This window comes from Oculina patagonica, chromosome 4 (assembly GCF_052425735.1).
Source record: "Oculina patagonica isolate OP01 chromosome 4, crgOcupat, whole genome shotgun sequence".
Classification (NCBI taxonomy): Eukaryota; Metazoa; Cnidaria; class Anthozoa; order Scleractinia; family Oculinidae; genus Oculina; species Oculina patagonica.
Genome location: NC_135761.1, coordinates 10,207,511 through 10,262,225, shown reverse-complemented (window position 1 = coordinate 10,262,225; position 54,715 = coordinate 10,207,511). Strand labels below are relative to the sequence as shown.

General features: G+C 38.7%; 3 protein-coding genes across 3 annotated transcripts; 1 reads left to right on the top strand and 2 right to left on the bottom strand.

Annotated features, from left to right (window-relative positions):
• Positions 1-3,606: 3,606 nt before the first annotated feature.
• LOC144649507 (uncharacterized) lies at positions 3,607-6,756 on the bottom strand. The gene is made up of 5 exons (XM_078509011.1): positions 6,531-6,756; positions 4,625-4,819; positions 4,120-4,296; positions 3,921-4,037; positions 3,607-3,705 (listed from the first exon to the last, which is right to left on the bottom strand). The coding sequence occupies exons 2-5, from the start codon at positions 4,802-4,804 to the stop codon at positions 3,682-3,684; spliced, it is 498 nt and encodes a 165-aa protein (XP_078365137.1). The 5' UTR covers positions 4,805-4,819; positions 6,531-6,756; the 3' UTR covers positions 3,607-3,681.
• Positions 6,757-18,333: 11,577 nt separating this feature from the next.
• Positions 18,334-27,253, bottom strand: LOC144649506 (large ribosomal subunit protein uL3-like). Its single transcript, XM_078509010.1, has 7 exons — positions 26,781-27,253; positions 22,760-22,867; positions 21,900-21,999; positions 21,660-21,720; positions 21,011-21,122; positions 19,408-19,485; positions 18,334-18,858 (listed from the first exon to the last, which is right to left on the bottom strand). The coding sequence occupies exons 1-7, from the start codon at positions 27,237-27,239 to the stop codon at positions 18,619-18,621; spliced, it is 1,158 nt and encodes a 385-aa protein (XP_078365136.1). The 5' UTR covers positions 27,240-27,253; the 3' UTR covers positions 18,334-18,618.
• A 272-nt stretch (positions 27,254-27,525) lies between these two features.
• Positions 27,526-51,734, top strand: LOC144649518 (uncharacterized). The gene is made up of 14 exons (XM_078509028.1): positions 27,526-27,850; positions 34,260-34,766; positions 36,325-36,975; positions 38,219-38,291; positions 39,894-40,095; positions 40,530-40,605; positions 41,094-41,189; positions 41,548-41,691; positions 42,273-42,526; positions 45,059-45,200; positions 47,430-47,796; positions 48,547-48,648; positions 49,538-49,644; positions 51,003-51,734. Exons 1-14 carry the CDS (start codon positions 27,692-27,694, stop codon positions 51,042-51,044), a joined length of 2,922 nt encoding a protein of 973 aa, XP_078365154.1. The 5' UTR covers positions 27,526-27,691; the 3' UTR covers positions 51,045-51,734.
• Positions 51,735-54,715: the final 2,981 nt, after the last annotated feature.

The window sequence follows — 54,715 nt, the reverse complement described above, 5'->3', positions numbered from 1 at the left end:
AACAATTAGAAAGATTTCGTTAAAAACTAAGACGCGTTTTTAAACATTTTTAAAAATGTACCACACCAAAAAAATGGGAATAACACCAAGATAAGAAAGCTTTTCAGCTTTCAAACATGCAAGCTCTTCACGTCAATTTTGGGAAGCAGTCACGCAAACGCAAGTTCTTGATTGCGTGATCCATTGCAGGTCATTTCTCCATCGCCGTTCGGTTCCGACTGAAACTCAAAACCCTTGAATGAAAAACAAAAAATATATATTTTATATTCCTCGCTAAAAAGAGTGGAGTAACCAGAAAATTACAGTATTGGCTCCTGCTCGAATAAAACGAGTCACATAAATAATAAAAATCAAAGTCTCTTCGAGATATCGACGTTTTTGCATGAAGTACGAGTCAAAGGTTTATCCTTAACCTGCGATCAGGCTTTCTTTTTTTTCGCGGCGGAGGGAAGGCGTTGACCCCTTCGCCGCGAGAAAAATAACGCCTGATCGCAGGTTAGTTTATCCTGTGCATTGTGAGATAGTCTAATCGGCGCGTGTCGCGTGTCGCGGGTCGCGGATAAAATGTCGCGGGTACAAAAAATTGTCGCGGGTACACAAAATTGTCGCGGGTAAAATGTCGCGGGTAAAAAAAATTGTCGCGGGTCCGAAAAAAAGTTATACTTTTTGTTTTATAGTTTTTCTTAAGCTCAATACCTCATTAAAGATAATAGAATAACGATAACAAGTGCTTCAATGTAAATTAAACTTTACTTTAGTTTTCTAGTTTTCCATGGGCAATTTTCGAACAGTATACTACTCTAACGTTATTTTCTTTTCTGTTTTTCCAAAAATAGTTGAACGTTATAAATAATAAATTGACGTTAACTATAGCACCAACAACAATATCTCAAAATTCAGCCAATAGTGTATAACTTGTAATAAATTTTAAAATGTATTTGCCTCCTGAAATGGAATAAGTACTTCTGCTTGCAAAAAGAGAGAGCAAAATTAGACAAACAAGTAACTAACATAATTCCAACACAACCGTTCAATTCAGCAAACAAAAACCTACGAAATTCAAGGACATTGATCCCTATTTTTGTTTTACCACTTCACAGTAATTACAAAGGCAAACCATCCGCTTTCAGAGTTGCTATTTTCGCGCCATTTATCGAGCTGTCCGCTTTGATATTAACAGGCGGTTTTAAATTTGTCCAATGCGGTACTTTGTTAACGCATTGCTTTTTTGGACAAAAATAAAATACTGTTTCCGTTACGAAATTTTGTTCATATGGCACATAAAGCCCTCTAACGGTGACGGTCGCCTCATTTTCTTTCTGTATTGCTCTGCAAGTGCGGCATCTTGGTGCTGGTCCTCTTTTCTTTTTTTTCTCTTCAAGAGTCCAGATTTGTTGGTTGTTGTTACGAGGATCATTAGAAATAAGTTCTTGTATTATTTCTCTTCTTGTTTTGTTGGTGCCCTTTTTGAACATTAGGTTTTGAGGAATAACGGTGAAGGAATTTCCAACAACTGACAAGACCTCGTCATCTGCTAAAAACAGCTGATGCAACAAATCACTGTTCTCTGGAAGTCGACATATGTTAAGCAATGTCCATATTATATGCTTACATAATTCTTTTCCAGAATTCTTTTCAAAATCTGCACAGTTACAGCAGGGACTTTTTCCTACTTCTACTTTATAAGTAGAATTTTTATTTATGTTGACAACGGTATAGGATCTTTGAAGAGCTGTGAAGGAATCCATTGATTTTATTTTGAGTTCTTGCTTCTCTCGTTTTGCCATTTGTAGCCTATCGATGAAGGTCTTACTACGAATTGGTCGGTACCGACCTTCTCTTGTTCCGCTGGACTTTGTCTTTTGACTGACACTAGCATTGTGGCGATCGTAGGGGTTAGGGGTTCCAGGCGCATCTTGGTCTTGATAAGCTGACCTGTGGTCTTCGTCACAAAAATCTTCTCTGCAAAGGTCCTCTCCAAGCTGTTTAGCCCTACGGATCTGATCTCTTGTGGCTTTGTTTTGTTTCTCTTGAAGAGATGGGCCTGTTCCACCCTTCCCAGTACCATCTTGGAATGCTTTGTATGCCGCTTCAAGTTGAATACAGTCCCTAGAATCGGCATAAGCCGCATCCAGCAAAGACATGTTCATTCTGTCCCTTTTGACCCAACTTGCATGTATGAGCTCTGCGAGGTACATTTTTGGCGCACTTTCAAACTGCACGAAAGCACGAAAGATGTAATTCCGTCTTTTATGCCACCACTCGATCCAGCTCTGGAGATATTTTCTCTCTTTACTTTCCGCAACAAAGTTTTCTAAGTCTTCCTTTGACTTTTCGTAAGCCATGGGACTTACTGCTTCGAGCAGAGCGTTGCACAGGTCTTTAAAATTTCTTCTGGCATCGTCATTTAACTTTCTTGCTTGTCTATTTCTACACTCCTTGAAGTGAAATTCACATGTCTTCAGTTTGTTTAATGCTTTTGGTCCAAATACTCTTTTGATTCCTTCCATGTTTGACCCCGCCATGTCTGTTATCCAACCTCTTGGGTTAAAGACGTAGTTTTTGTCCTTCTTTTCTTTCTTTAACACTTCGTTAAAACAGTTCCAAAAGAGTTCTACGTTGCATGCGTCCTCCGTTTCACATTCCATCGTTGCGAGTGACACTAGCTTTCGTAAAATCGGATGGTACACACTTGCGGTTAGCGAAACAAAGCCGTCGCACCTTTTAACTTTGCCGTCAAAGAAGCAAAACTCCTTACTTAAGGTGTGACCAATTGTTTCATCCATATTTAGGGCAAACGAGGCCTTTAGTTTACTCGTTTTAAAAACGAAAGATGGTCTTTCTGGGTTACCGCGTCTGTCGTTCATTTTGTACACGTAATACGGATCACGTGAATCGGCAAATTGTTTAAAGTGGGCCACAGCCTCAAAGTTGTGACCATGGGGTTCGTTTTCTTTTCTTGTTTTCTGTTTCTCGTTGGTGATCCATTTTTTGTCAAGGGTCTCCGTGGCGGCCTTTTCTATTGAATCCCAGCCACGTCTTTGTTTCATCATTGACAGTATAATATTACTTTGAATTTGAGAGGGAGTTAGAGTTGGGTTTTCAGCTACCGTTCGCCTTACATCCTCGACCGGTTTAGATATAACAGGCTTCGAAGGGCAGGTATGGTCACCGCAATGATACACGAATACGGACTGTTTTTTCCTGAACACATATCGCCGTGCAAAGCACGGCACATGCTTTCCTTTGCTTCCGCACACTGCACACGTTTTTTTTTTCTTGTCGAACTGTGTACAGTTAACTACGCCAAATTCCACTTTGAATTCACACTTTGGGTTAGTGCAAGTGTAGGAACCCTTGCAATCTGAATATCTTATTTTACCATAGGCCTTCCACTCTGTCTGTGAGTCTTTCTTCCAGGGTCTACCGTCTTTGACAGCGGAATTATCGCTCGATTTTTCGCTCGCTGTGCTCAAGTTGACCTTGTAAGCTTTTAAGCCATTGATATCGTCTGGGACTTTATCAACCTCCTCAACGTCTACATCTGCCCATAAATCTGGTCCGATCTTTTTCTGCTTTTTGGTGGCTCGAGTGTTTCCTTTGTCATCAACCACATCGATGTCTCCATCCACTACGTCTGATTTGATTTTCTGCTTCTTGCTGGCTTTAAAGTTTTCCCCTTCATCGTCGGAGTGGTTTAGCGGTCTGAAAATAAAAGTTGTTGCGTCATTGCGTGACCTTTTGATGAATAGGCTATTAGAACACGGCGCGGCTTGGAGATGTGTGTTTTATAACGTAAACTCAGTAAATACACGTGAAGCAGTTTTTTAGACCTTAAAACATGCACGCAATAGCGAAGTGAACACGTCATTTTATATTTAAAAGCAAAATTATAAAACTCATATAGGGCCTGGGATTACCTTGGTCGTTAACGGCTTCAAAGCGACATAATGGTCGCCTGTGTGGCCAAAATACAACGTCCCAATGGACGGACCCTTCTTGGGCTCGAATACCTTTACGTATTCTCCGGGGGAAGACTGAAAGAATAAACGGCAATAAACCGTTACGTTACGAATCATGAAATGTGCATAAAATGGGACATTAAAACTTTATACGTACCCCATGAACCGTCACAATAACAACTTTGTAGTGTAAAATCTCAGGAATGGCACGGATGACCATTGCATTCGCGTAGTTGTGTTTTAGGAGTTCCAGTGCTTTACCCCACGAATCGGGGACTTTCTTTCCACCAATGTCAACGCTGCACAGGAAGTCTAGCCGATCGTCGCCGTTATCCTATTTTTAATGAAAAATATAACAACAAGTAAAAAGCGTTTGCATGTAATCTAAATCAAACAACCAATAAAAAACATAACAAAACGGCAAACACCCTGGAGAGGGGGGACTTCCATAGGAAAAGGGCAGGATGCTCGTCGAAAATTTTAAATCAAATTCTAAGCTTTTTTCACCCGGCTTAAAAGCTACAAAACTACTTAGAGCAGAATTTTATATTATTACACACAATAGAATGGTGTAACGTCGCCCAAAGTAATTACTAAGCTTTACTACGTATCAACAAGCACGGCATTGATAGCCTATGTAAAGAAGTAACCATTATACATACTTCGTATCTATGGTGATGTAGATAGTTAAAGAGTAACCGCTGAACAGCGATTGCATTCATGCCAAGCTGGTGTCCAGCGGCAGCATAAAAACACATGCCATTTCCTGGCGGATCGAAGTCCACTTCAAAGCCTTCTCTTTTCACTTTTTCCAACAAGTCTGGCTTACCATTGGACGCCATAACTATAACAAGATACTGAAAAATAAAGTTTCAAACCTCGTCAGTGTGTTCAACCTACACGTCCGTTAATTGGGTTGTTATCGCGTACTACGTATAAAGCGACATCCAGTGCTTAAAAATTTTCAATAAAACTGAAATGTACAACTATTTATTTTTCTCATCCGTGCAATAATTGTCTAAATATGCACCGATAAATGGTCTAAAACAAAAAATAAAGTTTTTATAACCCTAACCGCAAATTTATCTGGAGCAGATCTTGCTGTAAAGCATTATTCCTTCGATAACTAAATATCCAAGGGGGGAGGGGGGGGAGGGGGGAGGGGGGGGGGCTAGTGACATTTAGCATCAGGTTTTTTTATGAGAAACCGCAAAATGTCACGTGTCCACAGTCTTGAGGTCGCGTTTGCAGTCCACGGCAGGAAGGGATTCTAGCGGTAAGTGATTTACGGCAAGGTTTTTTGCCACCAAAAATTGTACAGCCTCACCTTCAAGGGAAAGGAATAGGTTTCTATACCTGCCTGCAATTTGCTGGTGAAATTGTTGAACTTGAATTTAAGAAATATTCGGTTTTATAGGCAATAAAAGTAAAGCATTTAGACTTGACGAAAAACAACAAGGCGGAACGAAAAACATACTTCGAAGTCGAACGTCTTGCTAAAATTCGAAACCCTGGCAACCTGAAATTAAACTGCGAACGTCTAACCGCAAACTGCAGTTTGCGGTTTGTGGTTTCTCATAAAAACCTGATGCTAAAGGTCTCTAATAATAATACAAACACACAAGATCAAATGATGTCAAGCGCAAGAAATTATTGAACGGGCGATTGCAGTATCTAACAGGGATATGATCTCTCCAATTACAGTGTAAGGATTGCTTTATTATCAGCACTGAATGCGTTTACTTGGTATCATCCATCGTCATCCACGCGTGATGCTTATTAACCAATCAGAAACGCCTTTTGTGACCGCAAAACAGGACCATCAAAATTTCCCACGAAGAAACTGTGACCAATAGTTTAAAACGCGCACCTTACTCAATCGGCAACGCGCTTGCGATATTTCCGCAAACGCATTCTGGATTTTATGACACATCATTTTAAATTTCCAAGAGAGATTTGGGAAGAAAAATGTATTCTTAAATAAAAGTTCATAAATTACAATTGTGCGAATATTTTCGCTGCTATGGGAATCGCCTGTGCCAAGGCACAAGAAGCCTATTATTAGAAATACATTCAGGTGGCTAATTCAAAAGGCTAACACATTTCCCTTGGTGCTATACCAATACTTATGCCTTTAAAAAATAACACAGGGTTTTTATTCCAGACTTTTTTGTCTAGTGGAGATTGTCGGTAGCATGTATGTATATGTGTCTGTGTAATTTTAAGCGAAGCGATGTGCACCTTTGCAGCTTTGTTTTTTTCGACGCGCTGCGCACAGCTGTGTCAAAGGTAAGCTTAATAAACTAAAGAAATCGCGTAAACGAGGTTACAATAGTTGAATTGTTGTTATATTTGTAATTAACAAAATACAAGTAGAAGGAGCTTTGTACGGATTATTATTAACTGTTGCAAAACTTTGGAAAACTCACTCGTTTTGCTGCGCTCGTTAGTTCGGTTCGTTTCCAAAGGCTTGCAACTCGTGAATGAAAATTGTTATGGCGCACTTTCTACAAAGAAATCTTTATTTTCTAAAAGAAGTTTTTAATTTAAAACGCGAAGACCGCTTACCTTTGAAAGCTTTCACCTCCAGTTATCGTAAAGCTGTAGAGAGAGAGCTGTAAACACGAGCTGTAGAGAGAGAGCTGTAAACACGAGCAAACAATCTGTCGCAAAGTGAAGGAGTGACTAATGTTGAAGGCGTTTTACAGCGGTCAAACGCAGAAATCTCGCATCACTTCCGCTTTTCGCTGCGTAACTTAGCTAAAGTTTGACAGAAATGTATGCAAGTCTTTCGTCAAAAAATAGTTATTAAGAGGCAGTCGCCATAATTCCGGTCTGCCGATTTTCGGATCAGTGACACAATTGCCTTCAAACTTTGCCCACGAGTCTATCTTAATTCAAAAGCAAATGAAATCACCTTAGTTTTTGCAAATATCGCAAAATAAATTTTTTATGAATTTTTTTCGATTGGACGGCGACTGGCCTATTTTTAGCAATGGCGACAAGTGAAAAATAGGAAAATTGTCGAGTTCACCGCTTCAAAATTATAAGATATTAGGAATTGTTTTACTTTTCCTGGATTAAATTGGACCTTTATTTATACAAAGCACACAATTTCGGTTCGTTTAAAAGAAACTTACAATACCAAATAATTTTTTGTTTGCAGCCTACTTCGCCATAAACGCCAACAGCTCAAAAATGCACATTTTCAACGGGCCATTGCGCAAAAGTCCAACTACTTCCGCGTAATATTTGTATCCATACCAACTAAAAAGAAGTCCAAGAGCATAGAAATGTAAAAATATGTTGTGGTTTAAGCGAATTTTTAGCGCAGCCAGGCAGCAACTTTGCTGTTGTTGCGAGCATGTTTATTTACATTGACACAGGAAAGTCGCTCACGCGAAACGAATTTAGCATGAATAACACAATATTTCGCAAACGTCCTAGCTTAACAAAACTTTGAAATAACAGCTGACACAACAAAACATCATTTAAGACCCGAAAACCTCACCAGCTAGTCAAAAATATATATACTGTCGCCTACCTGCAAGACAACCGCACAAGGTCAAGTCCGCCATGTAATTAGATTTCGCATTCCTTTCTAGTTTTCGTCGAGCATAGTATTCGCAGAAAGTTTCGAATTGAAACCATTGCCCATAAAACACTTTGCACAAACCATATGATTCCGATAATCTGAACAAATGAAGGAAAGTAGCGGGCAGCACAACCGAAGAAATTAACCGAACACAATACATCGGCTTCAACGCGAACGTTGATTTGAAAGTTGTGTCACGCAATCTAATCTAACCACCTTATGTGCCAACTGAAGAAATCAACAATTGACTGTACAAAATTTTATATATTGTTTCACGCTGTCCGGAGCCTGATGTTGTGCTGTCTTCGTGTGCACCATTTTGGTGAGTTTATATTGAAGCCAAGCGTGCATTATTTACGTAGAGTTTCTACGTAGGTTGTTTTGATTTTCTGATTTCGACCACTTCCGGTATAAGTGTGTGTTGGGGGGGGAGGGGGGGGGGGGGTGTTAGGTCGCTCGCGCATGAAGGGAAACTTCACTGTAGATTGCGGTTGTTTAAGCTCCAGTTACATCAGAAATGGTTAAAAATGTTTGTTTGATATGTGTTGTGTTTACGGTGTGGCACACATTGTTCCTTAACAAGAAAATACTGAAACTGAGTGTTCTGTATAATGTCTCTTTTTTACGCGAAGGCGAGCGAGTACAGAGGCCAATAAAACAAAATCTCTGTTACGTTTATATGAATGTAATGTGAACTAGGTTTACCAACCTGATCCAATCGGGACAACCACTCCATGGAGTTTCATAATCTCCTTTGCCATCCGAACATTTATAACATCTCTGCTTTTGATGGCTTTCTTACAACCGCGGTGGGTTGGATACTGGCATGGCCTGCGCTGTTTCCAGTATTCCCCAAGTGAATGACGATGCTTAGTACTATTTCAAAAACGAGTGCGAGTGTTTCATCACGATTTCCAAACACGAGAAAACAGATGAAAGCACGAGGCCGCTTCGGCCGAGTGCTTTCATCTGTTTTCGAGTGTTTGGAAATCGTGATGAAACACGATGCACGAGTTTTTGAAATGACTTCTCTAAAGAAACAATACAAAATTATGCAGTGTCGTATTTTTTCCCATTTTTCTTTAAAATGCCTTGTATGTGTGATTTGTTGTATTCAGTCGGCATTCATTGTATTTGTGAGCTTTTGTTTTTAATTATCCAATAGTTTCGCGTTGCACCAAATTTGTATTCTAAAAGCGTTGTGAACTTGAAGGGATTTACATATTGTTTTTGCCATGGCCGAAGGAAGGTTTCGCTCCCCGAAAACAATCGAGGAAGAAGAACTTTGCGTAGAGAGAGCAGTACCGAAGTCTACCAGATATAAAAATAAGTGGGCAATAGGGATTTTTGAGGATTGGCAACGAGTGCGAAGTGTCAATGTTCCAATACTCGAGGTTGGTGGAGTTTTTAAAGAGTATGAATTGCACAAAGTTCAGCCGCTTACGTTAAGCCGCTAAGCCGTTAAGCCGTTAAGTTCAGCCGCTTACGCCGCTTACGCCGCTTAAGTTTCTCAGAATGTGGATATGGATACTATGCCAGTCTGTTTTGGCGACTTTAAGAAATGTACTGTAAACTTTAATTTCAAATGACTTAGGCTTGTCAGTTTGTAATTTGAAATGTTTTTCCTGGTCATTGTTTATTAAAAATTAATGATTCATGTAAAGCTGTGTTTGAGTAATATATGAATATGCAGATTAAGAACAATTTTTTCACTAGTGATGAAAACGTGATGAAACACTAGTGATTTTCAACTGGTGTTTCATTGAGTTTCCAACTCATCCACCTGACCCGAATGGGGCGCTCTGGTTGGCTTATAACGTCATGAATTATTAATGAGTTTGAGAAGGTCATACATGTATAAACATTTTACTTGCCTTTGATGGAGGCAATTCAAAAACACCGGCTTTGGCCAAAATAAGTTTGTGTTCCGTCAAATTTCCCGCGAGAAATACAATACAATACAATGGCACGAAGTTAAGTGGTTAACTACCAGGCCCGTAGGCTGGGGGGTGGGGGGGTTCGGACGACCCCCCCCCCCATTGAAAAGGTCCGGTCTGCGGAATGATATCGCATATTGTCCGCTTAAAAGAATTTTCACTGACGTTATTTGTATTCAGGAGTGAATTTATTTTCAACAAAAATAACAATAAACTAGTAAACCTTTCACCTGTATTCCCCTCTTTTTCAGTTTTCAGACTGGAACCAAAGGCAGATCGTGACACAACTGCATCTCATATTGATTCCACTGATTTGAATATATATTGCAGCCCGTTTAACAAATTTCAACAAGTTCTGAGAATTCGGAAGGGTAGGCTTAAGTAAAACGCTTTAAATATAATTTAATTCTAGTATGCAAAAGTCTCATTTTTAAAGCCATCGACATCTGCATGCTGTAGCAACTGAATGCGAGCATCGATGGGGAAAGTCGCTTGTCTAACCTTGCTCTTCTATGCATCCACTATGATACTCCTGCGCACCTTGACGCGAACGAAAGTAGGCTGTTGATCTCACTTACACCCCGTAGACAATAAACTCTGATACGTAACGGTGGTAATGGCTTGGCCAGCATATAGGCTAGTACTCTAGGGCATACAAATTTTTCAGCATCGTATTTTTTCAGTTCAGGCTGGAGCTTTTTTCAAGTTAAAATGAAAGGCAATATTTACTGGCAACGGATCACATATCTCTACCCTTTCGCGATGAGATCAAGGCTCATCGCGCAAGTGAAAACTAGCTCCGGACCAATGCAAACACGTACAATGCTATGTGGCGTTAAAGAAAAGCTCGTTTATATAGGAATGAGTGAAAATACTAAGTGCAATCCTCTGTTGTGAAATCTTAGACTTTATGTGCTTCCAAAATAAAAGAAAAATCGCCATAAAGTAAAAAAAAATCCCCATGGAAGCGTACCCCCTGTTGGATCCTCGAAAACGGCGGCCCTTACGGGCCAGTTAACCAGGTCTATAGTCCAGTCCCTGAACTCTCCCTTCCGCGCGCCCTTTAGTCTACAGCTCTTCAAAGCTGGCTTTGTAACGCCCCTGATAGCATTTAATTTGTGTGCGCTGCTAAAGTGAATAAAGAGAAAAAATTACTAAGCAAATGTTCAGTCTACAACTGTTTGGTCCGCTTTAAGAGAAAACGAACCTACCCGTGCAAAAACCAGGCTACGGGCCTGACTACGGAATCATTACAATCTCCAAGGCGAACGGGCTCGGTTATTCCCCTCGAATTACCACAACTACCTTTGTACTTCGAAGTGTATGACAGAAAGCACAACTCCTCCATTTTGTTGGAAAATGTGAAAACTTCACGAGAACAAGACAAAGTATGATTGACATGTGCTGGATGGCGGTGGGTTTTATAGGCCTCTTTTTGTTTCTGCTTTTTTCATTCCTGATCATCCGCTTATCTTTATCATTTACATAATTTTTTACAACTTAACAGAAACTATATATCATTTTACTAAAGTGATTTTTTTGTATTTGAAAAGTGAACGAAAAATTTTACAGATGGTAACATCAAGAAAGGAAGATATACCGGAAGTGGTCGAAATCAGAAAATCAAAACAACCTACAATAGGTAAATAATGCACGCTTGGCTTCAATTAAACTCACCAAAATGGTGCACACGAAGACAGCACAACATCAGGCTCCGGACAGCGTGAAACAATATTTAAAATTTTGTACAGTCAATTATTGACTCTTGGAGAACTATTTCTTCAGTTGGCACATAACGTGGTTAGATTAGATTGCGTGACACAACTTTCAAATCAACGTTCGCGTTCAAGCCGATGTATTGTCGAATGTATTTTGTTCGGTTAATTTTTTCGGTTGTGCTGCCCGCTACTTTCCTTCATTTGTTCAGATTATCGGAATCATATGGTTTGTGCAAAGTGTTTTATGGGCAATGGTTTCAATTCGAAACTTTCTGCGAATACTATGCTCGACGAAAACTAGAAAGGAATGCGAAATCTAATTACATGGCGGACTTGACCTTGTGCGGTTGTCTTGCAGGTAGGCGACAGAAAAAAATATTTTTGACTAGCTGGTGAGGTTTTCGGGTCTTAAATGATGTTTTGTTGTGTCAGCTGTTATTTCAAAGTTTTGTTAAGCTAGGACGTTTGCGAAATATTGTGTTATTCATGCTAAATTCGTTTCGCGTGAGCGACTTTCTTGTGTCAATGTAAATAAACATGCTCGCAACAACAGCAAATTTGCTGCCTGGGTACGCTAAAAATTCGCTTAAACCACAACATATTTTTACATTTCTATGCTCTTTGACTTCTTTTTAGTTGGTATGGATACAAATATTACGCGGAAGTAGTTGGACTTTTGCGCAATGGCCCGTTGAAAATGTGCATTTTTGAGCTGTTGGCGTTTATGGCGAAGTAGGCTGCAAACAAAAAATTATTTCGTATTGTAAGTTTCTTTTAGACGAACCGAAATTGTGTGCTTTGTACAAATAAAGGTCCAATTTAATCCAGGAAAGGTATAACAATTCCTAATATTTTATAATTTTGAAACGATGAGCTCGACAATTTTCCTATTTTTCACTTGTCGCCATTGCTAAAAATAGGCCAGTCGCGGTCCAATCGAAAAAAATTCATAAAAAAATTATTTTGCGATATTTGCAAAAACTAAGGTGATTTCATTTGCTTTTGAATTAACATAGACTCGTGGGCAAAGTTTGAAGGCAATTGTGTTACTGATCCGAAAATCGGCAGACCGGAATTATGGCGACTGCCTCTTAAAGTGGCGATGGGAAACCAAATTACGATACACACACAATGTCAACAAGTTATTGCTATTATATTATTATTTTATTATCTTGAACATTGGTGTGGTATATGCTGTTCAGAAACTAGAAAGCTAAAGTAAAGTCCAATTTTTCGTCCACCTACTTTCAAGCACTTGTTATCGTTATTCTATTATCTTTAATGAGGTATTGAGCTTAAGAAAAACTATAAAACAAAAAGTATAACTTTTTTTCGGACCCGCGACAATTTTTTTTACCCGCGACATTTTACCCGCGACAATTTTGTGTACCCGCGACAATTTTTTGTACCCGCGACATTTTACCCGCGACACGCGACACGCGCCGATTAGACTATCTCGTGCATTGTTCTTCGAACTTATCATTACAGTTTCTTTGTAGTTTAGTTTAACAATTTCCTATCTTCGCGGAGGAAATGCAGCCATATAATTTTGTCAAAAATGGCTCGTCCGCGCCGGGTATTTATACACATATTCCTTAACATAACACAAATAAACAGTGCAAATTTCACCGAGATCTGACAATTCTATACTTTAAAATTGCAAGGACCTTTCGAGGCAGTCGATTACGGCAGCGAAATTAGCAAATGAAACAGCAAAATATGCGTTTGACGCTTTGTTTTTGTCATTTTGTGACGCCATATCTGAATTGTTATAGGTAGACCGCTGTTCAATGTGTTCAAGGCCGTAGCGTAACGATTGCTCCACAAAAAAGCACAAAAAATACAGATATTTCCGACTACTGTCGGAGAAAACTGGCTCAAAAATGGCTTGTCCGCGCCGGGTATTTATACACATATTCCTTAACATAACACAAATAAACAGTGCAAATTTCACCGAGATCTGACAATTCTATACTTTAAAATTGCAAGGACCTTTCGAGGCAGTCGATTACGGCAGCGAAATTAGCAAATGAAACAGCAAAATATGCGTTTGACGCTTTGTTTTTGTCATTTTGTGACGCCATATCTGAATTGTTATAGGTAGACCGCTGTTCAATGTGTTCAAGGCCGTAGCGTAACGATTGCTCCACAAAAAAGCACAAAAAATACAGATATTTCCGACTACTGTCGGAGAAAACTGGCTCAAAAATGGCTTGTCCGCGCCGGGTATTTATACACATATTCCTTAACATTACACAAATAAACAGTGCAAATTTCACCGAGATCTGACAATTCTATACTTTAAAATTGCAAGGACCTTTCAAGGCAGTCGATTACGGCAGCGAAATAAGCAAATGAAACAGCAAAATATAATTGCAGCGTAAACAAATCGTTACACTCAAGCTGCGTTTTGTCTAGGCTCTGCGAGGGTCGGATATCAAGACCCAGGATTAAACAAAAGCCATATATACAGTGAATGCTTTCGAATTATATTTGAAGATGAAATAAGAAAGAATTTTGCTGTCTTTGACTGAAATTCCACTCGAACTGCGTAGATACGATCGCATGTTGTAAAGCCGATTCATGCAACATTGCTGTCATTCCCTGTCAACGCGATGTCACGTCCCTAACGACCTAGGCTGATGACGAAATAGAGTTGCGCTTGCATGTAGCGACCAAATTTGGCCTAATTTTTAACCGCTCCTAAGCTAAAAGAAGCCCCCATCTCTTGCATTTGTTTTAACTTCAATAATATCTTTGAAAAAAGCGAGTTTTTTGGTATGGTTTATTTTTGACGTTTGTAATTTTTAAACGATGTAAGTGCTAGTGATTATTTATTCGTGTTTTAGTTACGCAATCCGTTGTTTGTGCGACGCTTTTTATAGATCGCCTTTCAGACACACGTGCGTTGAGATAAGAAAGCTGACATGTCACTTTTAAAATTGTTATATAACGTTTGTAAATGTGACAAGTCACGTTTTTTTCACGAGATCGCAAGTGATCACCCACAACGGAAAGTAATCCCTTGAGAAATTAAAACAGTCCCTTGAGAAATTAAAAAAGTCCCTTGAGAGTTTACAAATATGTGGTTCCAAATCTTGTCCACTAACCCCTATTCTACGTTTTTAGCTTGTAAACAAGCAAAAACGTCGAAAAAAACGAATAAAACGAGTCAAATATCAAGAATAACGACAGTTACCGCTGTGATTCCTATTGTTTAGCTCGAGTTTTCGAAAATCTGCCTGCCCCACCCAAGCACTACGGCCTCTTTGATGTTTTTGCCGATTTGCAAAGTTTTTGCCAACTGGAAAACCTAGGGTCGCATTACGCAACGCGCCCTGATGACAGATTTTCACCGCAAAGTAAACAAATTCTGGCAAAACATTTCCAAGTGTGACCCATACCTAACAGAAAAATTTCTAAACAAAATTACAAAAGAAAATAAAAGGTAAAAAAGAGCATGCATTAGACCGCACGTATTAGATAACAGATGCTGCTACATCCTCGGAGACCCAGGGGCAGTTAGTGGGGGCGACGTGCAGCTTATCGGGACAACGGGATTTTCGGGCGAAAGTTTACAACATAGAGCATAACAGCCCCTGGGCACTTTGTCTTACCGAACCAGTTCCAGAAGCGTTTGAACTCCTTCCTCCTGATTGGCCACAAAAATATTTTTGTGGCCAATCAGCGACGAGGACCGGCCAGGAGACTCTGATGTCTTCTTACACGAAGTTGTTTTCCTCATAGACTCGTCGTGGATGCTCTGCCCATCAATCGGATGCTATTTAATACATGGAGAGTCTCAGAAAAAATAAGCCTTAGACGACTGCCAGTTCTACACTGTTAGTTGCGCGCTTTTTAATAGTTATTCGAGTAAACAACAATTTTTATTATTTTTCTCGGTCGCAGGGGCGGATACAGGGGGGGTGGATAGGGTGGATATCCACCCCCCATTTTTCAGTAAAAAAAATTCGAAATGTCACTTTATTTGAAATAGAAAATGAATAAAGAAAGAAAAATTAGCTCTCGCTCATGTCTGGTTGTTGTTACGCCACGTTTCGCCGTCTGCCGCCACTTAGGGTTAGGGTTAGGGTTAGGGTTAGGCCCTAATGGTCTGCCATCCACCCCCCTTTTGAAATCCTGGATCCGCCCCTGGGTCGTTGCCCGACTCCTGGAACTTGCCACGGTCTTCCACGGTCTGGGTTCTTCACTGCACGGGCCACGCGTTAGCGAAGATATCGCTGTCGTCACCTATTGTTATTTTGTTGCTAGCTTGACAGTTAAAACAAAGGGTTTTTGTTTAATTTGTTGGATATTTAAAAAACAAAAACAAAACTTATAAACAAGAGGTGCTCGCGTATAGCTTTAAAAACTTTTGGTTTTCTTGCGCTACGCTACATTTAACATATTCCCAGGCCTCGTTGTTTTGTTTTTGTTTTGCTTTTTTATCTGTGACCCACGTAGTATCATCCGATGGACGGGCTTACCCAACCACGCCGAGTCTATGAGGAAAACAACTTCGTGTAAGAAGACGTCAGAGTCGCTCTTCTGGTCAACCTCACTGATTGGCCACACAAATATTTTTGTGGCCAATCAAGAGGAAGGAGTTCAAACGCTTCTGGAACTGGTTCGGTAAGACAAAGTGCCCAGGGGCTGTTACGCTCTATGTTGTAAACTTTCGCCCGAAAATCCCGTTGTCCCGAAAAGCTGCCCGTCTCCCCCACTAACTGCCCCTGGGTCTCTGAGGATGATGCTGCTAAAAATCTCAACTAAATGTGAAAAAAAGATTCAAGATGAGGCAAAGAAACATTTGAATTGCATTAAAATTTTGAATCTTTAAAAGCCTTGAAAATAGCATGCCGTGATAAAATTTAATTAATTATACGCGCCAAAGGGCAAGTTTTCATTTTTGCCGTCTATTCAGTTTCACACGATGGCTTTACCGATTTACATTCCATTCTAGTTTAAAGAAATTATTATATTATTACTTTGTATTTCCATTTTGTTTTCTGAGTTCTTGAAAAGTGTGCAAGTAAAGTTTTTACATCATGAACAAAATAAGGTTCTTTTGTTGTGTAAACATTCAATTCGTCTGTGACACACGGACTTTGTCGGCCCAACTGTACACGGATGGAAATAGACAAAATGGACACAATTTTTGCTAGATAAAAAGCATCTTCAAAGTAGAGTCTGGAGCTGTTTTTAAATGCAGGAAAACATTGCGTGACTGATGTAAAAAAGCTTCGACCTCAGCGACCTGTCGAAACAATCACCGGTTTCGGACTCCAGTACTCGCTTGAGTCGAACGCTTGAATAAAAACACAAAAATATATCTTTCACGTTTAACAAAAATCGGGGTATTAGATAAAATTTTAATTGCTCCTGCTGAGTAAATATCAAAAGTGCGGGATCTGGATCCTGGCCAAGAAAGCGGCCGAGTGAACTACTACGACAACTGACGCAAATATGTAAACATCTCATGGTGCCTCAATCTATAAATAGATGCCGTGTTCGTTTCAAACGCCTACTAAAAAAGGCAACTAATACAAACGTGAAAAAATAAAAAAGAAACATGAAAAAAGTTTTAGATGAATTTTTATTCAAGATGGGGTCAAGAAACATTTTAAAAGGCAAAAAGATTTATAAAATTTCAAAAACGTGAAATTTTGCATGCCGTGGTAGAATTTAATTGCATGTATTAAATTACCCGCGCCAAGATTTCATTTTCATTTCGCAGACCATTTGTTTTACTTGCTGGCTTTACGGATCCCTTCACAAATACCATCATAGTTCGTAGAAATACTATACATTACAATTTTGTTTACTGAAGTCTTGGGAAGTGTTTTACATCAAGAACCAAAATAAGATTATTTTGCTGTGCACACATTCAATCGTCTCTGATACGCGACTTTGCCAGCTCAACTGTGCACGGATGAAAATGGACATTATTCTTCTTATTAAATTAAATGAAAAGCATCTTCAAAGTATTCCGGCTCAAAAATGCTCTGGCTACCGGCCGTTTTTTAAAAAAGCAGTTATGCGTAAAGCTTGCTTCCTGCAAAAACATTGCGTGACTGACGTAGCGGTTTGGAGCTGTCAAAACAATCACCGGTTTCGCAATCCAAACGCTTGAATAACACAAACATATATATATTTCACGCTAAACAGAAATCAGGGTTTTAGATAAAATTTTAAATAGAAGAGTGATTTAATAGCCGGGTTTAATAGCTCCTGCCGAATAAATATCAAAAGTGCGTGATTTGAATCCTGGCCAAGGAAGCGGCCGAGCGGGTCTGGAACGATTTACCGACAAGACTACTACGACGAAAAAATTCCGGGCGATTTATGAACCGGGCTCGGCCCAGTCTCTGCCCGGTTAATAATTTTAAATTAAAGGAATTTTAGGGCATTTGTAAACTATATTATACTAGGGAAATATAGGAGGATTGAAAAAAATATAGGTAAAATATAGACACTTGAAGCCCTGACTCCAGTTGTTCGAAGGGTGGATAACGCTATCCACCGGATAACGCTATCCACTGAATTGGTGGATAGTGTCAGTCCACTCTGTGAACAACTGGGGCCTGGTTTTTAGCCAAATAAACTGACATCGTTTCGCGCTCCACTTCCGGTCGTCGTCGTTTTCGCGCCTACCGGAAGAGGAGCGCAAACCTTCTTTTAAGCATAGTCAAGGAACTAGGTAACGATATTTTTTAAAAGTCATTTTTCTTATTTACAAATTACTTTCAAATTGAAGGAAACCTGAAATTAATAGTTTTCGTAGTCAAACACCAAAGTATAAATAAACCGAAAGATTCGGTCCGACTAGGAACGACAAACGCCCGGACAAGCGAAAGAAATTCGCCACATTTTTCAAAATGCGCCGTCTGTGACGTTATGCCTTTAACCAGGCTCATAAATTTCTCGCCATGTTTGGATTTTTTTTAACTGGCGATATAGTTAACAGCAATAGGGAAAGGAAGGAAAAGTAGAACTATTTTCGTTCCACTCCCTACCTTCCCACAATCTGTGGATTACTGCTTTAAAAGAAACAAAAAGGTGTGACGTCGTTCAATAATAAGACAGAAAACAACAAGACAAAGAATCAGTACACACAGTAATGTTCTGAACAATGAAAATAATTTCTTACTGATCTAGGCAAGTTTGAAATTAATGCTCGTAAATAGCTTATTATTTACACATTTGGGAAACGAAAACAGGCTTCAGAAACTGATTTGACATTTTTCCAGTTGGTTTACACTGTATATCTCTGTTCTTGGTTTGTTGTCCCTTGGACGAACAGGATAGCTTTTTTTTTCTTTTTGAATAATAATCACCAGAATGTTTGTAGATTTGAGAAAAAAAGATTAGAAAATCGATGTTAGTAATATTTTCAAGATACTTTTCTACGCCTTTTCACTCGTCTGCTCCTTCTTGGTGAAGTGGATCGTATCATCAATCTGTTGCACGTCATCTGCGAACATATCTTCAGGGAGGGGGTTATTCGGATCTGGAAAGTAAGTAGGGAAGGGAGGGGGTCGCTCGTGCGGCTGGTCTGCATCGCGGATCGTTAAAATGCTTCCTTTTTCTCCTGGGCAATTCCCCAGGACGTATAAAATGTTGTACTTGGTGTTGATGCGAAGGACCTGCAACAGGGAACGTAAGCTTTGCTTAAAACAAAACAACTAGAAAAACACACGGACAAACAACAACAAACAAAACAGTAGAACTTCCTTTTGTTATTAATGACCTAACACCTTTTTGTATTAAACCTTCATGTTTCAGATCAGAACTTTACATGTAATCAGGTTACAAACTGCAAAGGATTCCCCCCTTAAACTTACTAGACATAATTGCAAATAGAAGTTAATACAATACAATACAAATAGAAAAAGCAAATAGAAGTTAATGGTAATAGGACTGAGTGGAGTCCAATTTGGGCCGAAATCCCATAAGTGATTACCCTACGAGCCTAAGTTTCCCTTCAGATCGCTATTCACTTGCACGAAGAGATCAGAACTTCTGTCTTGGAGGGACATGGGTAATTATCAAAATCAGACAATTGCAAAGCAAAAGTCTAATTCATTAAATGTATGATTACTGACTGAGTTAGAGAACACAGAGTCAAAAAGGAAAACAACAACAACAAACAAACAAACAAACAAGCAAACAACAACAAAACTATTATGTCACACCTTGACAGCGAGTTTTGTACAATTTTTGTTTCCCATGTGACCAGCCATTTTCTTCCCAGGCCAGATTCTTCCTGGATCCTGATTGTGGAAATAAAAAAATCTCTTAGTTACTAACAATATAATGTTGTAGAATATATAATATATATAATAAAAGATTTATATAGCGCCATATCCATGGCTCATGGCGCTTTTCAGTAAAAATAGAATCTTTTAGTTTAAAAGTTTGGAACCTGCCTTAGGTATCAGCATACTTATTGCTTACCACAGACGAAACACAAGAGATTTCTCGACCCATTCAATAGCTGATAATTACTTTTTGAAGCTAAAAAGTTTCTAGTTGACACTCAGCATGTTCTGAACATTGGTATCCATGAATCTGATTGGTTTTTTAAAAGAGTTCAAATTCAAGGTATCAGACTTTGCCCCGGAACACTGGAAGCAACATGCAGGAGATACGAATGATCCTCACACTGGGCATTGTGCGAAGTCCTATGCGGGATGAACATCAACTTCACATTCATTTAAACTGAATGTTCACCTCTTTGCGAGCGAACTGGGCTTTGAACGTTATTTTTAAATGCTAGTTTTGTCGCATTCTTTTTTTGGCAACGTTATTTACCACTGAAGAACGGCTATTGCCCCAAGCACTTGGTTTCTTCTTAAAAAAAACTTTTGGGCACCTTCCATCCCTATTTTATTTCACTTGTAATTTTCTAGTGCCACGCAGTATTTGGAACTTTTGTTCTCATATTTGTTGTCTCTTCACTCTGTCTATTTACTGTGATAGAACATTCATGATTGCACATTTGTTGCTATTGAAAGGAAAAATTCTAACTGATTTTTGGCTTAAAAAATTAATACAAAAAATTGCAATTGGAGGTTTTGGACTGCAATCTTCTAGAGCACCTACTAAAACAATCAGACTATGAGTCAGAGTTTCCTATAAATGAGTGGTCAATAAGGCACAGCTGTATTGACTAGCACTCAAAGAAAACTCAGCCTTGTAGTCTATTCTGATTCTTCTGACTCCGATTCCACTGAGCTCATGACTCCACTTACATGTACAACTCTGATTTTTGATTTTCACTAGGCTGTATGTGCTCTAACGACTCTAATCAAAACTATAACAAAATTCTCGATCAGTGATTGGTTATCAGCAGCCTGATTTGAGCACTAATAGGACAGTGTACGTGTCATTCTTGTAATTGGACAGTGTAATAGGACAGTTTATGTGTCATGCCTGTGTAATTGGACAGTACGCGTCATTTTGCGCGCGCTGTTGTTGTGCATTTTGTTGAGTAAACTGTTATGTTTTTCAGTTTTTATAAATACGTTAAACCATTTGACTAAAGGTTAGTTTGTTTCTCAAATTTTGTCATAGTTTTGATTAATTGGTAACAGGACTTTGTGTCGTCCAATTCTGTCTGTATATCATACTCGTGATTAAACAAATCGCACTCCCGCTTCGCGGTCGTCTGATTTTGTTTATCACTCGTATGATTACAGACCGAATTGGACTCCACTCAGTCCTATTACCATTATTAATTATGACCCTGACTCTGTCCCTAGTGAAAACCAGCATTAATTGTTAAGTACTACACACCTGTCCTCCCCCTGTAGCACCCATTTTCCTGTGTGTTTTTGAATGACCATGTGATGCTGGCTGACCTTTCATCTTCCATCTTTTCATCACACCTTGAAATCCTCTGTCAATTCTACATTGATATCCAAAAAATGTAACATTATTAGTGTAAAACAGCTGGGGCATTTGTACAAGCTGGATTCGACTAATCAGATGAACTTTGATTTCAGTTTTAAAACATTTCAACAAGGTTTTCTGTTTATATTTTCTGTCCTCTAGTTTTGATGTCAACTAGTTTCAATCTCCATAATTATGTTGGCAATCAAAATTTTCCATAAACCGATTTGATTTTTATTTCCCCCTGTTTAAAATTGTGATTTTCAAACTGCATGGTTTGAAAAATTTAAGGTGAAATAAAAATTTAAACCACAACATATACACAGAGAAATGTTTTAGTGGTTATTCAAGGTATAACATGGAAAAGCCATGTAAAAAGCCTCCTTTCAGTTAGTATATTATTATACTGTAAAGCTCTTTGCAGAATTTTCCATTTTTTCTAACTTTTTTAACCAGAAATCCAGCCTTTGCGCGTCTGTATTGTGCATGCTCAGGGGGACTAAATGTCCGTCAAATATGCTTCCTTAAAAACAACACAGAGGAAGCAACTTACGTTACACCTTGAATCTTGACAAACTGGCCTGGGTAGAAGTGAGCGGCATAAAGTGGTGTTCCTTTTAGAATAAAGAAAAGATTTTATAATTTTAATATCATTGAAAGTATTGAAAGTAAGTAGTGAAGCCAAGCATTAAGTATATCTTCAAGAATTATCATCTCTTAACTATTTTCAGTCTAAAACTTAAATTGAAAGTTATGCACTATAATTAAATGATTGTTTTAAACATTTTTATACCTGGATGAAGAAGACCATTTTCAGTTACATGAAAACTTTTAACTTTTTTCTTTGGATTGGATCCAAACCTTTTGAAGTGTCCATATTGAGTCTTTCTTATCTACAAGGCATCAAAGAAAACATTATCAGGCAGGAGAAAAAGTGATTAATACTAGGCCTGTTGTAATTTGGGGTCACATCAAACAACTGTGATTAATAACTAAATAATATGTATTATGAGCTAAAGACGAAGAATACCGGAAAGAGCATCATCATGATGAACTCAGAAAAAGTTATTAAATTGTTATTTGCATGTTTGAAAAAGTTTGAGTATTTGTATTGGAAAATGGTTCCGACCTACATAATCTTTCAAGGAAGAACTATCTTTTTTAGATGACCCTAAAGTATTCAGAAGACCAAGACTTCAGTCTGATGATGTCACAATTTTCCGTCAGTGTTTGAACCAACAAAGTACAAAAAGTTAATTGTTAAAGTATTTCCAATGTGCACATGATTTACAGGAATTATTCTTCCCCATGGGATTGCATTTATACATTTTTGGAGTGGTCTATTTCAGGTATATTAAATAATTTTCAGATTTATGAGTAAGGTACATGTATGAGAAACTAGTCTCTGTACATGATACTGAAGTTTGCGACCCACAAGCATGAACCTTGTGTGCAATGTCTGAGAGTCAGAAGATAAGATAAATGTACTTTTTGATGGCTCTTTTGGTTTTAATGTTAGTTTATCTACGCTTCGCCTTGAGGTACTACACAGAAAATAATTGTACAATGGTGAGTTTTACAATTTTAGATGGAAAAGGTGCTAGTAAAATCATTGCCTCAACTCTCTTTTTTTTCTGCTTCAACTCTCATCACCTTGTACAGTTGTGTTTCTTCTACACCTCCAACTTGCAGCTCTGTTGTATGGTCCCTGCCACCATGTTCTCTGCTGATCCTGGCTTGAATAACTTGACAATCCTTGATCTTTGGAGGAAAAGGTTTGCCCAAGAAATGCAACTTAGACTTGTGAATATCAGTTCACATCAAGATGTACCATAGCTGGGCAGGAAAAGGTCCCACAAATATCATGGAAAATTAAAGGCTGATTCACACTTGTGAGAAAAGCACAATTACAAGATGACATATGAAAGCGCAGTGCTTCAGATATTCTGATGAACGTTGCATGACTGGAGTCACACTAACAGCCTCATCTTGTGCTTGTGCCTATTTCAAATCAGTTCCTACTGGTATCAAAATCAATCATAGACCACAGAGCAGGGGGGGGGGGGGAGGGGGAGCTGAAGCCTTCCCAAAGGAAAATTTTGGGAGCTCAGCCCCCCACATTTGGGTGCCGAAAATATTGCGATCACAGCATAACATTAGTTTGTCAAGATATTCTGTCTTGTGAGTGAGTTCAAACATCTTTGAAACTTCTTCGGGAAACTTCGTTTAACTTTGGAAAAGTTCAAAAAATAATCGGAAACATTTGTCTAGCCTTCGAACAACAATCGGAGAATCTTTGGAAATCTTTGATCTAGAAACTGTTTAGAAAACAAAGATAATACTAGAACGGAAAAAAGTTGCACCAAATATGAAAACCTGTCGAGTATGTTTAGGACAGTCTTAGTCCCTTCCCCCCCCCCCCCCGCCCACATTTCAAAACGCTCTGCCCCTATATTGCAGAAATGTGCCAGCATCAAATTGGTATTGTATCGATGTGAAATACTTGTATCAGCCCATATAGTCCGGCAATATGGTGCATAAATTTGGGTGAATTGTGCGATTTTTGTTAAAAGCACCAAATTTGGCACAGTGATAGTATTTGATGAGCTGATCAATTTCAGATATAGGCCCATCCGGAATTCTGTCAGGGGGGACATCTTTTGGACCCAGGGGGTGGGGGTGGGTGGCATTAAAGCTTTATGGCAAAATTTACTGCATCCTTTGAGTAACAAGCACCAAATTTGGCACAGTGATAGTATTTGATGAGCTGATTAATTTCAGATATAGGCCCATCTGCAATCCTGTCAGGGGGGCACCTTTTGGATCCAGGGGGTGGGGGTACTGGGTGGGCAACATATGGGCTTTATGGCAAAATTTACTGCATCCTTTTAGTTAAAAGCACCAAATTTGGCAGAGTAAAAGCATTCGATGAGCTGATCCATTTCAGTTATAGGCTTGTATGAAATTCTGACGGGGGACACCTTTTTAACCCAGGGGGTGGGGTGAGCAACATTTAAGCTTTATGGTGAAATAACTAGACCATTTGGGTTAAAGCACCAAATTTGGCAGAATTATAGTTCTTAACGGGCTGATTGATTTCATCTTTGGGTCTATTTGGGTTTCTTTTAGGGTTGCCTTTTTTACCCAAGCGGATGGAGTGGTCTCGTGTTGAGCTTTGTACTCAAAGCACCATTTTTGGCTCGTTTATAGCATGAAATTCATTTAGCAATTCGATTAGACGCATTTGGAATGGTTTACCAATTGAAGTCCGCCAGGCCGAAGATCTCACCTCTTTTAAGAAATTACTGTCCGAATCCAAATTACCTATAGAAGAAAGCTGCAGTTGCTCTTTCTGTTGACTGTAATTTTCAAAGACCTTTTTAATTGTAATTTTAGCTTCATTTTTAATTAAAATTGTAATTTTTTAATGAACTTTTTATTGTAATTTTAGATACCTTTTTAATTGAAATTGTAATTACCTGTTAACTAGAATTATATTTATATAGATTTCTATTTATTCATGTCATAATCACAATTTTGTACGTATACACTTTTTACCTTTTAACCGTCTTTTATTTGTAATTTTTAGACCTTTTTTATTTCACGAGAGCGTTTTAACGAGCTACGGCTCCTGAGCTCTTCGTGTTTAAATAAACTATGTCTATGTCTATGTCTATGTCTAAATGTGATCACCAATTTCAGTATCAATGGGCTCGTCTGAAATGGTTTATGGGGAACTCAGAGGGCATACAGGGGTAGGTATGTTGTCAACTAATGGTAAATTGATTCTGCATTTAATTTTTGGTTACCAGCACCACATTGATAAGATTAGCCTAGCTCATGAGCCATTACGGCATTTTTCCAGCCAGGGTGAACTATTTGATCCCTGAATAAGGATGAAAATTTTTGAGCAAATTGGTGAACTGATTGGGCACGTTAGGCTAAAAGAATCAAATAGGAATCAAAGAGCTTGACAATTTCAGCAATGTACAAGGGGTATTTAACGTTTCTTCAACGGGTATTCAACGTTTCTTCAAAAAATGAAATGGAGGAATGTAGGAATAGAGTTGTGTCATATATGTCAACTCAAAGAGCGCAACAATTCCACCATAAAGCTCAAAAGGATACCATTGATCCCCCTAGGCCGAAAAAACACCCCGGAAAAGCATTTTGGATTAGCCCATAGGTGTAATGATCATCTCATCTAATTCTATAATCGTGGCAAAAATGGTGCGAACTCAAATGGCCTGACAGTGTAAAAACTCAAACGGAAACCACCACCTCCCCCTTGGTCCAAAAAGGACAACTCTGAAAGAATTCTGGATATAGTAAACTCATATCTGAAATTGATCAACTCATCAAACTGACTATAATAGCATCATTTCTTAACCAAAAGGATTCAGTAATTCTACCATAAAGTGCAAATGCTACCAACTACCTCTCCCTGCGTAAAAAAGTGTCTCCCTCTGGAAAAATGTCGAATGAGCCCTCAGCTGAAATCGATCAGCTTATCGAATGCTATTACTGTGCGAAATTTGGTACTTCGTACTAAAAGGATGCAGTAAATTTTGCCATAAAGCTCCAATGCTACCCACCCCCACCCCCTGGGTCCAAAAGGTGGCCCCCCCTGTCAGAATTCCGGATGGGACTATATCTGAAATCGATCAGCTCATCAAATACTATCACTGTGCCAAATTTGGTGCTTCTTACTCAAAGGATGCATTTAATTTGCCATAAAGCCCAAATGTTGCCCATCCGCCCCATCCCCACCCCCTGGGTCCAAAAGATGTCCCCCTTGACAGAATTGTGGATGGGCCTTTATCTAAAATTGATCAGCTCATCAAATACTATCACTGCATGTGCCAAATTTGGTGCTTCTTACTCAAAGGATGCAGAAAATTTTGCCATAAAGAACAAATGTCGCCCACCCCCACCCCCTGAATCCAAAAGATGCCCCCTGACAGAATTGCGGATGGGCCTATATCTGAAATCGATCAGCTCATCAAATACTATCACTGTGCCAAATTTGGTGCTTCTTACTCAAAGGATGCAGTAAATTTTACCATAAAGCTCAATTACCACCCACCCCCACCCCCTGGGTTCAAAAGATGTCCCCCCTGACAGAATTCCGGATGGGCCTATATCTGAAATTGATCAGCTCGTCGAATACTATCACTGTGCCAAATTTGGTACTTTTAACAAAAATCGCACAATCATTTCACCATATTGCTGGACTAATACTTATCCAGCAGAAATCAACTTACAAGTGCCTATTTATACACAGCCTGGGTTGAGAGAGGCACTATGAGAGTAGGGCTTCTTGCAAAGGGAGACACCTGACTTCAGCCATAAATTGAAGCTAGACTATGCCATCAGAAGACTGGCACACTAACCATTAGGCCACCACATCTCTCTTATGCAAAACAAGGACTAGAACTATTTTAAATAAGTGGCTTGAGAAAATGGATGATTTTTGGCAGTGCCTTTACAGGTTTCACTGTGGTGCCAAAAGACAGTGAAACCTGTCCTGGTACCATGACACAACTGTCTATTTTCTCAGACTTAGAAAAATTTGAAAATGGTTGGGGTGGAGTGGGTAGGTAATGCAGTAATGGGGAGGGGGGGGGGGGTAGATATCAGGACCACTGCAGGCTTATTTTAAAACCATTATTACCTCAATCAAAGTGACAGGCTTTCTTTTTCCATTCTTCAGCCACAATGCTGTCATTCCTAACTGGACTCCAATCAATCCAACCCGTTTGGAATCTGGTGTCCATTGTGCCTCATGCGGATTTATGGTCACAGGAGACCTGAAACGCATTTCGTTTGATTTTTCTAGTTCTTGTTCAACATATTCCTCTGAAAGAGGCTTTAAAGGTTTCCTCGGGCCGTGGAGTAGGTTAGGCTCGGTTTGATAGACTTCTAACAGAGTCCTGGGTGAGCTGGAATCTGCGCTTGTTTGTCCTTCATCTGTCTGCGTTTTAGCACAATAAAATCGTCTCTGTGTCGGATATATTATTCCACAAGTATTTTTCTTTAAAGCTGAAGCTCTTAATCTGTTGAAAGGCAAATAATTATTCGAGAAAATCCGCAAAGTCCATCTGATGCAAAGAGGACCACGAGAAGCCGCCATGATGGATACTTATCGACCCCAGGCTTTTTTCGTTTTTGGAGTGGTTCAGCACAAAAGAGATCAGGGGAGGGGTAGGTAATTTGATTTTCGGACGAGATTCAGTTTGCTCAATTTCCGATCCCGGATCGTTTAGTTTCAGAGAAAAAACATTGCTTTCTTCAAATGTTTCCTAGGCCTTGACGTACAATTCCTAAAAGCAGTAATATATATCTGCGAGGTTTCGGCGTGGCGTCGAAATTCGATATTCGTTCGCGTTCGAGAGTTGGCGCCAGGACGTACGAAGAACGGTTACTAAGCGACCGTAAGGATTCACAACAGCAGAAAGCCGTGAAGGCAGCATTCCGTGACTTCGGTGCTATAGTTACTGAATAGAAAAGATAATTCAGCGATTATTTGTGGGTACAACTTTGTAAAGAAGATGCCCGCTGTCGTAGATAAGCTTTTCTTTCGCTATGGCAAGCTCGCCCGGGCAATCGTTAACGCAGGAATCGAATGTCTCGCAGGACACTGATAGTGGAATCTCTGTAAACTTGTTGCTTTTTGGCGGAAATTTGGTGGAGAAAGCTTTCAAAGCAGCTATGGAAGAAGTTCACACAAACAATAATAACGAGGTAACTTTCTTGACTTTTATAAGATTATTTTCATTTTGTGGTATTTGTAGTTCAAAGAACAGACCAATAGAGATCGAGTTTCTAAAGTTATCACATCAACAGAAGTTCTGTTGTAGCAGCCATCGGAATCCGAGTGCTTGGCAAACAAGTTTTGTTTGCTGAACGGCTAATAAATGCTCTTTAGTTTTCAGAAATAACTAGTTAGAAAATTGCTTAACCCATGTAAGCTGTTAATAACTAACTACTAAGTCATTAAATTTTTTACTGTTCAGAGAAGTTAATCATAACTTGTAGGAAAGATTGAAACCATCTGCCGTTTTATTTTGTGTGCATGCTGTTATAAACTCTCATCCATATGAAGCTATCTGAAGTAATTAAGCTTTATAGGTCTTGGGTGAATTGTTTTGTGTTTAGAAGCACTAGTATAAATAGTGTTATCTAATTACAAAATCACCTTGAACACATTCTGCACTTTAACAAAGTTAAGTCCCAAAAGTACTTTGCGGTTTATTGGGTAAAGGCCTGTTATGTTATGGTCAGTGTGGATTAAATAATGCAATTTGAGGAGAGATGACTCGTTTTACCGTTGAGTCCCATCAACAAATAAATTTTTTGTTGGAAAAAATTGAAAGACTATATCACTTGCTGATATAATTAGCCTGAGAAACAAAGTCCTAATTGTTAATTATCACTAGTCATGAGTCAATGAGTCAAGCTGATTTTTACACAAAGTAGGATATTATCTATTGAACCATTGTTTACCTTTATACAAGTAAGCTTACAAGCACTTCACATTGCTTATGGTTAGTTCTACTCTGGTTTGCTTGCGGTTAGTTCTACTCTGGTTTGCTTGCGGTTAGTTCCAATCCGGTTTGCTTGCGGTTAATTCCACTCTGGTTTGCTTGCGGTTAGTTCTTTTTTTTTTTTTTTTTTTTTTTTTTTTTTATTGAGAACAACAAATGTTCTTACAATACTAACAATACTTACAATACCACAAATTACTTAAACAAAACTAACATTACTTACAATACTAACATTAACTACATTACTTACAGTTACTAACAGTACAAGAAAACATTGTTAACAATACTGACAATACCTTATATCCTAATAAAATACTGGTGTTACCTACCATATTAACATTACAAAACTTACAATACTATCTAATTTACAATACTGTATTTGCTTATTACTTATTTAAATCTACATATATATTTCTCTCTTTTTTTTTCTTTTCTTTTTCTTTTGTTTTTTGCTATGCTTTCAGTGATACTAACAATGCCTCATGCCACAATTACAGTGCAAAAAGGAAAAAAAAAAAAAAAAAAAAACAGCAGAAAAACTATGCATGTATACAAATAACAATGACGCTACAGCAACTACTTAGTAAAGGAAACAGTCGACTAGATTAAATTTTTCAAAAAAAAAAAACTACATAATGGCTAGACGGATCTATAAATAAATTTCACATTTGAAAAAAAACTAAACCAACACTTGGTTTACAGAAACTAGATTGGTGGATAATTCAAACGGATAAAACATGGAGATAATTTATAGGGAAAAATGTGTAGAGGAGATTAACAGAGAAACATCTTCCACTTGTTTGTGAAGGCGGTCAAACGATTACTATGCAAAGCTATTTGTTTTTCAATTTGAATAATGGAATTCAACTTACTCAAGAAAACAGACAAACAAGGAGGCGCTCCGCCTAATTTCCGGGAGTAAAGATGATATCTCGCAATTAGAAGCACAAGATCAACGGCTGTGTTAGTCGGGATTCTTAACAGCCCCATCAAATGGAGATCTGTGAGAACAAACTCAGTCCCAAAGCCCTTTTGAAAGAGAAATTGTTTAATATCTTCCCAAAAACATTGCGTTATGGGACAGTTCAAGAAAAGATGGATGATAGTCTCTGTTTGTTTTGCACAGAAGCAACATTTATTTGAAGGTATAAGATTGATTCTCTGCAGAAAATCATTCGTGGCAATCCTCCTATGTAAGAATTTAAAATGGAAGGTTCTTAATTTGGTGGACGCCGTACAATTAAAAGCAATTGTGTATGCTACTTTCCAGTCTACCTCACAGTCGTTCTGAACATGAAGGTCTCTCAGCCATTTTACTTGGCTTCCAATGGGTGGGATTTTTTCTCTCTTTAAAAGAGAGGTATACACAAAATGATTGATCTTACTCTTAGAGGTAAGATCAGCTAAAGATACTCCTTTCATAATGTTATTGTCTGGCGTCTGAGGATTATGTAGCTTCCTTATAAATGACCTTATGGCTGAAAGAACGGCAAATGATTCAAACCATTTTAGCTCGGGGAACTTAATCCTCAGCTCGTCGTACCTAAGCAGGGTGCCATTCTCGTCCAATAAGTGGGAAATTTTGCAAATTCCGTGGTTGAACCAATGTTTATGGAAAACGGGTCGGTCGTTTATTCGAATAAGAGAATTGTACCAGATGATCTGGTCACCAACATTTACATCAGTGATGTCAGTGACATCCGTAAAATGTAACTCTGCCCAGGCTTCCAGTACCTCTTGGACGAAGGGGTTACAGACCCCTAACGTGGGGATGTCGTCTTTGTGAAGATTGCAGGTGAAAATATCCTTTCCTCCATGCTTTTTAAGACTGTCCTCGAAAACAAATTTCCATTTCCCATCATTTGTCGGATCCAGGTATTTTTGGATCCAGGAGACTTTGAGAGATTGATTGAACTTGTTTATATCAATCATTTTTAGGCCGCCCTCCTTGTAATCTTTGGTTATAAATATCCTTTTAACCTTATCTCCTTTACCATCCCAGAGAAAATCGAAAAACATTTTATTGACTTTTTGTAATGCTTCTACGGAGGTGGTTAGCGGCGTTAAAATATAGACCAGTTGGGAAACCAGGAGACTTTTAATGATGGTAATTTTTCCGATTAAACTGAGCCTCCTAAACTGCCATGATTCAATTACACTTTCTATCTTTTTGATCCTTACCTCGTAATTGCAGCGGAGCATTGTCTTCCTGTCTGTTGCAAACCAAATTCCAAGTGCAAATACTTTTCCTTTCACCCAGGAAATTTCCGATTTGTCACATTTTATTGGTTCTCTTTCTTTTGCTGAACCCACCCATAGCACTTTTGTTTTCTCGTAATTCACCTTGAGCCCAGAGATTATGTGAAATCCGTCCAAGACTGCAACTGCACGAAGAAATGAGCCCTCAGAACCGTCGAGTATTAAGGTTGTATCGTCGGCATATTGGCTTAGTTTGTGTTCTACTTCATTCGTTTCAAACCCCTTTATGTCTTTATCCCTTCTTATAAAATTGGCTAGTATCTCAGCTGCTATTATGAACAAGTATGGGGACATCGGGCAGCCTTGCCTGACCCCTCTACCTAAGATGAAATGCTCTGAGACCCAACCGTTGTTTTGGATGGCGCTGGAGACATCTTTGTAGAAAAGCCTGAACCAGTTCACCAGCGAGGGCCCGAAACCGAAGTGTATGAGAGCTCGTTCTATAAAAGACCACTCGATCGAATCAAACGCCTTTTCGAAGTCTACAAACATCAGGAGACCGGGTTTATTCGTATTATCCGCAAAGTTTATTATTCCATCAATTAGTAAAATATTTTCGGCGATGGAGCGTCCTTTTAGGAAGCCGCTCTGGTCATTGTCAATAATTTTTGGAAGTACACGTTTAATTCGATTTCCAATCGCCTTAGCTGCAATTTTATAGTCACAATTCAGAAGAGTGATTGGCCTCCAATTTTTTAGGAGAATGGGGTTTTTGTCTTTCTTCGGTAAAAGAGAAACTATACCTTGCCTCTGGGTGACGGATAATAGCCCCTTTTGGAAGGACCAGTTGATTGCATTCACAAAAAGAGTAGAGATGTCATTCCAAAAGAATTTATAAAACTCTGCTGGGAAACCGTCTGAGCCTGGGGATTTATTTGATTCCATTGTCTTAAGGGCACTCAAGCATTCATTGGCACTTAGAAGGCCTTCGCAGGAGTCTTTGCAGTCTTCATCAAGTCTCACACTATTATCTCTTGGGAAGAAATCCAAGTCCTCCTTGTTGTTTTGTATTGTTCTACTACTATATAAATCACTATAGAAATTCACGCATTCTTGAAGGATGTCGTGATCGGAGGTTAAAGTTGTGTTGTCAGCTTGGCGAAGTTGGCATAGAACCTTACGTTTAAAATGTCGCTTTTCTAAGTTAAAGAAGTAGCTTGAGTTTTTCTCGCCTTCGTTGTACCACCGAGTTTTAGACCGCAAGATGGATCCCTTAGTTTTATATTCATAGATTTTTTCTAGGCTTTCTTTTGCCTCACTTAATTGTTGACTAAGTTCTTCTTTCAGTTGAGGGGGAATGGGTTCTTCAACTTTTTTCTCCAAGTATGCCACCTTCGCATGCAGATCGTCCTCCTCCTTACGTCTGGAAATAGCTTTCTCCTTTCCATAAAAAATTGAAGCTTCTCTTACCTTAAGTTTAATCATCTCCCATAACAAAGCATCATCGACATTGTTGTCATCTTTGTAATCTTCACATGTCTGGGAGATAACTGTTTTAACCCGGTGTGTAAAATCTACATCTCCTAAAAAGGAGGTGTTCAGTTTCCATAAGCCGGGACCTCTGGGATTTTCAGTGACACCTAGGCTCAGGGTAATCATAGAATGGTCAGTTTTGTATCCAGGAGTAATGTCAGAATTCGTTACTTTGCCATATAGCCCGCAGCTGATCAGGAAAAAATCAAGACGGCAAGATATTTCGGGGTTGCGTCTTCTCCAGGTGTATCGCGTCGTGAGCGGATTTCGGTCCCGCCAGATATCGCCTACGTCGAGATTTATTTGAACTTTTCTTATTTCAGCCAAAGCCTTTTTATGATAGGTGTTAGCGTTGCCTCCTTGTTTGTCTAACTCTACATTTAACACCAAATTAAAGTCTCCGCCTATGACAATATTGCCGCAATCAAAATCACGCATTCGATTTGTAATATTTTGAAAGAAACTAGGGTCATCCTTGTTTGGAGCGTACAGATTAACTAACGTGAAACTCAGGTTGGCGGCTTTAATATCTAGGATAATGAAGCGGCCTCCTGGATCAATATATTCCTTGTTTAATATGAAATCGAAATTGTTTTTAAATAGAATAGCCACACCGGCTTTTCGACTACTGTCGCACCCGAAGAGTGCTTTATAGCCCCATTCGTTTTGCCACAGGTCTCGTTTTTCATTTGTGCAGTGCACTTCTTGCAAAAAGAAAACTTGGAAATATTTCTCTCTTAGCCATTTGAAAGTTTCTCGACGTTTGGCTTCCCCTGATAAACCTCTAACGTTCAAAGAACATATATTTAAGAAGTGTGATGGTGAAAACAATTACCCTGCTTTAGAATCCACTCAATCAAAACATAGCAGCCATTAAATAGAGACACTAATAATACACCTATTATGAACAATATAAACAACTTGTACGAAAAAAACAGGAACAAATAATAAAGTGGACAATAGCCATTGATAATTAACACGTATACCTGAACCTTACGCAGGACTAACATAATTACTACAGTAATTAAAACAGAACTTAAGAGTAATGGGCGTGCAGAATGATCGTAACTTTAAGCGCAAAGCGGAAAGCAAGATTAATATGCTAATTCGAGACTCCGCGGTTAGTTCTACTCTGGTTTGCTTACGGTTAGTTCTACTCTGGTTTGCTTGCGGTTAATTCCACTCTGGTTTGCTTGCGGTTAGTTCTACTCTGGTTTGCTTGCGGTTAGTTCTACTCTGGTTTGCTTGCGGTTAGTTCCACTCTGGTTTACTTGCGGTTAGCTTTAATTTGTTAGTAAGGGTAGCACTGTTTTCAAATTTATAACTCTAATTTAAGATTTGACTCATTGACTCATGACTCATTGACTCATTAGACTCATAAAAACTTTACTCTCGGACTGATAATTTATCAACTAGCTAAGGTAAAGGTAGTTTATCTGACACACGTTGATTAACTTATACCCTCTGGGTTGATCAAGGGGAGGTAGTCTGGCAGTTGGTCTGGCCTCAGATGCATAGCTTTTCTTTGTATCTAAGGGAAACAATAAGGTTGATGACTTACTTTTATGGGGTCCTAAAAAGGGGGGGGGACGGGGGGGGATAAATCCCATTTTCCCAGCCCTAATTTTACCCAAATCCCATTTCCCAGCCTATTGTTTTCCCGAATTTTTTTAATCTCAGTCTCAGCTCTATTGTTTTTCTGTCGGTGATTTTCAATCCCAGTAACAAAATCCCAGTCCCAGTGAAGCAAATCTCATTTGCCCAATGAAAATTTGCCCAAATCCCAGATCCCATTTTACCGCTTTAGGCTCCTCTTTAATGCCTAATACTGGTACTGTGCTGTCTTGTTTTACAATTATCTTATCTCTTGTCAGGTTTTAAACAAAGGAGAAGAACAAGGAGATAAGGACGAAAGTAAATCAACGAATGAGCCCACTGGATCAGGAGAACAAGAAAAGGTTGAGAATGATGATGGTTTTGATCAAGTTGATGCTGCATCCATGCGCAACCAGCCAGTACACTTCACAGGGCTACAGGACAGTCACGGCTTTTCTGTTGAAAATGAAAGTCAGTCTACTGTTGAAGAACATAAGGGAGCAAACACTGATGTTCCTAAAATAGAAGTTATAACCACAAGTACACAAAGCAACTTCAGCTCTGAAGAGGATTCAGCAGCCAGAGAAGAGAGAAAGAAAAAGAAATTGAGAAAAAAGAAGAAAGCAGGAAGTGGAGAGGAAGATGATGAAGATAAAGAGGAACTCAAAGATAAAGTAAATGAGCTCAAAAGTGAGAATCAAACAATGAAACAAACTATTGACAATCTATCAAGGGAAAAATCCTCTTTAGAGGAAAATCTTGAAGAGGAGAAGAGTAAAATAGAGGTAAGAGAAGGCTACATATATGTCTTGCAATTAATTAATTTTTGATCTCAGTTAATTTTTAACTAGTTTTTTTTATACCAGGCGAATAAGTAGAAAAAGTAAAACACCTCACCTCACCTCCCTTGATGTCTCATGCCCCCCCCCCCCCCCCACCAAACAAAGCTAAGGGAAATGAGGAACAGAACAAATTTAAAGGGACTGTGTCACGGCTGAGTTAAGTTTATATTTTTAAGTTTTGCCAAATACTTGGAATGAAACTCATTGTTTGCAAGGAAATTACTCCTGACCATTGGATCCAAATGACAAAACCATATAGCTTCATTGCAACCAAATGTGCCTCCGGGGCATCGTAGTTTAAAGTTACAAGCAAACAAGACAAACTCTAAAAACTGTTCAGCCCAACTTTTGGCCATCCGTTCCTTCTTTTGTATTTGCTGTGTTATTGAAATGTTCTTTTACTGTTTTAAGAGGTTATTTTTATAATTTCACCGAAGTTGATGGTCATTTCCGATGCCTAAATTTGGTTAAAATCTGTGACACAGTCCCTTTAAGTGAACCAAAACATTCTGGAACATTCCTATTGCTTTCAATATTTAGAGTAAATTTAAATTTTTAACAAAGCTGGCCAGGATCCCTCTTGGAAACCTTAAGGGTTATTAAATGTAGACCTCCTTGTTAGTGGGTGTATTAGACAAACTGTTTTCTTTTTAGTTGGTTTGATATTGAAATTTGAATGTTGTGCAGGAAATCTTTGCATTTTAATTTTTGAGAGTCATCAATAATGCATGCAGCACTTACAAGTAAATTTAAAATAGTGCAGGTACTTGTATTTCATTCACCTTTTTAACCCTAAAGTTAAAATAAAAAAATTCACCTCACAGGTTACCATAAAATTCTCTCTTAACATAAAGTGATGAGAATTTGGAGTTTTAAAGTGGACAACGTATTAGTAACATAAAGAAGAATTTTCACTTAAATCAATTTTAGTAATTAATATCGGTTAATTGCAGCAGGTGACTGTCTAAAAATTATGACTTCTGGTATTAATTTCAGTTGTTTGTCAACTTTCCTTTTCAGCTACGGGTACATTTTGTCCTAAAGTTGATCTTAAGTAGTTCACAGTGGTATTACGTATACCTACATGTACTTTTTAATGTCAATTTGCAAAGATGAGCAAAAGTGGGTTATATTTATATGTATGTCACTTTTAGATTGAAAATTTCATTTTGTTAAAATGGACATCATTAACATTTATCGAGAGCTTCATTTATGATAGTTTTGAGCTCTTTACATATATGTTACATGTATCTTGAAACAAAACTTCTAGTAATTTAATGTCTCTAATGACTTCTAGATCACTTCCTTTACATGACGTACACTTTATCCAAGTTACCATATGCATTCCACTTATTGTATTTTTCCCCACTTATAAATTGTAATGCTGGCAGTTGATCCTGCATAATTATGGTTGAAGTTGCCAAAAATTTATTTTAAGTTTTGATCAGAGTTTATTGGGGTTTTTCAATTACCTATTAAGTGGATTTTTCTTGTTTTTCAGAAACTTACAGATCAACTAAGGAGAGAAAAGGAAGAACTCAGTGAGCAACTTACAAAGCAATCAAGTGATGTGGATAGCAGTGCTGCTGTAGTCAAAGAAAAAGATGAACTCATTACACAGTTACGACAAGAAATAAGTCAACTTCAAGGCCATGTCGCAACATTAACAAAAAGCATGGAGGACACAAAGAAAGAAAAGGAAGAAGTAGCGTCATCATCAAGAGAGGCGGCTAAAGATTATGAGAACAAAATAAAAGAACTAGAGTCTGAAAACAGAGATAAGGATCGACTGGAGGAAGAATTGACCAGCAGTAGAGAAGAAGTCATCAAAGCACAGGAAAAAGAACGAAAGGCAATGCAAGAAAATTCCAAACTCCAGGCCAAGCTGAGCAATGCTGAAACCCACACTGCTCACCAGGACAAAGCAGTTGGAAAGCTTAGGAGTGAGATTACCACTCTGCAGGAGAAGAACAAACAGCTAGAAAAGAAAGGTTCAGAAATCGAACAGAGAGTTACGCAAGAAGCCCAGAGAAAACTTCAGGATAGAATCCGTGAACTGGAGGAGAAGGTGATCAAGGTGAACGAAGAAAAGAAAAAGATCAAGGCTGATTATGAGGAGGCTGTTAAAGCTTTAGAAGCTGTTGACAAAGTGGTAAATATTTCAATATATATGCTTGTAAGGTGGTACACAGTATATTTTATTCCCAGAAGGGAGATTCCTGGACAGAAATTACCTTGAAAGTTTTGCTTTAGAGGCTGAAACCAAAGGAATTCCTTTTTCTTGGGACCCAGACATACATGTGTTAGACTGTTCACAGCCGACTGAAAAATACAAAAAAAAATACTGACAAGACTGTGAACAGTCTCACATGTGTGAACAAGATTGATTTCTCATTCCTTGACACTTTCGTCATGCATTCATAAAATGAAGATCACCAAACTGTGGAATGCGCCCAAATTTCCTTATTGCTGCCCCACCCAATTTGTTCTACTGACCCACCTACTGTTGTCGGTGAATTCCAACTGTTGCTTTTTCACATACACGTATAATAATTTGGTAATTACATTAGTGTCACAATTAAATAAGAGCGTCAATTAAATGGTTGGTAGAAGGGCAAATCCATGCAATAAAAGTTTGGTTAAACAAAATGTTTTCTATTTCCTTAAAGTGGTAGTCGAAAGTCGTAAGTTAATGTTATTGCTGCAAAACTTACATTTAACTGAGATGATTTTTCCAGTGCTGTTCAAGCAAGCAACCAACAACAACAGTGGCTACACTGGTGGACCTAGGACCTTATACTTGCAATATTTCTATCATAATTGCAAAAGTGAATTCAAAATGTACCAGTTTATACCTGCCAACTCTCACGCCTTAGGCGTGAGTCTCACGCCTGCGAGTTGAAAACTTCGATCTCACGCCAACTCACGCTTACGAACCAATTTCTCACGCCTAGTCGAAAAATGTCAGTTATTACAACCATAAATGGCACACTTTCCAAAAATATGTGAACTCAAACCAATTTGAGAAACGAAACTCCATGTAAACTGAGTTTATGACGATACTTTCCACAAAATCTCAGAGTTTTGATAAGAAAAGCTTTGAGAATGTTTTCGTGTTTAGCAAAACAAGTCTTGGGACTGTGTTCGGGATATGTTCAGAACGTCTTCAGAATACTTGGGACATCTTGGGGAATCTTCGGAAATGGTCGTGTCATCTCCGGAAATCCTAGCACTCTTAGGATAAAAATCTCACGCCTTTAACCCAGAAAAAGTTGGCAGGTATACCAGTTGTTATACCAGTACTTAATATTTATTTACCAAACCAGTATGAAGATATGGCAAGTGTGACAATATGTAAATGTCTACTCTTATGATTGCTTATTTTTTCCCCACAGTACAGTGTCAGAGAGAATACTCTGGAAAAATACAAGACAGACTATGAAGAAGCTACTGATAAGATTAAAGAAAGTAAGAAATAGTAATTGGACTGAGTGGAGTACAATTCAGGGAGTAATCGGGCGAGTAATTTCAAAATCGGCCGAGCGCACAGCGCGAGGACGATTTGAAATTACGAGCACGATTACTCTCTGAATTGTACAACACGAGGTCCAATTACTAATTAATCGTATCAATAACAAAATTCGAGGTTAGGAAGTCTTTGAGAATCTTTTTTAGTGTAAATAAGTCAATGGTAAATTCAACTGGTTGTAGAAAACAGTGGGAAAACAGCAAGAAAGAACCCATTTATATGCGTGTGATTGACGCGCGAATGGCGTAGGTGTCCAATTACAGGTATCCAATTTGAAGTTGCTCAAATTGGATACCTGTAATTGGACACCCACATGATCTCGCGCCAATTACGCGACAAATAGGCGCGCGAAGAACCAATCAAAATCGAGAATTTTGTTATAGATACGATTAGTCACATAAACAAACCATTAACCCTTTAATTCCCAAGTTTCTTTGACTTTCTAAAGGTTTTTTCTTGGCTTAGACATTCTGTAGAACTTCGTGATTGCATATAAGAAGTTCAAGTAAAATTGTGTGCTGTTTCGAAACACCGAGGGCTCAAATTTTTATTGTGACGTCAGTAGTCGACAGTTGCTTCCTTCGTTGGCGAGTTGTTGGGCTTGGATTTGGCATGTTTTGTTTTTATAAGTGATTTTTCGAGTCATTTTTCACTGCAGAAGCCCCCAGGCTGGCATCATTAAGCTAGAATGGTGGGTAGAGGCCAGCATCTGAAAGAAACCAGAGGTGAGAGATGATTTTGTCTTGATTGGAACGCCAAAAATATTCGAATCGAAAGATGGCGGTTCATGAGTAAAGTTGTCTCTCTGGCCGTTCTGTGGGTGGATTCCGAGACCTGCCAAGGCAATTTGGACGAGTTCTGACTTCAAAAGAATGCAATTGGTGCAACATTTTGCCGGCAGGATTGGGTGGCTTGACACTTATAAAAAATATATGGAATAGAGGTAGGTAGCCTTTCATGCCGCCGCCATGACTGTTTTTCCCAGGCATCCCTATCGGTCACCAATGAGGAAATTACAGGTTTGCAAGCATAGCTCTAATTGAATAGTAATTGCCGAGTCTGCTGAATGATTGATGGGAAATTTCCTTGGTGAACGGAAAGGAATAGGGTTGACGTTTGCTGCAAATGTATATTTTTGAAGTCAGAATTATTTTTTCATTAAAAAAAATGGAGGCAAAGATGTGTGTTTTTTGCTGTTGTCCTGTTAGGTAGAAATCGGGCATTTTCGGATTCGCTGCTGAACAAACAACCATATGCAACGGAAATCAAGACTTGTAGTCAGTTAGTTGGCTTTAAAAGTTATGAAAGTTATCACTTTGCCATAAAAAGCAATCATTATTATCATGTGTCCAGATATGTGAAGGCTAGAGATTTTTTAATCACTGCTGGTGTTTTTCGTACAGATATGTACGATTGGGTCTTAAAGGGTTAAATTACAGTTTTATCAATATTACTACACTGTACATCATGATGTATCAATAGCTGAGATGATCTGTAAGGTAGTGCAAAGTTAAAAGTGAATTATTGTTTCCTTGTTCTAGATGAAAAGGAGATTGCTAAACTGAAAGGTGACCTTTCAAAGAATAAAGAGAAACTAACAAGAGCTCTGGAGTACAAAGCTGACAGAGAAGAACTCAAAGATCACCTCAGGAAAAGTAAAGAGGCAATTGCTTTACAGCGAGAGGAAACAGAACAAGTCAGAAAGGACTTGGATGAGGAACGACATGACTTGAAAATGGCACAGTGAGTGACGGACCACATGAGCAACTGATAAAATTAACTTACAGTCATTCTAGAGACTTCAATACTCATAGGTTTCTGTGCAAAATTAATAACCAGCCTTTGGTAGCTGATGGGATAAGGGAGACGCAGTGGCTTAATGGTTAGCAATTGCCAGACTCTGGATCGAGCTGTCCAGGTTTGAGCCCTGGTCAGGGCACTGCGTTGTGTTCTTAGGAAATAAATTGGTATCAGCAATTTTACTGTTAGTACTGCTGGGGTAACCCTGCAATGGACTAGCATCCTATTCAGGTGGGAGTAGAAATACTGCTACAAAATAAGCTCCAGTCCTGATTATCCACTAGTGGATTGAAAACAGACTTTTATTGGTAGCTGAGCATGCAAGAAAAACAGTAAATTCTTAATAACTATAATTTGTTGATCCATGGTTTTATCAGAGCAAGAGCTCAGGAGAGAGGAAGGAAGATTCAGATGCTAAACATGGAACTAACAGAAGTGAAGGATACCCTCCAGGTTTGTTTTACTACTAAAAAAGCAAATCATATTTAATGTAAGTCCATACTGATCCATGGCAGTGTAAGTGTAATTTTGGAAATGCTTGCCATGGGATCAATTCTAAATGTCTGAAGCTTGGTTTTCACTAGGAACGTAAGCACAAGCGCAAGGATATCAGCTCTTATTTCACCGTGAAAATGGCTTTGACGCAAGTTAATAAAAGCACATTGCACTTTGATGCCTGTGCGCTGAGGGTCAAAATTTGTCCTTTTTGCATGATTGTGCTTGTGCTTACGTCGCTAGTGAAAACCAGACTTTAATTTTCAAATTGTGATATATTACTTCTAGGTGCCCTTCTTGTGATTATTTTAATAAATATGATATAATTATGGTGTTTGTATATCTCAGGGGGGAGTTACCCAAGGTTTCTTTTAAAAAAGGGTATAGGGATGCTTTTCTTTAAAAAGACTGGAGCATTGTTTGATTATGGCGGTGACTTTTTCTAGATTGCCAGGAATGTTATTGATGAAAAAGAAAACAATATGAAAAGCATAAAGGAAAGTTTGGAGGCTGAGAAAGAACAGAAAGTAAAGTTGGAAAAGGTAAGAAATAATTAAGTGATTCATTGTGATCATGCATAAAAAACATCAGCCACTGTTAAAAATGAAAATTGTCACTTCTAGAAAATAGATGGAGATTTGCATGGATTTGCCTCTTTGTTATGCACCATCTAATACAAAAATCATTTAGGAAAATACAGTGTGCATACAGTGTGTTCTCGGCACATTAGCATATGTTTGCTAGGGGCCTAGTCAGCCCCCGTCAGCTCCGAGAAAAAAAAAATATTTAGTGATTGATTAATTGATTAGTGTGCACGTAACAAATTTGCAAAGAAAGTAAAAGAGGTCTGTTGTGTAAATTTATAATCGTGGTTATAAGTTCATTTTCTATTCTCAACAGGAATTAGATGTCATGTCACACGTACAGAAAAAACTACAGTTCACGGAAGAGGAAAAACATAGGTTAGAATGTAGACTGAAAAACACAGAACTTGAGCTAAAGGAAACTCAGACCAGTCTTGAAGAATCACACAGCAAAAGAAAAGTGAGTTAAATTATCAGTGAGACTTTTTTCTTATATGTGTTTTATGGCTGCTAAGTATTAATTATCAGAGTTTTGAATGGAAGTTCAGTTTTTGTTACTAAATCTTAAAACAATTGATGATGATGACAATGATGACAATCACTATGACAATGATGGCAGTGGTGGTAATGTTGGTAAATATAGGTATAGGTATTTTATTTAAAGTCGTTGACGTTGGGAGTGGTTGTCCAATCTCCCGAGCCAGGGGCTCATGTTAAAAACGCAGGACTATTGATTAATATGATTGTGATAAAATTTATTGGAGACCAGATGATGATGTTAATGATGAGGATGATGATGATGATGATGATGATGATGACGACGACAATGAGGATGATGACCACAACGATGACCATGACCAGGACGAGGAGGAGGAGGAGGACAAAGACGATGAACATTTCCCAATCCATTTTTCTGTCTTCATGTGGGAACATCTGGATGATGATGACGATTATGACTGTTACATTACGTTATCCATAAACTCTTAATTGTTTTAAAATAAGGTGCAAGGCAATTATTATGAATCTGTTTACTTCTTGCAGGAGATGGATCAGAATGTTGAAAATTTGGACAAAGAAAAGAAGCATCTGAACAGTCAGCTAGAACAAAAAGCTTCTGAAATAACAAATTTAAATGGACGTATAAAAGAACAGGACCAAGAACTGGGTGAGAAATTCATGGAAATTGTACAGTTGGTAAGTTCAATTGATGATCTGAAAGACCAGCTTGAGGATGTATGGACATCATACCACAATGACCGCGAGTGGTGGAAACAGAGAGCTGACAAAGTGTTGGGGTAAGTGTAATACATGACATTCTTTGTTGAGTATTTTATTTTATGATTGATTTTCTTGACATCTAAAAAATACTTTCCAGGCCCGTAGGCTGGTTTTTGCCCGGGTAGGTCCGTTTTCTTTTAGAACGGACCATTAGTTACCAGTGTCCCACTAATTTAAAAAAAATACCGTTACTGAAGAAGATTTTCCAGTTGTAGTCGACGGGGGTGAAGGTGGGCGTAACAGTTGACTACCGTGTCTAGCTCCACGGGGGTATCGTAGTGAATGTGCAGAAGCGCAAGGTTGGACAACCTTTCTTTTCCCATTGACGCTCGCATGTAGTTATTCAGTCGTCGCAACGTGCTTGCACTTCGTTCACATTCGCATGATGTTACTGGTATGGTGCAGGCAATTTTTAGAAGAATGCTGATGTTTGGAAAGAGGTCATCATCACAATCTTTGATTGCCACTGCAGGTGAAGCTGGCCTTAATTCCGGTTCCATCGCCAGGTATCGACCTCTCCATCGCATAAGCTCCATTTCAAACATTTCAGGGGAGGGGAGATCATCATTGTACTTGTTAACAGCTGCTTCAAGATTAACATTCTTTGAACAGAGAACACTTGGTACGAGACCAAGCAGTGACGCGGCAACTTCTCTGTCGGATAAACAACCGACAGAGAAGTTCTAATTCTGTCTTTCATTATCGCTCGAGAGGAGAGGAATTGCCACGTTTCGTTGGAAATAAATTTTAGGATTTTGAGCCTCGGTATTGGAACGATGCTGTTGTCTCGACGTAATTCGAGGCATTTCGGCAGCAGTGCCCACCTTTTCTGCCATTGCAACACTTTGAGTGTAAACAGCTGAAAAGGTTTTGTCACAATCTTCCCTTTGTTTTCGGTAGAAACTAGCAACTTCTGTGATCATGCCATGGGCCTCCACAATGTCACGCTGTCCAGGGGAATTGGATGTCAATTATATTGTTTGCGTTAGGCTTCAGAGCTTAGCTTCAGATATATTTAATTTATTTATACGACCGCGACATATTCAAATCGGTGAAATCAACATCAGTTATAACTTGAGTCACACTTTGCTAATGGTTCCAGTCTGAAAACCGAAAAAGAGGGGAATACACGAGAAACGTTTGAAAATTAGTCGATATTGTTGAAAATCAATACAAATAACGTCAGTATGTTTTTATTTTTATTTTATTATGCGCGTAGGCCATATGTATGCTGTACCATTCAGACCGGACCTTTAATGCTGTACCATTCAGACCGGTACATTAATGCTACACCATTCAGACCGGACCTTTTCAGGCGGTGGGGGGGTTCGTCCGAACCCCCCGAACCCCCAGCCTACGGGCCTGCTTTTCAGATAGGTCTCAAAACCTGGGACGGAAAACAATACGACAAAAAGTGTGGATAAACAACCGACAGAGAAGTTCTAATTCTGTCTTTCATTATCGCTCGCGACGCATGGCGTCATATTAGCGCGCGCTCGCACGCGCAATTTGATTCGCCTCAGAGGTCGTAAAAGCCAGATTTTGATCCAGATTTTCTCGAAAACCTACCGTACAACCTATTATGAAACTTTCACAATTAAATTTAAGGGGTGAACCACGTCCACGGCCAAAATTTTGAAAAAATCTGTAAGACAGATTTTGAGCTATTTTAAAAATCGGCAAAATATCTCATTTTTCTATTTTGCGAAAAATCTGTCTTACAGATTTTTATATTATTTTGCATGAATGATAAATAAAAGCCAATTTCTTATTTCTGAAATTTTGAGGTAGGGTCATACGGGTAGTTTTTGAGAAAAACGCCGTTGAAAATACTAGTGCCAGTCTCCTCATAAGCACTCGGCCGTTCATTTAAGCTGTTTATTAGCATTTTTACTTTCCAAATATCGCATTAGATGGTTTTAGGATGTAACAAACAGTGATAAGAGAAAGACAAAACTTTTCTGGAGATTGTACAAGAGAGTTTAAGGTTGGACTGATTTGCCCTCTCAAAACTGTATTAAGCCACCTTAAAGCTTCTATGAGATATACTTTTTCCTTTTGAAAAGTTGCCTCATTGAGGGCCTCTTTGATTGGTTATGCCCTGTATCGCCCCCATTTACTACTTATACAAACTTCTATGAAATAAACGTTTTCTATTTGAACACTTTGACTGATAAAGAGGAAACTAACTAAAACCAAGTAGTAAAGGGGGGCTCTTTGATTGGTTATGCCCTGTATCGCCCCCTTTACTACTTATGCAACCTTCTATGAAATAAACGTTTTCTAAAAAATGTGACTCATAAAGAGGAAACTAACTAAAACCTAGTAGTAAAGCCCTGGGGGCTTTTATTGGTCATGCCCTACATCCCCCCCCCCCCCCCCCACCACCACCTTTATTTCTAGGCATTTTCAGGAGAAATGACAAAACTATTTGTACAGTAAATAAAGTAAAAAAAAAACTCTTAAACTAAGAAAATTGCATACTAAAAAAATCATTATCAGCCTAATGAAAATCATGATTAAAACTTTTGTTACACCTTTTCTTGCAGAAGGCGACCAAAAAGTGCCCCGCCCAAAAGGAGAGCAGCCAATGAATTTCCAAGTGGTGGAATGAGTCTGTCATCCAGACGTCTTATGAACAGGATGGGGGCACCACGTTTGAACCAGAGTTATATTAACAGCAGGCGTAAGGTACATGCGCATTTACATGCTTCTTAGGACAGCCATGAGCTCTTGGAATTAGCACTTAACTCTTTTAACTTTCATTCCCATTTTAAATAAAGTCGTTGGGGTGTTTGAGTGAACTTGATATAGTGGCTCCTCTAGAAAGCACTCAGAAGATGCTATAGCACTATGCGACAAATGCAGACTGCAGACTTGCTCTCTGGTAAGCCTGAATACCGTATTTACTTAAATAAGCGCCGCGCGCTAATTAAATTTTTCGCGCCTCAAGTGCGGCGCTTATTCAAGGGCAGTGCTTATTTGAGGGCAGCGCTTATTTAAAATGTGGACGCAACCAAGAATCTTATCTTTAACAGTAATATTTGTAATTTTTTCGACGTTTTTGCTTGTTTACAAGCTAAAATGGTAGAATAGGGGTTAGTAGACAAAATTTGGAACCACATATTTGTAAACTCTCAAGGGACTTTTTTAATTTCTCAAGGGACTGTTTTAATTTCTCAAGGGATTACTTTCCGCTGTGGGTGATCACTTGCGATTTCGTGGAAAAAACGTGACTTGTCACATTTACAAACGTTATATAACAATTTTAAAAGTGATATGTCAGCTTTCTTATCTCAACGCACATGTGTCTGAAAGGCGATCTATAAAAAGCGTCGCACAAACAATGGATAATGCGTAACTAAAACACGAATAAATAATCACTAGCACTTACATCGCGTTGAGAGCAATGTTGCATGAATCGGCTTTACAACATGCGATCGTATCTACGCAGTTCGAGTGGAATTTCAGTCAAAGACAGCAAAATTCTTTCGTATTTCATCTTTAAATATAATTCGAAAGCATTCACTGTATATGTGGCTTTTGTTTAATCCTGGGTCTTGATATCCGACCCTCGCCGAGCCTAGACAAAACGCAGCTTGAGTGTAACGATTTGTTTACGCAATGTTTTCTCCGACAGTATTTCCGTATTTTTTTTCGTGCTTTTTCATGGAGAAATCGTAACGATACGGCCTTGAACACATTGAACGGCGGTCTACCTATAACAATTCAAATATTGCGTCGCAAAAACAAAGCGTCGAACGCATATTTTGCTGTTTCATTTGCTAATTTCGCTGCCGTAATCGACTGCCTCGAAAGGTCCTTGCAGTTTTAAAGTATAGAATTGTCAGATCTCGCTGAAATTTGCACTGTTTATTTGTGTAATGTTAAGGAATATGTGTATAAATACCCGGCGCGAACGAGCCATTTTTGACAAAATTATATGGCTGCATTTCCTCCGCGAAGATAGGAAGTTGTTAAATTAAACTACAAAGAAACTGTAATGATAAGTTCGAAGAACAATGCACAGGATAAACCTTCGACTCATACTTCATGCAAAAACGTCGATATCTCGAAGAGACTTTGATTATTCATAAGCTTTTATATGTTTTTGACTACTGTAGTTTTGACATTTTTAAACTTTTTTACCCGCTTTTTAAATTTTTAAAATCTTACGGGACCCCTAAGACAACAGTACTCTCAAGTACTGATGGGTTAATCCTGTTAAAATATTCGTTATTGTTATTATTATTATTATTATTATTATTATTATTATTATTATTATTAATTGAAAATAGCGTCTTTTGATTGTCAGTATTCGTCTCTTGCTGAAGAAAGAAGTGGAGCTAGCTATCCTGGCAAAGTTCGTTGCCTTCACAACATTTAGAGAGCTGCGTGTTGCAAGAATGTTGCATAGAAAACTAATTGGCGAGCAGTAAAACAATCACTTTGAACTGCAAAACATCGCTCTTGATGGAAAGAAATATCCAAGGTTGTTTTTGAGTTGTTTTGTTGGCACTTGCTGTTTTAAGTTAAATGGAATTCCTCGAACGAGCACCGCATCGGTACTGCGGTGCTTATTCGGGGGCGGCACTTATTAACTTTTTTGTCCCAAATGTGGCGCTTATTCGAGGGCGGTGCTTATTCGGGGGCGGCGCTTATTCGAGTAAATACGGTAGTGCTCTGGTATAATGTTCTACTTAGCCTGTTTGCGGTTACATGTAGCTCCAAATAGTGGTAATGGTCACACGATATATCTTTCTTTAAAAAAAGTCTATGGTGGGGTGGACAATGTATGCATACCAGAAAAGTGCTTTATCTCAGTATAGAATAACGTTAAAACAATTTTTATGTGAAGGCTTAATTAATTTAAAGAACTTAAAAGCAAGGATTTTAGCTGAAATTGTGTATCAACTCTAGGTTACACACCAGAGGCCCGCTCCTGCGGGTGAAGAACAAGCACCCAAAATAACCACAAAAGAAAGTGACGATGCTGCTGATGGCAGCCCAGGACATACCTCAGCTCCGGAGACTTCCCCAAGGCCTCCAAGTACCCCTTCACCCGGCAGGCCAAGACCCAGACGCCCTGTGTCATCATATGGTATTAGATCACACCCTTCACCAGCTTGGACACGTGACGATGGCATGCTAGGCATGGGTTACCATGGTGATATGGGTTCTTTTATGGAGGAGAATAGTTTTACTGGTTATGACGCTGATGATGAGGTCTTCGCCTCATGTGCCGTCCACAAAGGAGACAAGGTTATGATACAAAGCAAAATTACTGGTAAGTTTTAATGTGTGATTCCAGAAAATATCCATACTCCCCCCACAGAAGGGATTGGAAATTCCATCGAGGAGGGGGGGGATCACAAAGACCCAAAATTGTAAAGCAATGTATGAAGCTAAATTGGAATTTCCAGAGGGGTGCAGTGGGGTGGTAGGGCAAATCCCTTCCGTGGGGGGTATGGATATTTTCTGAACAATGTACCATGAAGGCTTGCACCCACAAGGGTCACATGGGTGACTTTAAATTAAAATTTAAGTTTTATAGTCAAATATTGATAGACACTACTGCGCCTTTTAATGACACGGAAACTCAGAGGTTCAAAACCCATCTAACGAGTGCGTCATAAACTGCTGTCAATTATAATTAGAATCAACGAATCTTAAAAAAATGGATCAACAATGCACGTGACCTTATGAACTCGTTAAAGCGGAATTAATATTGTCATTTATTATTCCCCTATTGCGCCATTTTACCATATTTAGGCAAAAGAATGCACAAAATATGCCACGTTATTACACTAGAACAAGGCAAAAACACGGACGGACAAACCTTAACGGAATACGGACCCAAACTTAGTGGGGAAAAAAGTGGAATAATAAATCCCTTATTCGATGGTTTAACATGAAATACGAGCGGACATTTTGCTCATTGCTCGTTATTTTCGTATTTTTATACTATGCAACTCGCAAAATATCCGCGCGTATTATATGGTAAACCATCGAATAAGGTGTATGTATTTTTTTACAGGAGAAGAAAAGATGAACATCACAGGACTCGTGAAATATGTTGGTAAAATTGGCGGTGGTGGTGGTGGGAGCATGTTTGTTGGACTCAAACTTGATCAGCCAGGTAAGGTTTTTTTTCTTTTTTTTCCAAATCACACTGTCAGTAATACAGGGCTTGCAATATATTTTTTTTTTCACTTGAAAAGACATATGTCCTACTAAGACACCATCATGGTCGGACAAAATGGTCGGACATCACTAAAAACAAAACGTTTAATTTTATTCATTGTTGCGTAAAATGATTTACCGTCAAAAAATTGTCCGGACATCGTGTCTGACCACACTTGGGATTTTTTCGGACATCATGCAGCCCTGAGTAATAAGTATTATTATAAAATAGGTCAGATTCTCGCGGCGACCTTCCTCACAGAAAAAGCTGTTCTTTAGAAAAGTTTAGAATATAGCCACTGTATACGCGCGATGGAATTCTAGCGGGTATTATTTTTTATAGAACGTGGAAAACCATCTTCTGGTGTAAGTAAAGGATAGACATGACATAATGGTTAGCAGTAACAGCAGTGCGCAACAGAAGGGTTTGCGCGAATTTTGCGCCAATACTACATACGCCAATATTGTCGCAGCCTCCTTCCTTTGCGTTTTTATCCAGTAGAAATTTTATAAAAGAAAAAAACAAAACTTTGTTCCTGTGTTTTCGCATTTCGTTTCCTTGATCACTTGCCTGTAGCTCAGGTTCTTTTTACATCTTCTCGGAAGCGAAATAGTGTGCCTATATGAAGACATAAAAACGGAGATGTTTTTCTTTTTCAAAAAGATTGCATCCGCTCTACGATTATGTGGTGTTTTGTTTGCCCACGAAGCGCTATGTTTTTAAACCTTTTGCTCTCGCTAATGCACTACAAACGCTCCTTGCAAACTAAATTTCCACCTTACTTAGTTAAAGTTTGTTCACACCATTTCTTTAACACAAAATTGTTTCACCTGTTTCGTCTCAGTGGGTAACACTTCAGGACACCTTGGTGGTAAAGATTATTTTCACTGCCCTCCAAACTATGGCAAAGTGGTGAAACTATCAGACATTCACGCTGTTATGAATCCCAGGGTAGGTATTTTTGTGTGTATGGATGAATGAATGATGATGGTTCTTGTATAGCGCATTTACAAAGCTCAATGCGCTTCACACTTTGAGTTACTGGGCGAGATCGGACATATCAGGCGCGTTTGGCAGCCGCTATCCGTCCATGTATATGATCCCGTTCCACCACCCAACCCATGGATACACGTGAATAGGCCAGAGTACCACACCGGGAACTCGGTGCCCTACTCTTTGCGTTAAAAATTGTGCTGGTTCTTTAACATCCTCTACTGACCATAACACTAAAAATGCAGGAGACGGAGCCTACAGTTTGTCGTCCTTATACGTCCGTGGACAGACAAGACAAATCACCAAATTTGGCCAGTAGTCTAACAAAGTACTCACTCTCTCTGCTTGTAAAAATCGCAGTTGTGCGTGTTGAGGGCGGGGGGGGGGGGGGGGTTGAATAGGGGTACGCAAATCCGCCGATCCGTGCTATTTTTAGGCCAAATCCGTCAATCCGCCACTATTTTCGTTGAAATCCGAATCTGCGTTACTTGATACTGCTGTGTGGTGTAGTACAGTGGAATTCCGATATAACGATCCTCGATATAACGATGAATATTCTATGTCCTCGCATAAATTACAGTAAAATGTATGGGACAGAACCCCGATATAACCATCTTCGATATAACGATATTCCCGATATAACGATGATAATTTAGCGAACCGAGCGTAAAATCTTCCCCAATATAACGATATTATAAATACACAGTCACAATTTAAGCAAAACACTGAATTTTATACAATAACATAACAGTGAAGGGGTTATCTCTAACGTTTCTGACAACAGCTTTATACGATAATATACGAAAATGTTACTGTATTTTAAGTTTCTTTATCCAGTAAAAAAAGTGTATGTTAGGTTTACCTCGATATAACGATATTTTCGGTTATTTTACGAACATATTGTTCTATCGGGAGTTTCGATATAACGATTCCTCGATATAACGATATAATTTGACTGCTCCCTTGGCATATCGTTATATCGGGGTTCCACTGTATCACTGCAGGCGGGCAGCAGATCTCGTTTTTATATGCCAATTTTTCAAGAAGTTTCGTTTCATTGCTTGTTTTTGCGACAATTCTGCCAACATACCGACGAGGAACGATCACAGTGATCCGAACTTCGTTAAGTATCCACGATCCGAACTTCCTGACCTATAGAGTCCGGAATCCAGGCCAAATATGTTAGCTGATTCGCAATCCGCTAACCTATTCACCCCCTTCTTGTTGTCTCATTTGTGAATGTTCTATGTTCACTTTGTTCATTGTTCACTGTAGTGATAGCTGATTTTCATTTGTATATCTCTTTACTTTTCTAGACTCGCAATTATTCTCGCATCAGACCCATGACATTTGACTGACATGCCCCACCGTTGTAGAACACCTTAGCTGATTGTATTATGGACATTCCTTGAAGAAGATGATATAAGAGTACTGTATCTCATCATTTTAATTATATCACTAAACGTTTCGAACGTCTCATAGTCTAAGTGCAAAGCATTCAGGGGGACATAATAATAATGTAAATTCCAGACCCGAATACTATACTTCTACACCCAATGACTCAAGCCATTATTAGGTTTGTTTATAATATTATCATACAAAAATACCACTCGTACGTAACCTTGCAGATCCCTATATAGTCACATAACTGTGTTTTTATAAATAGTAAATCGTTTTTTTTTTAATTTACAAATTTGCCTTACCCTTATTTTTTAAAGGAACCCTTTATTCTTGAAATCTGTAAATGGTAATGATTTAGGATCTAAAGCTATCTGTTACCACCACCAAAACGACGGCAACAACAGTTATGAGTATAACAAAATATGAGTATAAAAAGTATTGCTTGTGTTTATCCATTAAAGACATAAAGGCTCTCGGTAGATATACTAGTAGTTTGTTGCGTATATACACAATAATTGTGGGTTTAATTTTGTATCGTCATTTTCTAATCAATGATAATTATAATTCTGGTAACCGTAAAAGTGTACAGTATTTTTGTAGCTTTGTATTTGTAATTCTTGTATAATTTTAAAATAAAAACGTTATTTGCAAAAGGTTGTTTTAAGTAATAGCTTCGAGACCCCATTAGGGGTTTTAGGGATACGGGATATTTGGGGGGAAAATTATAGGGATACGTGATATTTCAGGGAAAAATTATAGGGGATTGTATGAATGTAATTGTATTATGTGTATAATAGCAATAAAAAAAAATAAAAAAAATAAAATAAAATAAAAATAGGGGATTGTGGGATATCGAAGTTAACGAAACTACAGGAATTAATGATATACGGGATATTTAGGTCAAAATTTAATGGGATACGAGATACTCGGACCACCCCCCCCCCCCCCCCCTAATGGGGCCTCGACAAAGCTGCTGGTTTCCCCTGGTCGGCCAAACCTAATGAACGATAAATTACACAATCGAGCACAAAGGCTTTACGCTTTTCGCAACCTTTTCTGGCTGCTGATGAAAAAAAAAAATCTTATCGGACAAGAGAAGGAATCTGAAGGGAAAAGCGCCCTGGAGACGAGATTGGCGAAGGAACGTTCAAATATCAGGGTGCCCTATACTTTTTATGTGAAGCGTGATTGAGGCTTTTTTTTGCCGTGAAGCATGATTCCTAGTCGCTTAATGCTACGAAAACCGGGATAAGCTCCGGCTTAAGGGCCTCATGGCTCGGAGACAGACTTTACCTTTACCTTAAATATTACGACCCAGTCAACTTGGATTCTGGTGATGGAATGGACCATGCAACATCCTGACGAGAAGCGAGGTTGTAAACAAAAATTTTGAACCCCCTGTATCTTACCATTCATTCATTGTTAACAAAGTGCCTGAAGGTTATTCAAGTAGCATTTTATAGAACACAGTTGCTTACCCCTGTTAGATCCTCTTTGTGGCTGCATTTGTTTTATTGCATTATATATTCCTCGTATTACTTACTTCTTTTAGCAAGGTGATACTCCACCCGGTACCTTATAATTAACAATAACAATAAAAACGTTCTTATTTGTGATAATTGACGTGTTTGACAACGATCTTAAGTTTACAAATTGGGAAGAAAACGATGGACATTTTACACTTTTACTCTTAAATTATTGATAACATCAGGTCTTAAAGTCAACACTATGCACGCTACAGTGACTCGCTTTTAAGGGTGGTTTCAGTTTAAAGGCTTTTATTTACGATGCATGTCAGTTGGGATTTTTGGTCTATGAGTTCTATTATTATACGCGGGTATCTCTTTTCCTTGTGCCTAGGCAGCAAAATATGGACGCTTGGTACTAAGGTGATTATCATAGTGCTAGCAGATTTTAAGGGCGCTTTCATATGCATTAGACAGAGCTGGTCGGCCTGTCCGGTGGTTTTAAATGTGTGCCTTTTTAGAGATTTTCCCATAAATCCTCCACAACATTGTATTATATTCCTGGACTGACTGATCTGACAGGACAAATCTGACTAATTCCGGATTTCTGTTATCGAATGTATCGGACCGGACCGGCCGGCCAGTTATGACAAATGGAAAGCGTCCGTAAATACAATGATCACGCTAAATTAAAACCGCGGGGAGAATAATTTGACTTCACGCATTGTACCACTAAACGTTTTCAAATATATCTATACATGACCAAAATACTGAGAGCTCTGAGGCCCTCTTTATTGCAGCCCTTTGGTTTACCCCTACCTTCATAATAGAATAATTGGGATATTTTAGCGATTATAAATGAAACGAAACATAAACAAACATTTCAACTGACAAAGAATCAAAGAAAAATTCACCAGAAAATGAGGAACAAATAACAGAATATTTAGATTTGTCCTATTTAAAAATTATACATGGACCATTTTCTACAACTATGCATATATTATCTATAGTAGATTGATCAGACATGGTATACATAACATCCAGTTCAAATAAATAACGTTCCGTTTGATGTTTTAGTGTGTTTGTTTTAGGCCCCGTCCACACTGACCCGGGTAAATTTGAAAACGCATCTTTTTTCCCCCGGCTAGTCCCACTGTCCACACTGAAACAGCGATTTCGGTCACCGAAAACGGGGATTTTCAAAAACGCTCACCAATGAGGCGTATAGTTTTCAAATTTACCCGGGTTACTGTGGACGAAAAACATTTATGCGGCGTTTTCAAATTTTTCCGTTTTCAAATTTACCCGGATCAGTGTGGATGGGGTCTTAGTTTGTCTCAATTCTCACTTGTGTTTGCTCTGGTGGCACTTTCTACAAAATCCCTTCCAAGACCAGAATCTGGATCACGAAAGAATGCAGAATAAAATTCTTGTACAGCAGGCGTGTCACCATCGGAGTATGTCAAATGCCAAGGGCGACCACTTGGCTTTTGAAGATTTTTGAAAACAACTTCTTTGCCGGTTCTTTCTTTGAAGAGAAACTTGACTGTGTTTGGGGTAAAGATTGACTCCTGACGGAATCTGAACTCTAGTCGTATATCTTTTGCCTGGTCTTCCCGTGTCGCATGGTACACTAAATAGCCGTCCTTGCCGAGATTTGCTCCAATGTATACATTGCTGAACGATATCCCTTCAGGAAGCATCACCGCCACCATATTCTGTCCCCCTGTGTCGTAGATGATGTCCTTTCTCTCGTCCAGGATCAGCGAGTAGGAGTCGCTTGCATTTCCGGAGAATATTCGGTTTGCGCCTGCACCCATTTGTGCCATCAGTGGCATATTGAACATGGGATTGAGAATGTAATCGTCAAGCGGTCCCCCGATAATCTCGTGTGTTACATTTATCTGTGAGGCAGCATTGACAGTCATCAGTAGAAGGTTGATGCAATCCCTACATAGCTCGAACCGCTCGATTTGCTGGTAGAAGATGTGTTGACTTTGGTCGGCTTCTGGACAAAACATAGGTGGATCAGCGTCGCTGTTTCTTGTGCATCGGGTGTTCTCGAACAAAAGATCTGCAACATCATCGATTTCATCAAAGTACCACTTGGGTTTGGTGAATTTAGCGGGATGGCCGAACAAATCAAACAAAAGAACTATCAT

What these genes read in the sequence shown, in the direction of transcription:
- LOC144649507 (XM_078509011.1), bottom strand. Translation starts at nt 4,804, where the DNA reads ATGGCGTCCAATGGTAAGCCAGACTTGTTGGAAAAAGTGAAAAGAGAA. An exon ending in TACATCACCATAGATACGAA is followed by an intron (nt 4,297 to 4,624) that starts GTATGTATAATG and finishes CATTAAAAATAG; the next exon opens with GATAACGGCGACGATCGGCT. An exon ending in TGAAGCCGTTAACGACCAAG is followed by an intron (nt 3,706 to 3,920) that starts GTAATCCCAGGC and finishes TTTTATTTTCAG; the next exon opens with ACCGCTAAACCACTCCGACG.
- LOC144649506 (XM_078509010.1), bottom strand. Translation starts at nt 27,239, where the DNA reads ATGGCGGCTTCTCGTGGTCCTCTTTGCATCAGATGGACTTTGCGGATT. An exon ending in AAATGGTCTTCTTCATCCAG is followed by an intron (nt 21,721 to 21,899) that starts GTATAAAAATGT and finishes TTATTCTAAAAG; the next exon opens with GAACACCACTTTATGCCGCT. An exon ending in GTACAAAACTCGCTGTCAAG is followed by an intron (nt 18,859 to 19,407) that starts GTGTGACATAAT and finishes TCCCTGTTGCAG; the next exon opens with GTCCTTCGCATCAACACCAA.
- LOC144649518 (XM_078509028.1), top strand. Translation starts at nt 27,692, where the DNA reads ATGGCAAGCTCGCCCGGGCAATCGTTAACGCAGGAATCGAATGTCTCG. An exon ending in AGAGCTGACAAAGTGTTGGG is followed by an intron (nt 42,527 to 45,058) that starts GTAAGTGTAATA and finishes CTTTTCTTGCAG; the next exon opens with AAGGCGACCAAAAAGTGCCC. An exon ending in ATATTAACAGCAGGCGTAAG is followed by an intron (nt 45,201 to 47,429) that starts GTACATGCGCAT and finishes TATCAACTCTAG; the next exon opens with GTTACACACCAGAGGCCCGC.